The 72089-nt window shown below is 39.6% G+C and overlaps 1 long non-coding RNA gene and 2 pseudogenes across 1 annotated transcript; 1 reads left to right on the top strand and 2 right to left on the bottom strand.

Moving 5' to 3' along the window:
* Positions 1-25571: 25571 nt before the first annotated feature.
* On the bottom strand, positions 25572-54510 carry LOC117080655. The gene is made up of 2 exons (XR_004435913.1): positions 54422-54510; positions 25572-25901 (listed from the first exon to the last, which is right to left on the bottom strand). It is a non-coding gene; the product is annotated as an uncharacterized LOC117080655 (long non-coding RNA).
* LOC117080654 lies at positions 25572-63622 on the bottom strand (annotated as a pseudogene).
* On the top strand, positions 54931-69319 carry LOC117081302 (annotated as a pseudogene).
* The last annotated feature ends 2770 nt before the right edge of the window (positions 69320-72089 follow it).

Raw genomic sequence — 72089 nt, 5'->3', positions numbered from 1 at the left:
CCCTATGCAGCCTCTTGGGCAGCATCCTGCAAAATTGAGAATCTTTTGCTTATGGTTCCATAAGAGAGAAAAGGGTGATTTTCTTTTGTAAAGTGGCTTGACCTTTACATGTGCTATGGCACAACTAGCAGGGTCATCAAAAGCTGCTCTGTTCTTCTGGAAGCTGCAGAGAAAGGGAATCTCAAAACCTGGTGTGCTGGCAAAAAGGGTAAGAAATTCTTACCAGCTGGGTTTCTGTACCTCCCCATCTGTGTGTGTGTGTGTGCACGTGTGTGTGTAAATGGTAAACATCACTATTTGCCTTCTCTGCAATGGTTTGATTAATAGAAAAAAGGATCTGTGAGTCTAGTCTTAGGCTGTAGGAAATCTGGTTGACTTTGTGCTAAGAATTTGTCTTTCTGTAATGGAGAGAGGGGTATCACAGGATAGAACGTGGGCTTAGGACCCCAATAAGCCTGCTTTACAAGCCAGCCCAGCAGACTGGTCAGTAACAAACTTTGTTGAGGGTCCCTGAAACCAATACTGGATGAAATTTCTCTGTCTTGCTTAGTGTACTTAAGAGCTTAACCTGGTGACCATGTGAAGATATTTTCTCTTGGTTTCTGCCATCCAGAGGACAGGAATTTTGGGGTTCACGTGATAGTTAGCCCTAAAAATTATCTTGAGGAGTTAAGAGCCTTTGCAAGCTTGAAATTGACTGCTCTAGACTTCTTCTGGGAAGAGCAATAGAAACTGCTCAGTGCTGTGTGGCTCGGTAACTGAAGCTTTTTCTTTTGACAGTGGTGGCCTGGGTTCAAATCTTCGCTTCTGGAATGTTTCCTTTCTGGTTTGTTATTTGTGTAATTTTGCTATTTATTGAGGGTTTTCCCCCCATGGATAACTTCTGATTTCCTGTCTGGGATTTTCCTTTCTCTAAACTACCCTTGGGGAGATTGTAAATCTTGCGAGAAAAAAAAAAAGAAACTGCTTATCATCTCTTTGAGACACCTTATATGTCCATGGTTAAGTTATAACCTTAGCTAAAACTTATTAATTTCATGTGGAAGGTTACCTGTGGTAGAAATCAAAAGCCAGAAATATTGGCTGTCCTGGCTAGAGTCTAGTAATAAGAGATTTAAAAGGATTTATTTTTTTTTAAAAAAAGAGCTCTATGGCTAAAATCAGCTTAATTAAAAATAATATCCAAGCTATAGGTATTTTTTTTTTTTTTTTTTTTTTTTTTTTTTTTTTTTGAGACGGAGTCTCGCTCTGTCGCCCAGGCTGGAGTGCAGTGGCCGGATCTCAGCTCACTGCAAGCTCCGCCTCCCGGGTTTACGCCATTCTCTCGCCTCAGCCTCCCGAGTAGCTGGGACTACAGGCGCCCGCCACCTCGCCCGGCTAGTTTTTTGTATTTTTTTAGTAGAGACGGGGTTTCACCGTGTTAGCCAGGATGGTCTCAATCTCCTGACCTAGTGATCCGCCCGTCTCGGCCTCCCAAAGTGCTGGGATTACAGGCTTGAGCCACCGCGCCCGGCCCAAGCTATAGGTATTTAAGAGGACTTTATCTTTTTCCTCTTCTTGAATTGTGTTTTTCTGAAAAAAGTTTTTTTTTCCTCAGTAGACAGAATTGTTCTTTTCCATTTTGTCTTCTTGCCACTTTTGATGCCCATGTGAGAGAATCTAAGATACATTCTAACAGCCTGGGACTCCTGGGGAAAAGCAGAGGAGGCACCACAGATGCTATTCTGGGATAAAGCTCTGCTTTCCTCACAGAAGCCCAGGAATTGAAAGAGAATAGATCCCTTTCAAAATCTAAGGCTATATTCTGTTTTGCATTGCATTAGCTGACAGTTTTGACTTTTGTGGGTATCAGAAATTACTTTGTATTATGAGAGAAATTTGGTGTGTAATAACTAGGTAGGAAATTACCTTTGGGGATGGCTAATGGCAGTTATGGGGGGATAGTTGGCTCTTTGATGTTTCAATTAGAGAAGCATGTTCTTGGCCCCCTGGAAGATATGGAAACATCTCCAACCCTCACTGAGAGATGAGACTCTCATGGGGGATGGGCTGAGTATAAAATGGGCTGATTGACTTTGGGCTGCCTTACAATGAAATGCATGGTAAAAGTACTGCACTGTCTTCTCCTGTAGTATTTCCCTCTCTTTTGGGGATCTAGGATACGGTAGAAGATGGCACCCTTAATCTTGGGGAATTGTCTTTGCCTTCCAGCAGTGCCTGCTTATTAGACTCTAGAAACTGCATGCTTTCCTGGCCCTGTACTTCCAAGGGCTCCACCCTGAAGCTAGCACTCCAGTTAAGAAACTGGCAAATGAGGGGCTGGGCACGGTGGCTCACACCTGTAATCCCAGCACTTTGGGAGGCTGAGGTGGATGGATCACAAGGTCAGGAGATCGAGACCATCCTGGCTAACACAGTGAAACCCCATCTCTACTAAAAATACAAAATATTAGCCGAGAATGGTGGTGGGCGCCTGTAGTCCCAGCTACTTGGGAGGCTGAGGCAGGAGAATGGCATGAACCTAGGAGGCAGAGCTGGCTGTGAGCCGAGATCACACCACTGCATTCCAGCCTGGGTGACAGAGCGAGAGGAAAAAAAAAAAAAAGAAAGAAATTGACAAATGAAAAACCTTACAAGTGCTGAACCTTCTTTCTGTCTATTTATATGTGTTATGTGTGTAATGTTTATATAAAAAGGGCTCTGATTGGCTTAGAAAAATAAGCACTTAAATAAAGTATTTTGTTAGAAAAATAGAAACATTAATGCCTTTTTGTTCATGTGACTTTAGTAATCTTTTGGAAATAAAGACAGTTTTAAAGATTATTGGTAAAATAAAAATGTCTTCAAAATGTAGACATTTGGTCTAAAGGTCAGATATCAGATGTGCTAAATTCTTTAAGGTTGTAAACTGCTTCTTTGACTTTTGAAAATTGTTCAGTTTACCTACTTTGGAGCATTAGACTCTAGATAAGGCCTGGGGACATGTAGAGTTAGCCATGCGCCATAGCTATGCTAGAAAGAGTCAGATCTTATCTTCACTTCTGTCTGACATCCTAGGCCCCACACCTAGTACATAATTAAAATCTCCTACATGTCACGCTTTTCACCAAAAATGAAAGTTGCTAAGGGTTAACATTGTTACATGTGATTGAGACTACTGGAGAAATGGTTTTACATCCAAAGTGTATAAGGACAGTAGGATGTGCTTTTGGTAAAAGATGATAAGTCGGCATGGAAATGTGGCTTTTGTTAAAAAGAATGTAATTTTGTCTAGTTTACAGGGATTTAAAGATTGTCTTATCCTAAAAGAGTATTGGGACGAAACTGAAGGTTTAAGCAAGTTGAAAAGGGTTTGTGAAGGCTTGGTCTTATGAAGAAAGTTCTGTGGGTATGAGTAACTTGGCTAACATTTGAAGGGAATTATTTAATTTTTTTCCATATGCTGAATATTAAAATAAAAGCACATTAATGCAGGGCCAGATTCTGGGCCCATGTGTCTGAATAACAGAGTTTTCTTAGAAAACTGATCTGCTGTTTAACAGAAAATTGTAAAGGGTGTTAAAAAATTTATAAAAATATTACCTTATGGTCAAACTAATTAAAACTGAATAGATTGATAAACTTTTATTTAGTAACTAGCTATAGCATTAAAGATGCAATAATGCAAACATGAAGTTTGGTTTTCTCTCTCTTTTTTTCAATAAATCAAGGTTTTTATTTTAATTTTTTAGTTTTTCTATTTTTTGAGACAGTCTTGCTCTTTCCTGGATTTCTCTTTTGAAAAATATTTTTATGTAGTATTAAAAGATAATGAAAGGTTTTTGTTTTCTCCTTTGGGTAAATGGCAGGGGAAAATGAGGAGGAGACAGAAGAGACAGATTCAGTTGACCTCATGCTATCTTCATTGGGTTTTTGTTTGGAAAGCTACGTCTATGCTATCAGAGCAAAGGTTTTCATCTTAAAAAATTTTTTTTTGAGTTACCACTTCAGACAAATGAGCAACCTGTGATCCTATTTTGTGATATAGTGTTCGAAACCTTTGATATTTGATAAACTTTCCAAAATTAAATTGTGAAGTATATAGTTTTCTGACCTTATCAATCGTTTTAGACATTAGGTCCTCTGAAGTCCAAAAATGATGTGTTTGGCTTATTTGGTATAAAAATCATATAGGAAGCATTGTCAAATATGAAATGGTGTTTGGCTATCTTTGGGCTGTATTTATATAAATATGTTATTAGTATTATTTCCAAAATTATGGGAAACTTCTATAATTCTGAAATGATTTAGGTACATTATTAATAATTATAATTGTTATGTAAAATTGTTGTATGCCACAGAAGTAACCAAAATTTCTAGTCAATTGTAGCTTTAATAGTGGCTGTTGTAAGACTTTTGTCATCAACAGACATTTTGTCTGGCTTTGGTTCTTGTCAAAAAGCAGTTTATAGTCAGATATAGGACTCTGAGTGCAGGCCTCTGATAACTTTAAAAATTCTGCAATTGGAATAGAGAAAAACTGAAACTTCTGGGACTGTCATGGAGAGCTGATGTGTTAAACATTGCTAATCCTTTTGTTTTCAGAGTTAAGGAAACTTATTTCTTTTGAGCTATTTACAATTTTTAGCAAGTGAGTAAAGTATACTCCTGAGAGCAAAATTTGAAGCATATTGCTTTCTCTTTATGTGATTTCTATGGAATTTAGAAACTATTTGTGAGTATTCTCAACTTATGGCAGTATAGTTATTTGAATAAGTGCAATGGGAATCTGTTCCCTTTTGAAACAAGACACAATTGGAGAAACTGGTTATTTTACCAAGGCTTTGACTAAAATGACATGCTTGCTTTAAGGAATCAAAGTTGACTTATAGAACCAATAAAACCCCTTGGGAAAGCTGGCCTCATACAGAGTTGAGGTCTCATAGTCCTTGTACAGAGTTCCTGACCAGTGGTAAGTAAAGAATATCACTTTCTGACAGACCCAGGAGCCCCACGTTATCTTGAGACCTTGAGGTGAGGAATTCACAGGTAATTTGTAGGCAAGATAAATCCATGGCTGGGCTTCAAGGCTTTTAAAAAGTACAACTTGAGATTCGTTGTAGAACAGTTTCAGCAAAGCCAATATTAAAAAGAGCCTATGTGAAAAATAATTGTTCTTGCTACACTTTATGCAAATAATCAGCCAAGTATGCTAAGACTAAAGTTTATTTTGTGAACAAATCAGTTCTATCATGATGTGTTTTGGATAAAAATAGGGACTGGAGAGAGAAAAAATATGCTTCAAAAAAACTATAGTACACCTGTGGTTAGTTGTTCTTCAGATTTTTTCTGCAGTTTGGACTAAATCTTAAATTCTTTGTGGGCTGCAAGTCCCCAAACCAGAGCTTTCAAATCTTTATTTTTCAAACTGGAAATCACACTCCTTATCTTAGTACTCATTATTTACCTTATAGTATGCCGTTCCCTTAAATGTGGAACTAAAATTACTGATGGCAGTATTAATGCTTTTGTCATATAAGCCTTAGAATCCCAGCCAGGACTGTGTGAGTAGGCTCAGACAGTTGCAAAGTGATTTCACTCCTCTCACCTTGGGGTTAACACCTACCCCCACTACACCCCTGGTCAGCAGGAAGAAATTAGAGGGGTCTTTGCCCTTTTTCCATCTTCATTAGCTGACACCTTAAGATTAAAGTGTTGTAAAATCGGCCGGGCGCGGTGGCTCAAGCCTGTAATCCCAGCACTTTGGGAGGCCGAGACGGGCGGATCACAAGGTCAGGAGATCGAGACCATCCTGGCTAACACGGTGAAACCCCGTCTCTACTAAAAATACAAAAACTAGCCAGGCGAGGTGGCAGGCGCCTGTAGTCCCAGCTACTCGGGAGGCTGAGGCAGGAGAATGGCATAAACCCGGGAGGCGGAGCTTGCAGTGAGCTGAGATCTGGCCACTGCACTCCAGTCCGGGCGACAGAGTGAGACTCCGTCTCAAAAAAAAAAAAAAATAAAGTGTTGTAAAATCCAAAGGGAGATATTGAAACCACCACTGCAAAATTGTAACTGAGACAGTCCCAATTCCATCTTGCTTCTAACCTCCAAGCTGTTCTTGTTCATTCCTGGGTATAGGCTGAACTAACTTTGGGAGGAACTTAATTTATAGCTTATAGTTTAAAACAAACATGATAACAGGCCTTTTCCAAGGCAAACCCCTTTCTTGCCTGGGGACTAGACTACCTTTGTAGGACTAACAGAATAGCCACAAGATTAGAAATTATGGTTCAGGAGTCATGCAGCTGAGGCTACAAGATTCTGACCCTATCTAAACTGCTCCTAAGATCAGTGCTTGAGGCCGGGCGCGGTGGCTCAAGCCTGTAATCCCAGCACTTTGGGAGGCCGAGGCGGGCGGATCACAAGATCAGGAGATCGAGACCATCCTGGCTAACACAGTGAAACCCCGTCTCTACTAAAAAGTACAAAAAACTAGCCGGGCGAGGTGGCGGGCGCCTGTAGTCCCAGCTACTCGGGAGGCTGAGGCAGGAGAATGGCGTGAACCCGGGAGGCGGAGCTTGCAGTGAGCTGAGATCCGGCCACTGCACTCCAGCTTGGGCGACAGAGCGAGACTCGGTCTCAAAAAAAAAAAAAAAAAAAAAAGATCAGTGCTTGAGATATTTTATAGACTCTACACTTGATGGATCAGCTGGCACCACCCAGATGGATAAACTGGCTCATCTGATCTTGTGGTCCCCACCCAGGAACTGACTCAGTGCAAGAAGACAGCTTCTACTCCCTGTGATTTCATCTCTGACCTGACCAATCAGCACTCCTAGCTCACTAACTTTTCCCCCACCCACCAAGTTATCCTTAAAACTCTGATCCACGAATGCTCAGGGAGACTGATTTGAGTAATAATAAAACTCTGGTCTCCTGCCAAAAAAAAAAAAAAAGAGAGAGAGAGAGAAATATATGTGGCGGAGTTTGTGTAACTAGTAGTTCTCCAAATTAACTTCCATGTAGAATAAAATATTTTTTAGTGAATAAATTTAAAAAGTGATAATTTGAAGCTTACATACATATTATTATTATGCAACAGTAACTGTAGCAATTGCTTGGAACTTAGATTAACAATTTTTTTTTTTTTTGTTGGTGAGGGTTATTGTATCACTAACATTGCCTAGAATTGTTGTACAAGGTGATAATAAAAATCAGATTGACCTTCAGTTAGTTTTATTACTATTTAAACATTTTTTTACAGACAATTCACCCCTTATTTCTGCACCCGGGCCAGGCTGCTCTTACCTCTCAACCCTGTTACCCACTGGTTCTCAGTATGTGCCTGAGATCCCAGGGAAGGTGCTTGGAATAGATCTGAGTATTCTGCCTGAGACAGGACTTGGAGTGACTCTGATGAGAGTCCAGGTGGAGCCCCTGAGGAGGTGTTGTTAGTGACCACAGTCAGTCTGGCAGGATTGAGGAAAGTGGTCCCAATCAATGTTTTGGGAGGCAGCTGAAGAAAAAAGATCCCAGCCTCTAAAAGAAGTATTGTCCGTAACCTCTACTGGAAGAAGGGGGTTGGATCTGCTGATATCACTGCAGAGAACCCTTAAATGCCTGCATCCCATTCTGCAGGAGCCTCTGTGAAGCACTGTTTGGGGAGCCAGTTTAGGGGAGCACAGCAAAGTGTTCAATCAGGGGTTTAGTGATGATGGTAGGAAGCAATTATTGATTAAATCCCAAGCCAAGTTCTGATTCTATCTCTAGAATCCTGAATGTCAAATATCCTAGGAACTGGCTCTTTCTTGATATATATTAATTCTTACCCTCAGAGCAGGCTCTTAACCCCTCTCTGAATCCAATGTTTTGGGAGGCACTGGACAAAGACACAGCCTATCTCTAGTATCTTATGGAATGATGATCACATTAGGTGATCAGTTAAAATGAGTTTTTCAGAGTCACCAGGATATTGAGGATAACAACAAATCAAAACACACCCCAAGCGGAAACAATAAGCCTTATAAGCAATTGAATTTAGGAAAATTAACTCCTGATTTACATGTAACTAAAGTTGAGGTGGTCCAGGGTGATGGAGGGGCAGAATTTGGATAGAATCAGCACAATCCTCTACAGTGACTTCATTCTGGAAATGGTGACTAGCTGTTTCCGACTTGGCTTATTCTCTTCATGTGGTGTTCTTTCCCCTCCCTGCTTTATTTCCTTTTATTATTAGTGAGATGAAATGCCTGCTGCAGAAATTATAAGGTCTTTCAAGGTCAAAGAAGGACTCTGACTCATGTATCCCATTTCCTCTCCCCTCCCTTTTATACCCAAGCTAGCACTGTGCTTTTCTAAGTTTGTAAAAAAGAAAAGTTTACAAGTTTACAAGTTCATAAAAGAGAAAAAGAAAACCTTAAAAAATCTTAAAAAATATAAAACTTTGATTTATTTGTTTTTCTTGATGACTTTCCCTTTACTAAGCACAATTATTTATCCTCTCCTTTCTCTTTCATTTGCTAGTTATTGGGAATTTTTAATTTATATTTTATTCTTTTAAGACAGGGTCTTACTCTGTTGCCCAGGCTGGGGTGCAGTGGTGAGATCTCTGCTCACTGCAACCTCTGCCTCCTGGGCTCAAGAGATCCTTCCATCTCAGCCTCCTGAGTAGCTGGGACTACAGGTATGCGCCACCATACCCGGCTAATTTTTGTTTTTGTTTTTTTTGTAGAGATGGGGTCTCACTGTGTTGCCCAAGCTGGTCTCAGACTCCTGGGCTCAAGCAGTCCTCCCACCTCAGCCTCTCAAAGTGCTGAAATTACAGGTATGAGCCACTACACCTGGCCTGTTATTGAGAATTTATTGTGTGGCTAGGCCCATTTCTTGTCAGCTAGCTTTCATTATACCTCAACACCAACTATCTCTCTGATTGTACCTCTGTGTGGTATTTCCCATTATCTGTGACCTTTCACTAGTGGGTTTAAATTATTAAAAAATCTCTCCAGCTTACCTCTTCCTGTGAGCCTGAACTCAAACATGTTACTGACTGTACTATTTGCAAAGCATCTGATTTGTTTTTGCTTTGGGTCCTTCCTCTCATCCTCACTCATATATTTCTGCACCACCAGAAATTGGTTCTTTTCTTTATTCCCTACTTATCTATTTTGGAAACCTTTGAATCAGATAAAAGTTGGGCAATAGGCACATCAGAGGAGACAACAGCTGTAAACTGGATTCATTTGGAAGGAGACTTACTGATCATCCAGTCAAAGGGCTCTTAACTTTTGTTGTGCCTTTTGACCAAGACTGAGAAATCTTAATCTTCGGAGAATAATACTTTTAAATGCATGAAAGAAGATACAAAGGAATACAAAGGAAGCCAATTATGTTTTCAAAATATTTTTTAAAAATCTCCATTTGGTGACATTATAATACGTGCTGTTTAGAAGTAGAATAATTGAGACTAATACTATGGTGGTTTGCCACCTACATACAAATGGAAGAAAATGCTACATTGCAGTAACAGGTCAATAAAAATAAAGACTTTTTTTTTTTTCCCATTCAAGCTTATGGACCTCCTGAATTTTATTCATTGACCCCTTGGGTATCAGACCTCCAGATTAAGAACACCTGAGTTATTGTGCAGGTGAAGAAACTAAGGAAAGCACTTGTGAAAAAAGTTAAGAGAGGTTTTATTCCTTGAAAGAGAAGAACTATATTTGAATTCCAGTACTGCTCAGTAAATATCAAGTCACTACCTTCAACCCCACCCCAGGTTTCTTTCTTTTTTTCTTTTCTTTTCTTTTCTTTTTTTTTTTTTTTGAGATGGAGTTTCACTCTGTTGCTCAGGCTGGAGTTCAGTGGCATGATCTTGGCTTACTGCAACCTCTGCCTCCAAGGTTCAAGCAATTCTCCTGTCTCAGCCTGCCGAGTAGCTGGGACTACAGGCACCTGACACCATGCCCAGCTAAGTTTTTTGTATTTTTAGTGGCGATGGGGTTTCACCATGTTGGTCAGGCTGGTCTTGAACTCCTAACCTCAAATGATCCACCCGCCTCAGCCTCCCAAAGTGCTGGGATTACAGGCATGAGCCACTGTGCCCGGCCTAGGTTTCTTTCATTAATTCAATATGTGTTGAAACTTACTATGCACCAACCATTGAATTAGCCATTTGGAATTCACTGGATATCTGTTCTTATAAGGTGTATAATTTAGTGAGGAGTTAAACATTAAACAGATTTGTAGAAGTGGGTTTACATGCTTAGAAAGGAACAATATGAGTTTTTCTGGAGTAGATAATGGAGGACATTTAAAGTATGTGCAGTTTAGTAGGTCGTGGAAGGCTTCTCTGAGGAAGTGATGTCTAAGCTGGCACCTAAGGATAAATAGGAGTAGTCTAGATGAAAAAGTAGGGGAAGAGTGTTCTGAATGAAAGAAATGGCATGTTTGAAGGCCTAGAAGAAAAATCCTTTCTGGACTGAAGAAAAGTTCACTGTGGCTGGAGGAGTGAATGGAAAGAGGTGAGCATTGAGGCTGGAGTGAGACATAGATTCCATTGTGTATGAATATATACTGTAAATCATTTTAATGATTTTGAACTCTGTCTTAAAAGGTAGCGGGAAGCCACTGTAGCATTTTAGGTAGAGAAATGACATGATCGGATTTCCATTTTAAATTTAGTCACAGGCCTCACAATACACCTTTCAGTCAATGATGACATATAACTTGATGGTCACATAAAATGATAATACTGTGGGCTGGCCAAGCACAGTGGTTCATGCCTATAATCCCAGCACTTTGGGAGGCCAAGGTGAGCAGATCACTTGACCCCAGGAGTTTGATAACAGTTTGGGCAACATGGTGAAACTCCATCTCTGTAAGATAAAAAAAAATTAGCAGGGCATGGTGGCGTACGCCTGCAATCCCAGCTACTCAGGAGGTTGAGGTGGGAGGGTCACCTGATCCCAAGAGGTAGTGGCTGCAATGAGCCATGATTGCATCACTGCACTGCACTCCAGCCTGGGTGACAGAGTGAGACCCTGTCACCAAAAAAAAAAAAAAAAAAAAAAAGTTGAGATGTGTTTAGATACACAAATATTTACCATTGTGTTACTTCTGCCTACAGTATTTACTACATTAACATGCTATCCAGGTTTGTAGCCTATGAGCAATAGGCTATACCATATAGCTGACATGTGTAGTAGGCTATACCATCTAGGTTTGTGTGAGTACACTCTATGAGGTTCAAATAACTACTAAATCACCTAATGACTCATTTCTCAGAACACATGCCTGTCACTAAGCGGCACACAATTGTGGGTCTCTGTAGCTTAGGTTGTGGAAAATGGAGAGAGGGAGCAAGAGCAGAGTCAGGAAAACCAGTTAGGAAGTTTTTGTTGTAGTGCAGATAAGAAGATGGTGACTTGGTAGGCGTAAGGATTCATTCATTCATTCAACAAATGCTCACATAGTATTTTTAGGGTCCTGATAGGCAACAGATGACACACTTAAATTTTGTAAGATATGGATTGGATTTAGGAAAGCCAACAAAAGCAATAGTGCAAGACCTCAGGCTAGCAGTATCAGAACCATTACCACCTTGAGGCTTGAAGGGGCAAGTGAGGGTAACAATTCCCTGGGAGAGGGTCACTGCATGGTGGGAGCGATGCAGGGGGAGGGAAGGAAGTGTGGGAAGGGACCTAGGGGAATCGGTAGCCAGAACTCACTCTCCTTTTTCCTTTTGATCTTTTGCTGGTACTTCCTTGTGGCCTCACCCACTCAGAAACCAGAGGGCAATGGAGCCCAGTTTCAGGGCACACAACAGGACACAGAAGGATGGAGAGTGTATCTGGGACACAAACAGAAAATATTTGCCACAAACAATTAAAAAAAAAAAAAAAAAAACGGCCAGGCATGTTGGCTCACACCTGTAATCCCAGCACTTTGGGTGGCTGAGGCAGGCAGATCATGAGGTCAGGAGTTCAAGACCAGCCTGGCCAACATGGTGAAACCCTGTCTCTACTAAAAATACAAAAAGCTGGGCATGGTGGCACATATCGGTAGTCCCAGCTAGTCAGGAGGCTGAGGCAGGAGAATCACTTGAACCCAGGAGGTGGAGGTTGCAGTGAGCGGAGATGGCACCACTTTGCTCCAGCCTGCATCTCAAAACCATACCAATCCCCTACATTCATAGGGCTTATATTTTAGGAAAGCTCTCTTCAAACTTAGGTATGCACACCCGGGGGGTTCATGGGACTTTCTAGGAGATACTCCTGCATAGATAGTTTTACAGTAATTTCTTCCAGGTCCTCAACATCCATATATTTCTTTTCCAAAATTGATCTGCCCAAGAATATGTCTATAGTAGAAATAGCATTGTTGTTCTTCTTTCCCACCTCCCCTTACACATTGACCCTTCACTCATTTTAAAATAGAAGGCTATTCCTCTTGCCCATTTTGAATCTTATGGTATATTGTCCTGAATAAAAAATCCAAGGGTACAGAGGAACAAATCAAAATATTGGTGTATATGAAGCCTCCTTTTCCTTGCTTATATATAATTTCTGTTAAGAAAAAAAAAGTGTGGCATTAGAAGTGGTATTTTTGTCTCTTCTAAATCTTCTTGTGTAAAAAAGAAAAAAAAAATAAATGGTATTTTTGGCTCATGATAGAGTATACTAAAACCAGATATATTGTAGTAAGGACAGCAAGAACAATAATTTTTGTTGAATGATTTCATCTCTTTTGACTCCTGACAATTGGTAAATCAAACCAACCAAACAAAAACATCGTTCCTAAAGGAAAGTTCTGTTAAGAAAATCATAGAGATTACTGTTAAGAAGTAGTGAAGATGATACTAATTTAATTCATATGACACATTTTTGGCAACATCACTTACCCGTAATTAGAATATTCAAGATTTATAAAAATCATGTTGGGAAGTATAATATACATTCTGTAACATGTATCCTTTGCATTTTCATTACTTTCACAAATGAGACAAAGCTTAATGGGTATTTTTGTTCACGTAGGTCCAGTTGCATATTTCATATACATTCAGTAATTAGAAGAAGAAATTTTATGTTTGCTTCTACCACTTTATTTTTATTTATTTATTTACTTAGAGACAGAGTCTGGCTCTGTTGCCCAGTCTGGAGTGCAGTGGTGCCACCTCTGCTCACTGAAACCTCCGCCTCCCGGTTCAAGCAATTCTCCTGCCTCAGTCTCCCAAGTAGCTAGGATCACAGGCACCCATCACCATACCTGGCTAATTTTTGTATTTTTAGTAGAGATGGGGTTTGGCCATGTTGGTCAGGCTGGTCTCGAACTCCTGACCTCAGGTGATCTGCCCACCTCAGCCTCCCAAAGCGTTGGGATTACAGGCGTAAGCGACTGCTCCTGGTCTGCTTCTACCACTTTAATGTTGCGTGTAAGAGAAAATACAATATATATTGGAAGTAAGTTAACCATGTACATTTATTCAAACTCATGGGAGAAACATTTTTTTTTAAAGCTTTATTGAACTAAATTCACATACCATAAGATTCTTTCATTAGCTTTTGATAAAGGTTTGGGTCCTATAAATATGCATTTAGTTTTACCCTGACTAATGACTTACCTGTTACTCTCCAACCAATTTTCTTGTAATTTATTCATTCTTACCATCGATTTAAGAAATTTAGATTAGCTTTATTTGAATATTTTGTTAATCCTATTGTAAAAACCCTTCTGTAACAATAATTAATACACATTTTAAGCCCCTGCACTTCTAAGCGGCCCAGTACCTTTACTTTTTGCTCTTAATCTCTACTAAACCCAGTCACATTTTAACACTGGGTATTTTATTCATTTAAGGATAAGTGAACGAATTAAAAAAAACTTGCCCTGTTCCTGTCTTTAGAAGATGTATTTTAATAAAAAATGTACTCTTTCTCTTTAAGAATTATTTATCACAGATTTGTAAGATACTTTGTTTAGCTTAGTTCTCTACTATAAAACTGAAATGGTAACTAAACCTTTAAGAAATCAGTTGAAATTTACGTTTCAAATTTATACAGATATTTTGTGGCCCAAGTCATGTATGCAACTCTTATAACTGAAAAAGGGGTTGTGGACAGAATATGTAAAGGACTCCTATAAAATCAACACAAGATAAAAATGGGTGAAAAACGTGAGCAGGCATTTTATAAAAGTGAATATTCAAATAGCCAATACAGGACAAAAATGTAAAATTTCATTATTAATTAAGGAAATGCATATTAAAACCATATTGAAATAGTACTATATACTCCAGAATGGCTAAATTTAAAGACTATCTGATAAAATTAAGTCTTGGTGAGTATGAGAAGCAACTGGAATTCTCATACATTTCTGATAAAGGCATAAATTGCAACATACACTTTGAAAGCTGGTTGGTACTCTTTACAGAAGTTGAAAATGTATATGCTATGACCCAGAAATCCTACTCCTAGTATATACACACATGCCTAATGGAAATGTGTATATATGTGCACTAGAAGGTATGCAACAATGCTTATAGCAAAACTAAAACATTTCCAAGGTGGAAATAGCACACATGTTTGTTGGCAGAAAGGATAAATAATTGTCATTTGGTCATATAATGCATTATACAACAATGAAAATGAACTAATACAGCTCCACATAGTAACATGGATAAATCTTACCAACATAATGTTGAGTAAAGGAAATAAGGTACAAAACATACACATTGTATCATTACGACTGCTTGTCTGAAAACAGAGCTAATCTATGTGTTAAACTGCTTTGGGGAGTGGAGAGAAGGTAGAGTGATTAGAGGAGGGCATGAGGGATGAGTTCTAGGGTGTTGGCAATGCTCCGTAACTTGATCTGGATGCTGGTTACTGGAGTGTATTTCCTTTGTCACAGATCATTAAGCTGTACACATAAAATCTGTATACTCTTTTTAGTGTAACTTATATTTCAATTAAAAAGAAGTTAAAAAAGATTAGCCACATCTTTTATAGCTGTCCAACTCATGGAGAGTTATCCTTTCTTTAAGTTTAATACTGATAAATAAAGGTACCCTGAAGATGTCACCTCCTACTCCCCAGAACCTGTGAATGTTACTTCAGATGGCAAAAAGGACTTTGCAGATGTGATTAAATTAAAATCTTGAGATGAGGAGATTATCCTGGATTATCCAGTGGGCCCAATGTAATCACAAGGGTCCTTATAAGAAGGAGTCAGTAGGATCAAACATTGGAATGAGGCATCGAAAAACTTGACTTCTCGTTGCTGGCTTTGAAGATGGAAGGGGGTCATGAATCTAGGAATGTAGAAGCAGAAAAGGGAAAAAAAAAAAAAAGATTTTTGGCCGGGCGCGGTGGCTCAAGCCTGTAATCCCAGCACTTTGGGAGGCCGAGACGGGCGGATCACGAGGTCAGGAGATCGAGACCATCCTGGCTAATACGGTGAAACCCCGTCTCTACTAAAAAAAAAATACAAAAAACTAGCCGGGCGACGAGGCGGGCGCCTGTAGTCCCAGCTACTCGGGAGGCTGAGACAGGAGAATGGCGTGAACCCGGGAGGTGGAGCTTGCAGTGAGCTGAGATCCGGCCACTGCACTCCAGCCTGGGCGACAGAGTGAGACTCCGTCTCAAAAAAAAAAAAAAAAAAAAAAAAAAGATTTTTTTCCCGAGTGTCTTTAGAAGGTATGAAGCTCTGGCAATACCTTGTTTTTAATTCCGTGAGACTTTGACCTTCAGAACTGTAAGATGAATCTGTTGTTTCATTGTTTTTAGCCACCAAGGTTGTGATAATTTGTTATAGTAGGAAGAGGAAACTAACACGGTGGGTTACATATTGTGCCCATCAGAATACATCACACGTAATAAGTATTCCGTGAGTGTGTATTGAATGAATGGCCAAGCTTCCAACATGTCTGATTCTTAATTATGACTAAGGAATTTTAGAAATAAATAAAGGTGTTTTTGTCTGTGAGAATTCAAGATCGGTATTGTGTAATGTGACCAGGCAATTTTTTTGTCTCTCTCCTCTAATCTCCCAGACCTCAAGGACCTTTCCAGACCAAGGTCTGGAGGTGAAGTGAACAGAGCACAGGCTTTGAACTCATCAGACAACAAAGTTGAAGATGAGGATGTAGATAAAAATGTCATGATTAGGGCTTCTCCTTAGTCTATCAGAGGCATTCATTTGTCTGGAGGAAGTTAGAATTTTTTCCAAAAATATAAGACTGAGGTAATATTAGTCTTTTGACATCCAAATGGATTATGCCATGCATCAACTTTAGGGTTCATTCACAGAAATGTATCACATCATGGTCAGATAGAAGGCTTAATTTTACAAAGGTGCCTTGAGTTTTATGTGGTTTGGATACTGACTTGAAACCCAGTGGACTGTCATAGGCCTACAATAGCAGAATGAGTTGACTCAACAATAAGGTAATGTGGACTGCTGGACCAACTTGCAGGCTGGAGGATGTGGCAATCAACTCAGGGTTCTGCAGACAGCAAAGTTTTTCTTAACAGCCTTAGCAACTCAGGAACATTGTCCTTGTAGAAAGTACATGTGAATTAGCCAGTTCAGCAGTGGTGTCCTGCAGAATGTTGAATAATTTGGTGCCCAAAGGACAGCTCCCCAGAGACCAGCAGATGGAGTTGCCGCAACATAAAAACCAACCTGAGGTTCCTTCTCTGTGCCAGGGGATTGCATAAGCATAGTCTCTCCATCATACACTTGGGAGAGAAGCAGGGAAAGTAGAGGCTTTCTGAATGCTCAAGCATTATTTTATCCAATAGAAATAATAATTTCTGAAGGCATATTTACATTGTGTCAGGTTAGACTAAATTAAAATTAGATTGAACTATTAGTTTTTTTTTTTTTTTTTTTCTCCTGCTAACCCGTAGGTAGGGGTTTGGCAGGGAGATCAGATTGTAGACTAAATAAAGAGAGTAAAATGTTTCTGTACATCATCTGAGGTGTAGTGTAAGACTTAGGATCATCCCCAATTGCCCTACTGCAAGGTCATTGAGATTTTTCCTTGGATAAGGTTGCCAGAAAAGGAAAGAGAATCACAGAAAGAACAAGAGATCACAGAAGTGCATATCAATTTACCTTTTTCGCTTCCTCTCTCCTCTGTTTCTTATCCATGAGTTCATGTTTTGAGTATGGGAAGTTGGAGGGAATTTGAACTTAAATCCATAACCCTCTGTCTCCTACATGGATCCACCTTTCTCTTTGTTTTGACGAATGCTCTTCAAGCAGGAAAGTTTCCAATAAATACCTCCATTCAGTGAATGTTTACTAAAGGTTTGATAAGTGGGAGGTCCTGTAATAATTACAGGATATATAAGAAGAGAAAGCTGGTCCCAGCCTGCACACAGGGGTGCAGGAGAAATATGCATTTTTCTTTATTTAAATTTTTTTTTGTACAGATGGAGTCTTGCTATGTTGCCCATGCTGGTCTCAAATTCCTGGCCTCAAGTGATCCTCCTATCTCAGGCTTCCAAAGCACTGGAATTACAGGTGAGAGCCACTGTGTCCAGCAAATATTTAAACAAATAAATAATTTTTCTAAGTACTGTGGTTGAAGAAAAAGGAGCTGAGACTTTTTTTTTTTTTGAGATGGGGTTTCACCATGTTGGCCAGGGTTGTCTCGAACTCCTGACCTCAAGTGAGCTACCTGCCTTGACCTCCCAAAGTGCTGGGATTGCAGATGTGAGCCACCACACCTGGATGAGCCTAACTTTTATATTGCTTATATCTAGGCCCATGTCTGTGAAGATATCCCTGACATCTAATCAGTTATTGCTCAATTTTTGCCAAAATTTCCACCGTGCATTTCCATGTCACGAATTATATTTATTCTATCTTCTATTCACACATTTTTTTTTTTTTTTGAGATGGAGTCTTGCTCTGTTGCCCACGCTGGAGTGCAGTGGCATAATCTCAGCTCACTGCAACCTGCACCTCCCAGTTCAAATGATTCTCCTGCCTCAGTCTCCTGAGTAGTTGGGATTACAGGCACCCGCCACCACACTTGGCTAATTTTTGTATTTTTAGTAGAGATGGGCATGTTCACATTCTTTCCAGCAGTTTTTGTACATCTTTGGAAGAATATCTATGTCCAAATTACTTTGTAAAGCTCTGGGTCCTGTCGTGGCAAAATTGTAGATATACAGGAAGTGTGGAGTGAAAAACTGTCACACTCAAGCTGTGCAAAGATGTATGTTCAGGCCAGGCATGGTGATTCATGCCTGTAATCCCAGCACTTTGGGAGGCTGAGGTGGGCAGATCACCTGAGGTCAGGAGTTCAAGACCAGCCTGACCAACATGGTGAACCCCTGTCTCTACTAAAAATACAAAAACTAGCTGGGCATAGTGGCATGGACCTGTAATCCCAGCTATTTGGGAGGCTGAGGCAGGAGAACCGCTTGAACCCAGGAGGCAGAGGTTGCAGTGAGCCGAGATTGCGCCACTGCACTCTAGCCTGTGTGACAGAGTGAGACTCCATCTCAAAAAAAAAAAAAAAGTTCAGAGATGTATGTTAACTGCAGTGCTATTTATGAGTGAAATTTAGGAGTATGTATATTATACATTGCCATGTATACAAAATTGTATGTTTTTCACTATGTGTCCATATGCCTAGAAGGATGAGTATAAAAATGTTCACCGAAGTTAATCTGGATGACAGGATTTTGGGTGTCTTTGATTTTCTTGTTTTTCCACATCTTTGAATTTTTTCAATAAATATAATATTGTAAAAAATAACAAAGCTTTTCAAAAATTTCATCAAAATTGCATTCATTTTCTTTCTCCTATTTAAAACTCTTAAACACCTACCTCATTTCACAGTGGTTCTCCACAGGGGCAATGCAAATGTTTCAGGGATATTTGACGATGTCTAGAGAATTTTTGTTGCCATAACTGTGAGTAGCGCTACTCGCATTTAATGGATAGAGGCTAGAGGTGCTGCTAGACATCCTGTAACGCACAGAGAGTTTCCTACAATAAATTATCCGGCTCTAAATGTTAACTATGCCGCAGTTGGGAAATCTCAGAGTTCATTATCCTCATAGGCTCTTTATCACCATCTGGTGGTGAGAGAACTGCCTGCAACTTCCATGTAGTTTTAGCCAGAAGCCAAACTAGGGTCTCAGAAAAAAGATGAGAGGCCCTGAGAAGGGTAGCTATAGTTAACAAAGGGAGGTAGAAAAAGAGCAAGTTAATTCATGATTGAGAGGGTCTGTTGTGCTCTTACTAAGACCTGTAGTTGCTCTTCACGCTGCCATTCTGTATCGACGAACGCTATATTATGATTTCCATTTTCCTGCCGCACTGTGACTCCAGAGACTCAGAAGAAGGAAGTTAGATGCTGAGGCAGAAAAGGCTTTGGGGAAACCTTATGGATTTAATGTGGTTGATATAAGGGGGTAATCTCTACTTGCATCCATAGGTGCCTCCCCAGTACATCCTACATTTATTGTAGGATGATAAAGCTTTAACTCTGCCAGGAACAATTCTAGATCACAGCATGCGGGACCAAGTCAGAGCTCCGTGTTTTGGCTTGATGTAACTGTTACTTCCATTTCACTTCTCCTAAGGGATGCGTTTGCAAGGCCTAGGCTTCATTCCTTGACTCCACCCCTCATACCCCCAATTCGAAAGTCATGTAGAAGAAATATCTGTTTTTACTTGCTTATCAGTTTTACTTCTTTTATTTTCATCCACCAGTTTCCTGTTTTCTAATGATTACTTACTAATGAATTTCCCATCTGGTAGCTATGTCTCATGCTCCTCTCTGCTGCTCTCAACAGGGCTGTAGGCCATTTTCCTGCCTGCTTCTCACTTCTGAGAAATCTGCATTCTCTCACTCCTCAAAATGATGCTGCTTTCTTCATACAGATGTCGGGAAGAGGAGAATGTTGTATGCCTCTCATTTTCTTTTTGCACTACCTCTTTAGTATCCATCACCCCATTGTTCAAATCTATCTGGACATAGCAATATCTACTAATGCCTTGAAGTAGGTTGCAGGTTGATTTCCCCAAGAGCAGACGGTGGAACAGTGTGGAGGGCAAGATGTTTATTAGGGATCAACACCTGTGAAGAAAAGGGGCAAAAGTAGGATTTGGCAGAGAAAGAAATTGAGCCGTGATGCAGGCCTTACAAACGTTCCCTGAACCTGGTGGAGAGCTCTATAGAGTGATGACCAACAAAAGCATCTTGTGTCAGGCTCCAATGGCTGGGTCTTTCTTACTTTTCTGTCTCAGCCTCTGGATACAGGCTACCCCAGGAAGGGCATGACCTCAGGTGAAGGGCCTCTCTGCAATTGAGGCAGATTGGGAAGATCTGACAGCTGAAGCCTGGCTGCTTACTTCATTCTGCCCTCAGTTGGGCAGCAAGTCTTCTCTTGCAGGAGGTTCTGGGTGGCACAGTTCCATGTCTTCACAGAGGAGTGGATGAGAATTACAATGTAAACCACAAGATAAACATGATTGTTCCCATGGTTCAAAGGAAAATCGCCAAAGATACATAAACTATCAGGCAGATTGTTCCTGGTTCATATCTTTTCCAATTTGGAATAAATGCAAATTCCTTGAATTTCATTAAAAATAACAATAACATTGGATCACTGTTGCCTCAGGAATCCACAACGATGCTATCATTCTGTCCTGGCCTACTCACATATCTTCCCTCCATTCCTCACCCCTGTTCTAAGGTTTACATTTTAATTCTATTTTATTTTTAAAATGCTATTCAGAGAAAATAAAATATAGATACAGGAAACAATAAGGAAAGCACATTTATAAACACTGTTTCAGTCAAAATAAAGAACTTGGACTGGCCCAGTGTGGTGGGCCAGCACGTAATCCCAGCACTTTGGGAGGCTGAGGCAGGCAGATCGCCTGAGGTCAGGAGTTTGAGACTAGCCTGGCCAACATGGCAAAATGCTCTTTCTACTAAAAATATAAAAATTAGCTGGGAGCGGTGGCAGGTGCCTGAAATCCCAACTACTCAGGAGGAGGCAGGAGAATCACTTGAGCTTGAGGTTGTAGTGAGCTGAGATTGCGCCACTGCACTGTAGCCTGGGCGACAGAGCAAGACTGTATCTCAAAAAAAAAAAAAAAAAAAGAACTTAGACTCTCTTCTTCAGGACCTTACAATTAAGATAGAGTGTAGCAATAGCTACATTTCAGTATAATAGCAATAATATTATTAATAAGTGCTATAATTACTTCTATTAACATGACTTTCGCTGCGGTTATTGCTGCTTCTGCTGTTGTTGGCAGTGCTACTACCTAACATTATCGGCACGTGTACCATGTTTCAGATATATATATATTATTTAAAGTTATTCTTAACACTTCACTGAGGTTGCACCATTTTATGTGTGAAGGAAATGAAGAAGAGACAGGTTAACTAACTCATCCAAGGTCACACATGTAGTAAATAGTGGAGGCCCTTTGCACAGCTAACAGCCTAGCTTTTGCAGGCTGGCCTTTTCTAACTCTAAACACTTGGCTTATACTTTCTTCTTCATCTTGAATTACCTTCTCCTTCTTGCTTCCTCTCTTTGTACCCTTTGACCTACACTTCTGCTTTCCCCCACCCACCATCCCAGCTTCAGGTAACAAACATTCTATTTTCTTTCTTTTTCTTTTTCTTTTTTTTATGTTTCTGAGACAGTCTCCATGTGCCGCCCAGCTGGAGTTCAGTGGTGCTGTCTCCACTCACTGCAGCCTCTGCCTCCCAGGTTCAATTGATTCTCCTGGCTCTGCCTCCTAAGTAGCTGGGATTACAGGCACCCACCACAACATCCCGCTAATTTTTGTATTTTCAGTAGAAATGGGGTTTCACTATGGTGCCCAGGCTGGTCTGCAACTCCTGACATCATGTGATCCGCCTGCATCAGCCTCCCAAAGTTCTGGGATTACAGGCATGAGCCACTGCACCTGACCACAAATGTTCTACTTTCTACATCTATGATTTCAAATTTAGATTACACATTTAAGTAATTCACAACTTACTCATGTGATTTGATGTTGTTCTAGAATCCATCACCCTGCTTCCCTTTTCTACAGGCCTTGTGACTCATTCTTTCCCACTGTACTTCGTTCTCTGCCTTAACTGACTGGAACATCCCTAAATCTACTGAAGTGATCCCCAATTCCCATGTCTCTGTGTTTCCCATTTGCAATAACTCTGACCCATTCCACTGATCATGGGAGCCCTGTTCCTGCCAACCTTATAACTCTGGCTACCTCTAATCCTGTGAGCTGCACCTGGACCCTTTTTTTTTTTTTGATTTCACAAAACAATTTGTTAATAGATGATATTTTCATTTTGAATTACTTGTACCATGATGATTAGTAGATCAGTAAATAAATTTGATAATTGGCCAGGTACGGTGGCTCATGCCTGTAATCTCAGCATTTTGAGAGGCTGAGGCTGGAGGATCACGAGGTCAGGAGTTCGAGACCAGCCTGACCAACATGGTGAAACCCCGTCTCTACTGAAAATACAAAAATTAGCCAGGCGTGGTGGCGTGCGCCTGTAATCCCTGCTACTCAGGAGGCTGAGGCAGGAGAATCACTTGAACCTGAGAGGCAGAGGTTGCAGTGAGCCGAGATTGCACCACCACTGCATTCCAGCCTGGACAACAGAGTGAGACTCTGTCCCAAAATAAATAAATTTGATAATCATACAAACTTAGAACTAGAAAGACTGGTCTAATTTTTTTACAGAGTAAGGATTTTGAACACAGGTGTCTCCCCTTCTTGATGATCTCATCCCTCCTGACTCCTGAGGTTTCCTGCCCCAGTGCCGTCCAACTCACTGACATTGTAATCCTCTCCAATCCTAACCCCACCTTGATGGCAGCGCTAGTGTCTCCACTTCTATCACAGAAATCCCCATCTCTACATAGTCATCTTTGCTTTATCCCAATTTACCTTTTTCCCATTTTTCTTTTGTGATCTCTTGAGAATGGCCTCTGAATCTCATTTAATAACCATGCAGCTTAAAATCCTGAGTAATTTATCAAAGACTTGAAATTTTATACACACTGATTTTCGTTTGAAAGTCAAGGTTAACATATATATGATACCTTGTTAAAAGATGTTAAAAATGTTGAATTCACACATAATATTTGTACATGTCTATGCAGTACAGAGTGAGATTTTTAAAAACTTCTATTTACCTTCAGGTTTACATGTGCAGATTTGTTATATAGGTAAACTCATGTCATGAGGGTTTGTTGTACAGATTATTTCATCACCCAGGTACTAAGTCTGGGTGAGAACAACTGCACGCTGGCATTCTGGCATTCTTTAACTCTCAACGTTTGGCTTATACCTGCTTCTTCATCTTTCTGGTCCTTTCTCTCCTCCTACCCTCCACTCTCAGGTAGACCCCAGTGTCTGTTGTTCCCCTCTCTGTGTCCATGAATTCTCATCATTTAGCTCCCACTTACAAGTGAGAATGTGCAGTATTTATTTTTCTGTTCCTGGATTAGTTTGCTAAGGACGATGGTCTCCAGTTCCATCTTTGTTCCTACAAAAGATATAATCTTTTTGTTTTTTATGTCTGCATGGTATTCCATGGTGTACGTGCAGAGTGAGATTTTGGTACATGTATATAATGTGTAATGATTAGATCAGGGTAATTATATCTGTCACCTTAAACATTTATCATTTCTTTATGTTAAGAACATTAAAATCTTTTCTTCTCACTATTTGAAAATATACAGTGAATTATTGTTAACTATAGTCACCCTCCAGAACTATAGAACCCTAGAACTTATTCCTCCTATCTAGGTGTAATTTTGTATTCTTTAACCAACCTCTCCCTATCCCTTTTACAGCCTTTCCCTTCCCAGCCTCTAGTAACCACTATTCTGTTTACTCTTATGAGAGCAACTCTTTTAGTTCTGACCTATGAGGGAGAACATGCGTTATTAATTTTTTTTTTAATTTTTCTTTTGAGACCGAGTCTTGCTCAGTCGCCCAGGCTGGGTTACAATGGCGTGATCTCCGCTCACTGCAACCTCTGCCTCCCTAGTTCAAGCAATTCCCTTGCCTCAGCCTCCCAAGTGGCTAGAATTACAGGCGCCTGCCACCACACCTGTCTAATTATTTTTTGTATTTTTAGTAGAGACGGGGTTTCACCATGTTGGCCAGGGTGGTCTCAAACTCCTGACCTCAGGCGATCTGCCCACCTCGGCCTCCCAAAATGTCAGGATTACAGGTGTGAGCCACCACACCCAGCCGAACTCGCGTTATTTGTCTTTCTGTGTTTGGCTTATTTCACATTAAAGACTTTTATGAATTCACCAAACAAACATAAAAAGCATTCTGAAAATGGTAATTGAACACTGAGCAGTTTTTAAGGATACAGTGATGTGAGAGACAGGCACAATGCAGAACAGGGGTTCTGCTCCCATCATATTCCAATTTTATTGTTTTGGGAGATCCTTCCAACTCTCACTAACATTATTTTCCATAGAATAAAAGAAAACTATACTCTCCAAGAACATGTTTCCTGTGTAATTTTTCTGTCCTCAAACTTTTTCTGGAGAGATGAGTCATTTGACCTGACACTGAGAATATGCTTGAAGCCCTTTGAGAGGGCAAAGGAGATAGAGTTAACATTCCTATCTCTATGCTCTGAAGATCCAAGTCACTTGGCTACTGTTCCCTGGGCTGTCTATTTTCATTGTTTATGGAAGATAGAGTACACCTGTAAATGGAAGCCAATGGGTGCATTTGTGTCCAACATGAAGAAATTTTCTTCTTTGCACCAGGATTCCCTCAGATCATCAGCTTTGAGAACTTAGCATAAGGTGTGGGTTTGCAGAAGGGTGATTTCCTTCCCTTCTCAGGCTCTGGTTGGATTCAGAGTGCTCTTCATTTTTATTCTAATTATGAATTTATGGCTCAAGTGGTGTGAAGAGTCACAAATATGCCCGATTTGGAGGAAAACATTCATTACACTTTTATGTATAAAAATAAATTCGTCATTGAAATATTAGAACCCAATTAAGTGTATTAAGAGATTTGTAAAAACTGTATACTTTTTTTTTTTTTTTTTTTTTTTTTTAACACGGAGTCTCGCTGTATCACCCAGGCTGGAGTGCAGTGGTATGCTCTTGGCTCACTGCAAACTCTGCCTCCCGGGTTCAAGCCATTCTCATGCTTCAGGCTCCCAACTAGCTGGCATTACAGGTGCCCGCCACCATGCTTGGCTAATTTTTGTATTTTTAGTAGAGATGGAGTTTTGCCATATTGGCCAGGCTGGTCCCAAACTCCTGACATCAGGTGATCCGCCCACCCTGCCTCCCAAAGTGCTTGGATTACAGGCATGAGCCACCGTGCCTGGACTTAAAACTGTACACTTTTTGATATTTTTCTTTAAGTAATCAGTTTAAAATAATCAATGAATCATTTTAAAATAACCAATCTAATTGAACCTTGTCCACAGACTTCATTAAAGTGGTACATTTTATCTGGTCATCATAAATTTTTTTCCAAAAGCCAATTCTCAGACTTGTACGTAACACCAAGCTTTGAATAACAAAGCTTTGTGACTGTTTTTTTTTTTTTCTTAGCATGCACAGGGAATTGCCAATATACCAGGGAAGAACAGGGTGAAAGTTAAGTGAGAAAAACAGTTATTTGATTTCTACTTTCCATATTTACTTGATAACTTTTCCTGAATTGATGACATCCCTATCTTGGTCAAGTCTCTGATTTATTCTTTCCTAGAACAGAATATGCCTAAATATTGCCATGCTTGGGACTCATGAAGGTTCTATGAATGTTTTTACATTTAAATATTAATAACTTTTCCTTAAAACTTTAGAGAGTGAAAAAAATCCACTTAAAACTTGAAAAGTCCGGCCGGACACAGTGGCTCATGCCTGTAATCTCCGTATTTTGGGAGACTTGAGGTCAGGACCAACCTGGCCAACATAGTGAAACCCCGTCTCTACTAAGAATACAAAAAAAATTAGACAGGAGTGATGGTGTGTGCCTGTAGTTCCAGCTACTCAGGAGGCTGAGGCAGGAGAATGACTTGAACCCGGGAGGTAGAGGTTGTAGTGAGCCAGTTTATAGCTTACAGTCAAGACATGTATATTGGTTGAAATACTGATACAGTTATTCTATAGAAATTTGTTGTAGCCTGAAATGATTTTGATTTTCCTCTGTTAAAATGACTTACTCTGAGACTTAAATATTTTAAAATAAAAAAGCAATATCTAGACTAATAGTTTAAAATACTAAATAGGTTTCTAAAATGAATGTTACTTGATTTCATCATATATTAACAGATTTTAGTAAGTTGTTTTTAAACTAGAGGAATTGAGGCAGAGAGAAATGAAGTCCTTTTACTGAAAATTTTCATCTCTTAATGTGTTAACTGATTGATTTTTACACATTTCCTTTTAAAAATGGAAATGGTGAAGGTTTTAATTTTAAGGAGTAGTTGTTTTTGGATTGTTCAGGTACACTGCCTCTTTTCTTCAGACACTGGGGCTCTTTTGTGGTCATTGAGTATTATTGTTTTTTCAAGTCTTCAAGAATATCCTGTTTTGTGATTTTGGCCCATGCATTAGGGATTTTACCTTTACCTCAATTTTTTTCTGATATTTTTCTTCTAGGTTCGATCTGAAGTGAGAGACAAACCATTTCCAGTACAGCTGGATGGAGGTATCTGGGGTGATGCTCCACGTGGCATAATCCCCTCCTGCTTGTCGATAGTTCTTAAATGGGAAATTCCTGCCATCCCCCAAAACTAACAAACAATCACTTGCAACCAAACTAGTACAGCAATCAATGACAAAATCGTCTGTTTCATACCATTCCTCTCCATTGACAGCCTGAGGATGGTGGAAGGGTACACGATGGTCTCCTTCATGTGTAGGAATTGTGTTTGTACAAATTGCTCCACAGCAGGGACACTGCTTCCAGCAGCCACAGAGATGTTCAGAGACCATTTTCTCAATTTTAGAAAGCATTGCTTCTATAGGCATACTTGCATAATTCTGTTCTATTTTCTTCATTGTAAGATCCAAAGCTGCACTCATGGCTTCTTTAAGAAACTCAGTATGTTTTATCTCCTGGTGTTCAATGTTTATCAAGTCTTTTCATGGAAAGATCAAGTTGCACCCCAGGCAATCACAGAATAAATCCAACCACCCAGAAGCAGTGCTGCTTTTATCTTTAGCTACTGATGTGGATTCATGGATGGCAGAGAGGATGGTATTCTTGATATCAATTAAGCTTTTTTCAAAAAAAGTCTTCATTTTTTCACCTCCATTGTCTGAACAATATCTTTTAATATGATTTTTGATGTAACTCCTAAAAAACGATTCTGAATTATGAAGGTATTCCCACTAATTATCAAAGTTTTCTTCTTCTGCCAGAGAGATGAGAATGTGTTTCTCCAGGTTGGTCCTGCTTCCATCGAATGCAGGGCAGGTAGCTCTCATGTCCCCCGCAATTTTAGTGGTCATTTCCTCCCATATGGTAGTGGAGACTGCAGGAGTGAGCTTATACCACAGAACATCAACAAATATTTTGATGGAGGTTGCTCCTTGACAGGAGATCTTAAAACTCGTGAAGCAATCATCTTTCTTACTTTCAAGATAGTTCACGGGATCATTTGCTCTCTTGAATGCCCTGTGGATTTCCTTAAAATTCTCTGTTGCTCTTTGAAATAAACACACACATAAGTCAATGATAAATGTATTTGTAAATGTGTATCTTTTCTGAGTAGATGCAGATTTCACTTCCTCTTCTATTATCTTTAGAATCTCATGGAAATAACTTGGGTTGTAACCACACTGTTGCTTCCACATGTTGCTAATAATTTTATTAAATCTTGAAACAATGTGGTCAGTAGTCATATAATGAACTCTTTCTCAAAGACTGTTAATGTCGTTGGGATATGATTATATTTCTTATTCACTGTGATATGTTTATCATAATTGATTTGAAATTTCTCTGCAGAATTTCTCTTCAGTAAGCCCACGTCATTCGTCTTGTTTTTGAAATACTCCCAAAGGATGTTTTCAGAATCCAAATCAATGTCAGGCTCTGTGACTTGCTGGAGAGTTGTGGATACATCACAGACCCAGTTTTTCCAAAGTTGATTGAATTTCTCATGTAACTCTTCCTCACTCAATTCTTTACCCTTTACAGTTAAAGCCAACTTTCGGCTCCTTTCCAATACTTCTTTTTCATAATCTGTCTTTATCTTATTCAGTCTTTCTTGACTTTTATTTTTAAAATGAATGAGTTCATTGGCTTGTCTTTTGCTATCTGAAATAAGTTTTTCTTTAAGGGCTATTAGCTTATTTTCAAAATTTGCTTTCCATTGAATCAGTATTTTGCTACATGGGTCTTCATTAAAATATTTTTCAAGTTCTTGCTTGACAACTTCATATTTTTCTGTAACTAGAACCTCAAGTGTGCTTGCTTCAAGTGTCTGGATTTTTCCATTTTGAATCTGGTTGATCAGCTGGTTCTGCAAGCCCAGCATGTGACTCCTCAGCTCCCAGGTCCAGTGGTTATACATGGTTTCCAGTTTGTTCATGGCCATGACTTCTTGGGTGTTCCTGAAACTGAAAATAAAGTTCTCATTCATCAGGCCTCTCCACAAATCTTGAACTCAAGATTTTACATCTGATATCTTACATCTGCATGATGTTTCCCCTGGATTCCTGTGTGGCAGTCATAAGATTTCTACTTTTCAGTTGCTGGACATTGTGGCTGTAGCGAGGATTGGGAGGGGCCATTGGGGGATTGCCATCCCAGAGGTGAGCAAAGTAGTAGATGTGAGTATTGACATCAAACCTAATGACATCACTGAAGCAGGTTACGTCTAAGCACTGTTCTTGTTCAGCAGCTATTGCTGCCATTTCATCTAGTTTCTGCTCCAGCTGTCTTCATCCATCCATAGTTTGGTCTGTAGCTGTAGCTTCCCCCACATTCTGATGGACAAAGAGGCAACTTGGAAAGATTTTTACTTGTTTCACTCTCAGAAAGGCTTGGACAACTATTTGTAGAATATCTTGCATCTCTGATGGATTCTCCCCAAAAATATTGATCAGAGTCAAGTTTGCAAGTCCAATGACAAAGGTTGCCAACTCATTGTCCCTGTCCTGGGATTTGTTGCTGTGTTCTGGTGCCTGAAGTCCTTCTGTGTCCACAACAAGCATAAAGTCAAAGCCAAGTTCCTCTGTGAATGTCTCCTCCACCTTGAGGAGCTGCATGTAGGCCCCTTGGGTACATTTGCCTGCACTAACAGCGAACTGAAGTCCAAAGAGGGCATTCAGCAGGGTGGATTTCCCTGAGCTCTGCAAACCAAGGATAGAAAGAACAAATAGCCATTTGTCTCCAAGTTTCTCAGAGACCTTGTCAAAAATAGCTGCCACCCATGTTAGAGGCACATATGCTGCATCCCCATCCATCAGCTCATTGGGAACACCAGATATCATCAGATCTGCAGCAATTTGAGGAAGCAAGAAACAACGCTTTTTTATGGAGGAAGTGTCTTCCAGAGCTTCATAAATCTGACCAACTTCTCTGAGAAGTTGCTCAATTCCCAAAGTGCAGTCACTAATCTCTGTGGAAATGGCTTCTATCTCACTTTGCAGGCACAGCAGGGAGTTACTATTAGGTGCCTTTTGCTTTACTGTTTGAACCCGTGACCACCAATACTTTTGCTTCTCATGCAATTCTTCCAAGTGTCCTGCAGTCAGGTTGTCCAAAAATACACTCAGCCACTGCAAGAAGTACAGTTTGGTGTGAATTTCTGAATGCTCTTGGAGAATCTGAAGGACAGATTGCATTAAATCATTGAGAGGAAGGGCTCTCTGGCCAAGTGTTCATGCCGTATTATTTGTTTATCTGTCTTTGTCTCACTCTTGTGTTGTTCAATGCTCTGATTTCCCTTTTCTCTAAGGTGACAGAGTTCTTTGTCCTTCTTACACCAATGATGCCACAGTTGACCCTGAAGGGGTAGTAATTTTTCCTTAATCTGAGATAATTTCATTTTCCCCAGGAGGGCCATTGGGGCCTGTGCCTTTTCTTTGGTTTCCTTGCAGTCTGTCTGGTCTTCATCAATAAGAAATCCTTGCTGGTGAGCAATCTGGGAACAGTCCTCTAAGCTGAGAGCAGTGTCTGAGAGTTCTAGCAAATGTCTGACTGTAGCTGTGAGTTCCTCCATTAATTCTGCCTCATTCCTATCCTTGATACCCATTCTCATTCTTTGGCCAGAATTACTGGTCATGGTTGCTTCTTTGTCATCGAGCAAGCAAATCAATGGCCTCGATGACTGCCACAAGTTACGGACAATTTTTCGGTTTCCTTCATTGTCGTCAGAGGCTGACATGAGGACCACACTGACAGTAGACACCTCCTTCAGGAAGTTGAGCTGCTGCTCATGTTCCTTTGCATCTCCATGAAGATTGATGAAGGTCACATCATTGTCAAATCTGTCCTCATCTTCCCCTCCTGGACAGAACCAGTAGATTTCTACCACACCCCCCATCAAGAGGCAATCTTTCCTGCTTCCTCTGCAGTGTCGGTGAAAGAACACGTCATGTTTCTGTTTACTGAGAAGACAGTTCATAATCTGACATTTGGAAGCAGAGAGGCCATTTCCAACTCTTATGAAGGACACAATTGAGGTACAGACACAACACATCTGCTGATTCTTATAATGGTTCTTCCCTTTTGGTGATTTCCTTGCTTCTAGCCAACTTCTTGTAATTTGACGGAGAGACCAGAGAGAGAATTCAATCTGAGAAGTACAGGGATTAGGCACCAAAAGGGGGAGGGCAAGCTGACAAGTGGAAAGTTTGGCCAAAATATATTTTCTGGCAAAATCATCTGCACAGTGAAAAATTGTCATTTGAATATCCATTGGGAGAATGTGGGGGCTACGCTTAGTGGATGAAGATTTAGTGGGACTATCACTGTCTTCAAAAATGTTTTCATATGGATCAAAAGCCTCATCTTCCTGATCTGAGGCATTTGGATGTACTTGGTGTTCTGTGTTTCTACTATCTTTGAAGACTAGGTATCTCAGCTCATAATCCATCATCAGTAGTTTCTGCAGGAAATAGAAGGGAAGCTCCTGTTCAGAGCTGGGCTGGGTGTTGTAGACAGAAGTCTTATAGACTAGATGGAAATTAGCTTTGCTCAATTTTTTGGGGTAGCAATATTCTAGACCTAGATGCTGGAGTAAGTCTAGGAAGGCTCCATTTTTTATCATCTCCCATTTGCTATTTTCATTGTCATGTGGTTCATGAGGCTGTTTCTTTCCATAGAAGAGACTTTGTTTACTCACCTCTTCCATTTGCAAAGAAGAGATGGTGACTTCTTCTTCATAATCCTCATTAATGAGCAATCTCAATTCTTTCTCTAGTTTTCCCAATCGTGATCTGCTCCAGGTTTGGTGAGGACATGTGCAACTTCTTTGGACAATGATTGTCCCATGTGATGTCTCATTAATGACATGCGTTGTGTTTTCTCTTCTGAAGAAATAGCTGTGTCTCCAACTGTGGCTGTCAGACCTGTGAGAACTAGGAATGCCTGAGCCCTGTAGCTGCAAATACTCTTAAACTCCTGATATTTATTTTGGGCAGTTTGCATTTCATCTAGTAGGAAGCTCAACTCATCATACCCTAAGAGACTCTGAAAGGTATTGTTTACCACACGATATCCTGCAGCAGCTTCAATGGAAAGTAGCAAGAGTTGTGTCTGTCTGCTCTGCTTTTTGGAGCTAATTCAAGAAGCAGCTGAAAGCCAAGCTGACCTCATAAATGGACTTTCTTTGAGCTTCCTCCTCTGTTTTTGGGGCCTCTGATTTGACATTTACTTCCATGAGTTCTTTCTGGGTTTCTTTTAAGATCTCAATTAATTGAGAAAACTGGGAAATATTCACCTGCTCTTGCTCTGAATCTGACTGGAAGATCCACTGCACGATGAAGTGAGCCTGAGGAAAGTTTGTCATTCTGTAGATGTGAGGATCCAGAAGGCTGCACAAATGAGATTTAATATGTTTAGTTTTATAAATGGAAGAGTTTTTGCAAAAGTTGATGGTGTTTACTAGAAAATTCTGCAGATCCCAATCTGTGAGACATATATTGATCCAAGTGTCATAACTTTTTAGTTATTGACTCAACATTTTCATGAAATTTATCAGTTTTATAAGTTGCTCTTCAGGATCAGATACTTCCCAAGATTTTACATCCTCTAGAAAAACCCTGGCCTCCTTCCCAGCACTCAGTAACTCTTCCCCATCCTGGATCTGGGCAGTGATGCTAGTCAGAGCAGTGTAGCTGTCTTTCAGGAAGTTAGCCACCTGAAGAGGATCCTTAAAATTGCTTCTGTGGCTGGAGAGGATAATGTCCCGAATTGTCACCAACTGAAGCCCGTGGTCAATGACATGCTGGGTTTGATTGTTGGCCGTCAGGCCAGCTTTCCACTGGACAAGGCCATCTGCTTCTGATAGGCCACCTGTTTAGGCCACAGATAATTGGACCTTGGTTTGGAGATTTTGGGAAGTTTTGGTCTGAGTGGCTGTTTTCGAATGAGAGTCTGAAACATTCACATCTGCAGCAACTTTCACTCCAAAGTCACTGTAGCTGTCCCTTATGAAAATGTCCAGGGCCTCTGCAGACTGCTGCCTCACTTCTGCCAACTGCTCCCTGCAATAACCCTCTGAAATGGCCTTCCACCAGTAGATTCCTCCCAGGTGCAGAAGGCCATGGTTAACATGAGAGCCAAACCTGTGGAAGAAGTTTACAATCCTGTGCCTCAGCAAGGAGAATCTGTCTGGGTTTGCTGTGTGACTCAGAAGGTCTTCAATACATTTCAATTCCTGGAGAGCAGGCTTAGATAACTGCAGCTGATCAGTGGGAAAGTGGCAGGAGGCCAGGGGGATGTAGCTGAACTTGGTTGAGCAGAAATAAAATGCTCAGAACTTGATTGTTGGGTTTTCTTGGATTCTGAATGTTTGCTGTGATCCAAACCAGCTTCTAGACTAAACCCCCAACTTCTGTCCTTGGCTGAAGTAGTTAAACTACAGCCCAGCTTCTCTACTGTCTGGGTAAACATGAATTCAGCCTGAGGAGATGTGAATTCCTTTGTTTTCATTTGTGTTCCTTGCTGAGGATCCGAAAGTAAGAACTTTTTGGGGACACTGAGCAACTCCTCTCTTCTCTGTCAGGCCCCTTTGGTGGTTGGCTTTGTAAATTCCCTGGAGGGCCAGCCCTCCAGATGCTCATCTCAACACATCTCTATCTGGGAGGTTTTGCCTGTGGCACAGTGTCCACTCCATGAGGTTGAGTTGTCTCTGCAGGTTTTCCATGACTTCCCTTAGAGGCTTTTCAGGGGATGGCCAGTACTCTTCAGGGATGTCCATCACTTGTCTCAGCTCTGCTTCTCTTGTCCTCACTGCCTCTTCCTGTCTCTACTTCCCTTTTGTCAGCAAGTCCCTCAGCTCTTGCAGTGCCTGTTCTGCCTGCTTCTGCTTTCTCTTTGCCCTCTCCACCTGAGACTCCTGTAATGCTGAAAGACTTTTTGGGTGTGACAGGGTAAGCAGCTTCTCCAAGGCTCTTTTCTCCCATGGATGTTGTGTCTGGGATTTCAGCTTCTGGAGGTTGTTTTTTTTTTAGGTGTTGTAAGGTCTGGGCACAGGTCACATCCAGGTGTTCCTGCATCTTGGGTAACCAGTACTCAACATCCAGGCCCACTTCTCTCAGCATCTCTTGGAGATCTTGCCTCCTTTTGCCTCTGAGCAGAGGGTCATCGGGTGTCTGTTCTCCTGTGGCCATGGCTGCATACAAAACAGACACTCAGTTAGCTGACTGTTCTGACCTTAGGAAGTGTCAGCCACATGGCGAAAAGTGTAAGTATACTAGTATGCATGTCTACAAGGCTTTCTCATTCCTCATTTAATTGTTTTAACAAAATTTTTTTAATACCCTTTTTTGTGTGCAAGCCATCATTGTGGGTATTCTCAGTATGGATTGCCTTTGTGGTTTGCAGGGTGGGTTGCAACTTACTAGACTTATTTTGACACTTCCTTTTACATAGAATCAATTGCATGCAAAACATTAAGATGAGAGATGGAGTTTGAAAATATGCTTGAGTTTGGTAGCTTGTTTTTTTTTTCTTTTTTTTAAGAGTGATGGTACCAACAGATCATCTTTTTTTACTAGTTTCTGTGAAATCTGTGTTGCCTGGTTTCCTTCCTGTCTCTGTGTCATTTCTTCCTAGGGCATTTCATAATATTTATTTGCTTTCCTGCCCTTTTAAATGTGCTACTAACCTGGTTTATGCTTGTCACTCCCTTCTTATTCTTAATTTTCCCTAGTTAATATCATGCTTCTGTTACATTAGTAGCTGTCTCTCTGTCGATGCCACCTTCATCTATGTCTGTAGACCCAAATGCTCTCCTGTATTTAATGTTTAATTAATGTTATGTTTTTCCCCTTACTACCTTCAGTATATATCCTTGACCAGCAGATGAGATGAGATTTTACGTTTCAATTTCATATTTTATTCAATTTCCCTTCATCCTGTAATTCTTGTCCTACTGAATGGCACGCCAATGGGCATCTTGTTTATCTTTCTTCTTCATAACATGAATTTAGTACATAATATCTTTTCCATTTGTCCTCTTAAACCTCTATTTAATTTCACTTCTTTTTGACACCCTATCAACTCTCCCTTAGATTTTGTCTTCACCATGTATATTGGATGGCTATTATAGTCATTCCACCTTCCATGGTTTGAATGTTTGCTGTCTCTAAAGCTTATGTTGAGATTTAATTGCCATTGTAATAGTATTAAGAGGCGGGAGAGGTGATTAGCATTGAGAGGTGATTAGGCCATGAGGGCTATGCCATCACAGGTGGGGTTAATGCTGTCATGAAAGGTTGAATTTTGTCCCCTTTTGCCTCTTGTGCTTCTGCCATGTGATGACAGAGCAAGAAGGTCCTTGCAAGATGCTCACACCTTGACCTTGGACTTCTCAGCCCCAGAACTTTGAGCCATAAATTTGTTTATTATTAGCTACCATGTCTCAAGTATTCTGCTATAGCAACACAAAATAGAGTAAAACACCATCTTGCAGTAATTTTTGTCTTGCACATTTCTTCTTCCTCAATGTTGCTACAATTTAAATCTGCACTTTAATTGATAGTAAACTCAGCAGCTCAAGCTATTCTTTCCAATGAAAGACATCTGAAATAAGTAGAGACATGTTTAAGACAATTTTTTAAAGGCTTAAGTAATTTACCTGGTAAAAAATATCTGACAGAAGAGGTAAATAATCTGAAACAATAATGAATGAAAAATTTCCATTATAAATTAAAGACAAAGTTTAAGACCTTTGCAAACACTAAGCAAAAAATTAAAGTAAAATAACTTTACACTCAGATGTATCAGAATAAAACTGCAGAAAATAACAAGAACAACAACAAAACAACAAATACATGTAGAAAGTACAAATACAAGTAGAAAAAGAGTTTACCTTTAAAAACCTAACAGAGAGCTGATTTCTCAACAGCTATAGTGGAAACCAAAAGAGAGTAGAACTGAATATTTATTTCACTGAAAGAAAATGTCAGACAAAAATTTTATATATAGTGAAATATTCTTAAAGAATGATTGTGGAAAAGGGATATTTAAAACAAAAATTAAAGAACTTACAGTTGCAAAATTATGGCATGGGGGCAAGCTGGCTTTCCTCTCCCCACTCAGAAAACCAAAAGTAAATATATAGCATGGAAATTTTAACCATCAATAACCCAGAGCTCAAATATGAGGATGAGGCAGTTCCCAGGATCACACAGAAGTGGAAAAACTCTGAGCAGATGGTATGAGAATCAAATTTCCACATCTGTAATGACCCTACACATTATTTTCTTTGGTACTAAGAACATAGAAAATCTCTCCCGACCCCCAACTCAAAGTTTCTACACTGGAAAAGGTGAAATTGAGGTGGTCAGTTAGCTTTCCCACTTTCTTGAGTTCCCTGCAAGTTGACCTGTCTTTGCCTTAACCCACAGGAAGCACCATGACTACCTAAAGGGATAAATATCCCTGAGTACAAGCAAAGACAAGGGGAGGAAGTGAGAATATCATCCACATCCTAGGCAATTCTGCTCTGTAACTTGGCCAAAGGAGATGCCAAATCAGAGTGGCTGTTTAGCAGCAGAACATTGTAGGAGGTATGTTCCATAGGTCCCCTGGGCATGAACCATTAGCCAGCCTTCCCACATTGCTGGGGTAATCCTTTTGAGACCTCCCCCATCAGGACAGGCAGCGCTATAACATTTACCAGAGCCAAGGTGAACCTAGGCTTAGGGCACCACCTAGACTTAAAAAGGAGGCAGCAATCTAGTGGTAAATATTTACTAAATAAATATATTAAATAAAAACCAGAACAAGCCAAAGAGAGAAAACTGGAATAAATAACTTCTCCTTCAATGCAAAGACATTGATACAAGCCCACAAGAAACAACAACAATCAGGGAGCCATTACCTCCTCAGAAAGACTAAGCAAAAATCCAATGACTGAATCTAATGATATAGTGATCTGTGAACTCTCTGCCCAAGAGAAACTCAATTATCTCTAAGGTAAAGCAGTTCAGAAGCATGTCAGAAAATGTAACAAAGTGATTGAAACAATAATTTAAAAAACCAAACAAAAATATTGGAACTGAGACATGCGTTTGCTGAAGCAAAGAACCCTTTGGAGGCTCTCAGCACCAGAATGAACTAAGCAGATGAAGGAATCAGTGAGATCAAATACTGGCTATTTGAAAGTAGATAGTCTGATGAGGAAAAATAATGAAAGGAACAAAGACCACCTAGGCGCAAGATATAGAAAATTACCTCAAGAGACCAAATGTAAAAATTGTTGCTGTTCAAGAGGGAGCTGAGCAAGAGTAAGAGAGTAAGGGGTAGAAGGCTTATTTAAAAAACCCAAAAAACAAAAACAGGATGGGCATGGTGGCTCACACCTGGTAATCCCAGCAATTTGGGAGGCTGAGGTGGGTAGATTGCTTGAGCCCAGGAGTTTGAAGCCAGCCTGGGCAGCATGGCAAGGCCCTGTCTCTACAGAAAAATTCAAAAATTAGCTGGGCGTGGTGGTATGTGCCTGTGGTCTCAGCTACTTGGGAAGCTGAGGTGGGAGGATCTCTTGAGCCCAAGAGATGGAAGTTGCAGTGAGCATGATCATGCCACTGTACTGCAGCCTGGGTGACAGAGTGAGACCCTGCCTCAAAATAAATAAATAAATAAATAGAAATATATAGATAGATATAAATATATATACAGAGAGAAAGCTTTCTGAAACTTGAGAAAGATATAAATATTTTGGTACAGGAAGGTCTGAGAACATCAAACATTCAATCCAAATAAGAGATATGACTGAAGAAGTCAAAGACAAAGAAAGGATTGTAAAAGCAGAAAAAAAAGCAAAAGCAAATAACGTATGAAGAAGGTCCAGTTCATCTGGCAACAGAGTTCTTGCTGGATACTGTATAGGTCAGGAGGGCATGGAGTGACATTTTCAAATGCTCAAAGACAGAAAACTGCCACCCAGGAATTCTAAATCCAGCAAAAATACCCTTTAAATATGAGGGAGAGAGGAAGTCTTTCCTAGACAAACAAAGTCTGGGAGAATTCACCACCACCAGACCTCTCTTGCAAGTAATACTTAAGGGAGTTATTCAATCTGAAAGAAAAAACACTAATGTGGAAAGATAAACTTTTCAAGATATAAAATTCACTGGAAAAATTAAGTAAATGGACAAACCAAGAATACTCTATTACTATAATTGTAGTGTGCAATTCACTTAACATGCTAGTATGAAGCCCAAAAGCCCAAATCTATCAAAAACAATAGATCCTGAATCAAAGACCAGAGGAAAAATACAGGTATAGCAACCTAGTAAAAGACAGATGATATTAAAATATGTAAATTGAGACAACCAAAAGTCAAAATATGGGGACATGGAGTTAAAATGTAGAATCCATTGGATTTTTTGGTTTGTTTATATACTATTTATTTATTTATTTATTTTGAGACAGAATCTCGCTCTGTTGCCCAGGCTGGAGTGCAGTGGCTCAATCTCGACTCACTGCAAGCTCCGCCTTCTGGGTTCACACCATTCTCCTGCTTCAGCCTCCTGAGTAGTTGGGACCACAGGCGCCTGCCACCAAGCCTGGCTAATTTTTTTTTTGTATTTTTAATAGAGATGGGGTTTCACCGTGGTCTCCATCTCCTGACCTTGTGATCCGCCTGCCTCGGCCTCTCAAAGTGCTGGGATTACAGGTGTGAGCCACAGCACCTGGCCTGTTTATATTCTTTTATATGTAGTCTAAGTTGTCATCTTTTAAAAATAATTTTTTATATCTATAAGAAGTTTTCTGCAAGCCTGATGTTAACCACAGCACAACAGGCTATAATAAGTTCACTAAAAATAAAAAACAACAAATTAAAACATACCACCAGAGAAAATTACTAACAACAAAAGAAGACAGTAAGAAAGTAAAAAAGAAAGAGAGGACTCTTAAACAAAAACAAGCAACACAATGGCAGTAGTAATTTATCAAAATTATTTATCAAAATTAACACTGAATGTAAATAATCCCAGTTCTCCAGTTAATAGGTATTGATTGGGTGAATTTATAAATAAACAAGACCCAACCGTATGCTGGCTTCAATATACTCACTTCACTTATAAAGTCACATATAGACTGATAGTAAAGGAAGGGAAAAATATATTCCATACAACTGGAAACTGGAAAAGGTCAAGAGTAACTATATTTACATCAGCTAAAATAGACTTCAAATGAAAGACTATAACAAAAGACAAAGAAAGTCACTATATGATGATAAAATGGTCAATTCAACAAGAAAATTGTATTAATCCTTTTTACATTGCTATACAGAAATACCTGAGGGTGAGTAATTTATAAAGAAGACAAGTTTATTTGGGCTCATGGTTTTGCAGACTGTACAAGAAGCATATTGCCACCATCTGCTTCTGGTGAGGGCTTAGGAAGCTTCCATCATGGTAGAATCTGAAGGGGGAGCAGGCATGTCACATGGTGAAAGGGAGAGCAGGAGTGAGATGCCAGGCTCTTTTAAACAACCAGCTCTTGCATAAACTACTAGAGTGAGAACTCACTCATTACACTGAGGAGGACACCAAAACATTCATTAAGGATCTTCTCCCATGAGCTAAACATTCCTCACTATGCCCACCTCCAATACTTGGGATCACATTTCAAGATGAGATATGGAGGGGACAAACATTTACACTATATCAGAGATACAACAATTATAAACCTATATGTACCTAACACTGAAGCTCCTTAATATATAAAGCAAACATTAATAGATCTAAAGGGAGAGATAGACTGCAATATAATAATAGTGGGGGTCTTCAACACCATACTCTCGGTAATGGACAGATCATCCAGACAGAAAATCAACAAAGAAAAAGTAGAGTTAACCTACACATTAGACCTAAATGACATTTACTGAACATTTCACCAAACTTCCACAGAATACATATTCCTCTCATTAGCACATGGAATATTTTCTAGGACAGACCATAAGCAATGCCACAAAACCAATCTCAACAAATTCAAAGAAATCAAGATCATACTAAGTGTATTTTCTGACCACAGTGAATAAAACTGGAAATCAATAAGAGGCACCTTGGAAACTATACAAACACATGGAAGTTATGTGTTCCTGACTAACTGTTGGCTAATGAAGAAATTAAGAAGGAATTTAAATAATTTCTTGAAATAAAGGAAAGTGAAAAGACAATATACTAAAGTCAATGAGCTACAGCAAAAGAAGTACTAAGAGGAAAGTTTATAGCAGTAAATGCCTACATAAAAAAAATGGAAAGATTTCAAATAAACAACCTAATGATGCACCTCAGAAAACTAGAAAAGCAAGAATAAACCAAAGCTAAAAGTAGTAGAAGGAAATAAATCATAAAGATCAGAGCAAGAATAAATGAAATTGAGGCTAAAAGCATACAAATATAAAAAAAGTCTTAAAGAGTTTCCCCAATGTTTTCTTCTAGGAGTTTCATAGTTTTAGATCTTAGATTTAAGAATTGGATGGGTGGTGAGGGGAATGATGAGGGATTGGTTAATGGATACAAAAAATACAGTTAGAAAGAGGGAATAAGATCTCATGTTGATAGTACAGTAGAGTGACCATAGTTAACAATAATGTATTATATATTTTAAAATAGTTAAGAGAGAAAAATTTGAATGTTCACAACATAGAAGATAAATGCTAATGGTGATAGATATCTCAATTTTCCTAATTTGAGCAATACACATTGTATGTATGTATCAAACTATCATATATACCCCCAACATGTACAGTTCTTATGAATCAGTAAAAAAAGAGAAAAAGAAAATATAAAGTCAATCCAAAGAATGGGAGAAAATATTTGAAAGTTGTATATCTGATAAGTTTAATATCCAGAAAATATAAAGAATCCTTGTAACTCAACAACAAAAAGGCAAGCAACTCAAGTATAAAAATGGCATGGTACTTGAATAGAAAGTTCCTCAAGGAAAATGTAAGCACATCAAAAGATGCTTAATATCATTAGTTATAGAAAAAGGACATCTGTATCACACTAAAATGCCACTTCACACCTATTAGGATAAGTATCATAATAATAATAATGAAGAAAAATAACAAGTGATGACATGATGTCCAGAAAGTGAATCTTCCATATGTTGTTGGTAGGAATGCTAAATGATGCTACTGTAATAGGAAACAGTCTTTTGGTTCCTTAAAAAGTTTAATTTTAGTTACCATGTGGCCCAACAATTCTACTATATACTCTAATTAATTGAAAACAGGTATTTAAACAAAGGCTTCCACATGAATGTTCACAGTAGTCTTTTTTACAGTAGCCAAAAAAGGATGGAAGTAACCCAAATGTCTATCATATGATGATGGATAAACAAAATGTAGTATATCCATACAATGGAATACTATTCAACCATAAAATGAAGGGAGTATTGATGTTTGCTACAATGTAGATAAACCTTGAAAACCTTATGCTAAGTGATAAACTTTGAAATGCTAAGTAGATGAAACTTGAAAACCTTATGCTTAAGCCAGATCAAAAAGTTCAAATATTATGTGACTCCCTCTATATGAAATATTCAAAAGAGGTAAATCCATAGAGACTAATGGAAGATTGGTTGTTGGCAAGGGCTAGGTGAGGTGGAACTGGGGAGTGACTGCTTAGTGAGTATGAGGTTTTCTTTTGAGGTGATAAAAATATGTTGGAATATGATCAAGGTGGTTGTTTCACAACCTTGTAAATGTTCTAAATTCCACTGAACTGTACAATTTAAAGTGGTTAATTTTATGTTATGTTAATTTCACTTCAATAAAAATTATATAGATTTATAATTAAATAAAGTATATAAAAACAAGGGCAGTAAAACTCAAAACCCATCACTTTCTAATTATTTTACTATAATCTATGTTGGTGAATCCAAGTCTATATTTTTTTCATTGCATATATGTGTGTGTGTGTAAAGAAGAGGGAGAGGGTATATTATATAATGATGTGTTACTTTGCATGTCTCACAATTTTAAACTGGAGTTGGTCATTTGAAAGCAGACACAGAAAGGATATTTATGTAATAGAAACAGGTAAATGCTATAAAACAGGAATTTTATTTTCTGAAGAGCTGGTTGTTAAAACATTTACCACACACTCTTGATTGTAATCCTTCATAGTCTTCCCTGTTTCCCCTTGGCTCACTGACTGTAATCCCCAGAAACAGAGATTATGTCTTGTTCAGTTTTGAGTCCTGAAGATGGAACACAGTGCTCGTGATGACTGAGCACTTTTAAGAACTGACCAAATAATGTATGTTCTGAAAACTTTCCTATTTTTAGGCTTCCATGTTTCTTTCCTTTACTGCCTGTTTTCTAGTTGATTTGGGAAAATTCCAGCTTTATTCTGAATAAACTAAAGGAAGTTGTCTACATGAATCTTTTCCTGGAGGAAAACAAGAGCCCAACGATCCAGGAAGCCATCTCCAGCTTGGACAAAATGACATTTGGAACTGTGAGGCAGTGAGGCAAAGTCAGATGGAGAGTCAGTGACAGCTAGGATTGCTGATCTCTTCCTGTCAGGCATTCCTCTGATCCTTTCATAAAGTTAGTGTATCCTCAGCTGCAGAAAAAGCTTTCTTTCTAGGGACCCTGTTGTGTTCTGCTAAAAACTGGACTCCTTTCTGAGCTCTATAGGAAATATAGAGAAAGTATCACATGGATACATGTTCCATTATCATTAAGGAAAAATTCTGTTCAATTCTTTCTCTACTTTTTCTCCTAGTAAACTAGGCCTACTCTTTTTTTCATAACACAATACCAGAGTTGTGTCTCAAAAAGTTGTCTTCTCAATGAAAAACTTCAAGCAGAATGGAATCTTAGGAAGATATAGGGAGAAGATTTCCTCACTTCCTTGTATTTACAGAGAAACTTCTGTCGAAGTAGAAATATGTCAAATTAAGAGCAGTAACAATGAATATTATTCTTATTACTACTATGCAATCTCTGAATGTATCTATAACTGCTAACTTCTTTTTGTCTCTCTTAATATACATTTCTCCTTGGAAGACTTATTTGAACAAAGGAGTCTTAAAAGTCTCTTGGACTTGGCTGGACTTGGTGGCTCATGCCTGTAATCCCAGTACTTTCGGAGGCAGAGGTGTGTGGATCACTTGAGGTCAGGGGTTCAAGACCAGCCTGGCCAATATTGTGAAACCCTGTCTCTACTAAAAATACAAAAATTAACTGGGCATGGTGGCACATGCCTGTAATCCCAGCTTCTAGGGAGGCTGAGGCAGGAGAATCACTTGAACTCGGGAGGCACAGGCTGCAGTGAGCTGAGATTGCACCACTGCACTTCAGCCAGGGCTACAGAGAGAGACTCTATCTCAAAAAAAAAAAAAAAAGTATCTTGGACTTCAGAAATTGTTGCCATGCCCAGTGGAAATAACACAATTTCAAAAATAAGCCTGAAATTCTGAGTGCTTGCCTTACTTGAGCATTTATTACATCTATATTAAATTTAGAATGCATATCACTCTATTCTTTTTTTTTTTAATGTTTTCTTCTTTTATTTATTTATTTATTTATTTATTTTTTATTATACTTTAAGTTCTAGGGTACATGTGCATGACGTTTATATCATGTATAACTCCCCAATGCAATCCCTCCCTCCTCCCCCCTCCCCATGATAGGCCCCAGTGTGTGATGTTCCCCTTCCCCAGTCCAAGTGATCTCATTGTTCAGTTCCCACCTATGAGTGAGAACATGCGGTGTTTGGTTTTCTGTTCTTGTGATAGTTTGCTAAGAATGATGGTTTCCAGCTGCATCCATGTCCCTACAAAGGACGCAAACTCATCCTTTTTTATGGCTGCATAGTATTCCATGGTGTACATGTGCCACATTTTCTTTCTTTTTTTTTTTAATTTTTATTTTTTTATTATACTTTAAGTTCTAGGGTACATGTGCATGACGTTTATATCATGTATAACTCCCCAATGCAATCCCTCCCTCCTCCCCCCTCCCCATGATAGGCCCCAGTGTGTGATGTTCCCCTTCCCGAGTCCAAGTGATCTCATTGTTCAGTTCCCACCTATGAGTGAGAACATGCAGTGTTTGGTTTCTCTTCTTGTGATAGTTACTAAGAATGATGGTTTCCAGCTGCATCCGTGTCCCTACAAAGGACGCAAAGTCATCCTTTTTTATGGCTGCATAGTATTCCATGGTGTATATGTGCCACATTTTCTTAATCCAGTCTGTCACAGATGGACATTTGGGTTGATTCCAAGTCTTTGCTATTGTGAATAGTGTCGCAATAAACATACGTGTGCATGTGTCTTTGTAGTAGAGTAATTATAATCCTTTGGGTATATACCCAGTAGTGGGATGGCTGGGTCATATGGTACATCTAGTTCTAGATCCTTGAGGAATCGCCATACTGTTTTCCATAATGGTTGAACTAGTTTACAATCCCACCAACAGTGTAAAAGTGTTCCTATTTCTCCACATCCTCTCCAACATCTATTGTTTCCTGACTTCTTAATGATTGCCATTCTAACTGGTGTGAGATGGTATCTCATTGTGGTTTTGATTTGCATTTCTCTGATGGCCAGTGATGATGAGCATTTTTTCATGTGTCTGTTGGCAGTATGGATGTCTTCTTTTGAGAAATGTCTGTTCATATCCTTTCCCCCCTTTTTGATGGGGTTGTTTGTTTTTTTCTTGTATATTTGTTTGAGTTCTTTGTAGATTCTGGATATTAGCCCTTTGTCAGATGAGTAGGTTGCAAAAATTTTCTCCCATTCTGTAGGTTGCCTGTTCACTCTGATGGTAGTTTCTTTAGCTGTGCAAAAGCTCTTTAGTTTAATTAGATCCCATGTGTCAATTTTGCTTTTGCTGCCGTTGCTTTTGGTGTTTTAGACGTGAAGTCCTTGCCCATGCCTATGTCCTGAATGGTACTACCTAGATTTTCTTCTAGGGTTTTTATGGTATTAGGTCTAACATTTAAGTCTCTAATCCATCTTGAATTAATTTTCGTATAAGGGGTAAGGAAAGGATCCAGTTTCAGCTTTCTACTTATGGCTAGCCAATTTTCCCAGCACCATTTATTAAATAGGGAATCCTTTCCCCATTTCTTGTTTTTGTCAGGTTTGTCAAAGATCAGATGGCTGTAGATGTGTGGTATTATTTCTGAGGACTCTGTTCTGTTCCATTGGTCTATATCTCTGTTGTGGTACCAGTACCATGCTGTTTTGGTTACTGTAGCCTTGTAGTATAGTTTGAAGTCAGGTAGCGTGACGCCTCCAGCTTTGTCCTTTTGACTTAGGATTGTCTTGGCAATGCGGGCTCTTTTTTGGTTCCATATGAACTTTAAAGCCATTTTTTCCAATTCTGTGAAGAAAGTCATTGGTAGCTTGATGGGGATGGCATTGAATCTATAAATAACCTTGGGCAGTATGGCCATTTTCACGATATTGATTCTTCCTATCCATGAGCATGGTATGTTCTTCCATTTGTTTGTGTCCTCTTTGATTTCACTGAGCAGTGGTTTGTAGTTCTCCTTGAAGAGGTCCTTTACATCCCTTGTAAGCTGGATTCCTAGGTATTTGATTCTCTTTGAAGCAATTGTGAATGGAAGTTCATTCCTGATTTGGCTCTCTGCTTGTCTGTTACTGGTGTATAAGAATGCTTGTGATTTTTGCACATTAATTTTGTATCCTGAGACTTTGCTGAAGTAGCTTATCAGCTTAAGGAGATTTTGGGCTGAGACAATGGGGTTTTCTAAATATACAATCATGTCATCTGCAAACAGGGACAATTTGACTTCTTCTTTTCCTAACTGGATACCCTTGATTTCTTTCTCTTGCCTGATTGCCCTAGCCAGAACTTCCAACACTATGTTGAATAGGAGTGGTGAGAGAGGGCATCCCTGTCTTGTGCCAGTTTTCAAAGGGAATTTTTCCAGTTTTTGCCCATTCAGTATGATATTAGCTGTGGGTTTGTCATAAATAGCTCTTATTATTTTGAGGTACATTCCATCAATACCGAATTTATTGAGCGTTTTTAGTATAAAGGGCTGTTGAATTTTGTCAAAGGCCTTTTCTGCATCTATTGAGATAATCATGTGGTTCTTGTCTTTGGTTCTGTTTATATGCTGGATTATGTTTATTGATTTGCGAATGTTGAACCAGCCTTGCATCCCAGGGATGAAGCCCACTTGATAATGGTGGATAAGCTTTTTGATGTGCTGCTGAATCCGGTTTGCCAGTATTTTATTGAGAATTTTTGCATCGATGTTCATCAGGGATATTGGTCTAAAATTCTCTTTTTTTTGTTTTGTCTCTGCCAGGCTTTGGTATCAGGATGATGTTGGCCTCATAAAAAGAGTTAGGGAGGATTCCCTCTTTTTCTATTGATTGAAATAGTTTCAGAAGGAATGGTACCAGCTCCTCCTTGTACCTCTGGTAGAATTCAGCTGTGAATCCATCTGGTCCTGGACTTTTTTTGGTGGGTAGGCTATTAATTGTTGCCTCAATTTCAGAGCCTACTATTGGTCTATTCAGGGATTCAACTTCTTCCTGGTTTAGTCTTGGAAGAGTGTAAGTGTCCAGGAAATTATCCATTTCTTCTAGATTTTCTAGTTGATTTGCGTAGAGGCATTTATAGTATTCTCTGATGGTTGTTTGTATTTCTGTGGGGTCGGTGGTGATATCCCCTTTATCATTTTTTATTGCGTCTATTTGATTCCTCTCTCTTTTCTTCTTTATTAGTCTAGCTAGCGGTCTGTCAATTTTGTTGATCTTTTCAAAAAACCAACTCCTGGATTCATTGATTTTTTGGAGGTTTTTTGTGTCTCTATCTCCTTCAGTTCTGCTCTGATCTTAGTTATTTCTTGCCTACTGCTAGCTTTTGAATGTGTTTGCTCTTGCCTCTCTAGTTCTTTTAATTGTGATGTTAAAGTGTCAATTTTAGATCTCTCCTGCTTTCTCTTGTGGGCATTTAGTCCTATAAATTTCCCTCTACACACTGCTTTAAATGTGTCCCAGAGATTCTGGTATGTTGTATCTTTGTTCTCATTGGTTTCAAAGAACATCTTTATTTCTGCTTTCATTTCGTTATGTACCCAGTAGTCATTCAGGAGCAGGTTGTTCAGTTTCCATGTAGTTGAGCGGTTTGGATTGAGTTTCTTAGTCCTGAGTTCTAGTTTGATTGCACTGTGGTCTGAGAGACAGTTTGTTATAATTTCTGTTCTTGTACATTTGCTGAGGAGTGCTTTACTTCCAATTATGTGGTCAATTTTGGAATAAGTGCGATGTGGTGCTGAGAAGAATGTATATTCTGTTGATTTGGGATGGATAGTTCTATAGATGTCTATTAGGTCCACTTGGTGCAGAGATGAGTTCAATTCCTGGATATCCTTGTTAACTTTCTGTCTCGTTGATCTGTCTAATGTTGACAGTGGAGTGTTGAAGTCTCCCATTATTATTGTATGGGAGTCTAAGTCTCTTTGTAGGTCTCTAAGGACTTGCTTTATGAATCTGGGTGCTCCTGTATTGGGTGCATATATATTTAGGAGAGTTAGCTCTTCCTGTTGAATTGATCCCTTTACCATTATGTAATGGCCTTCTTTGTCTCTTTTGATCTTTGATGGTTTAAAGTCTGTTTTATCAGAGACTAGGATTGCAACCCCTGCTTTTTTTTGTTCTCCATTTGCTTGGTAGATCTTCCTCCATCCCTTTATTTTGAGCCTATGTATGTCTCTGCATGTGAGATGGGTCTCCTGAATACAGCAGACTGATGGGTCTTGACTCTTTATCCAGTTTGCCAGTCTGTGTCTTTTAATTGGACCATTTAGTCCATTAACATTTCAGGTTAATATTGTTATGTGTGAACTTGATCCTGTCATTATGATATTAACTGGTTAGTTTGCTCGTTAGTTGATGCAGTTTCTTCCTAGCCTCGATGGTCTTTACATTTTGGCATGTTTTTGAAATGGCTGGTACCAGTTGCTCCTTTCCATGTTTAGGGCTTCCTTCAGGGTCTCTTATAAGGCAGGCCTGGTGGTGACAAAATCTCTAAGCATTTGCTTATCTGTAAAGGATTTTATTTCTCCTTCACTGATGAAGCTTAGTTTGGCTGGATATGAAATTCTGGTTTAAAATTCTTTTCTTTAAGAACGTTGAATATTGGCCCCCACTCTCTTCTGGCTTGTAGAGTTTCTGCCGAGAGATCTGCTGTTATTCTGATGGGCTTCCCTTTGTGGGTAACCCGACCTTTCTTCTGGCTGCCCTTAAGATTTTTTCCTTCATTTCAACTTTGGTGAATCTGGCAATTATGTGTCTTGGAGTTGCTCTTCTGGAGGAGTATCTTTGTGGCGTTCTCTGTATTTCCTGAATTTGAATGTTGGCCTGCCCTACTAGGTTGGGGAAGTTCTCCTGGATGATATCCTGAAGAGTGTTTTCCAAGTTGTTTCCATTTTCCCCCTCACTTTCAGGCACCCCAATCAGACGTAGATTTGGTCTTTTTACATAATCCCATACTTCTTGCAGGCTTTGTTCATTTCTTTTTCTTCTTTTTTCTTTTGGTTTCTCTTCTCGCTTCATTTCATTCATTTGATCCTCAATCGCTGATACTCTTTCTTCCAGTTGATCGAGTCGGTTACTGAAGCTTGTGCATTTGTCACGTATTTCTCGTGTCATGGTTTTCATCTCTGTCATTTCGTTTATGATCTTCTCTGCATTAATTAGTCTAGCTGTCAATTCTTCCACTTTTTTTTCAATATTTTTAGTTTCTTTGCGCTGGGTACGTAATTCCTCCTTTAGCTCTGAGAGGTTTGATGGACTGAAGCCTTCTTCTCTCATCTCGTCAAAGTCATTCTCTGACCAGCTTTGATCCGTTGCTGGCGATGGGCTGCGCTCCTTTGCAGGGGGAGATGCGCTCTTATTTTTTGAATTTCCAGCTTTTCTGCCCTGCTTCTTCCCCATCTTTGTGGTTTTATCTGTCTCTGGTCTTTGATGATGGTGACGTACTGATGGGGTTTTGGTATAGGTGTCCTTCCTGTTTGATAGTTTTCCGTCTGACTGTCAGAAGGACTGTCTGTTGGTCTGTTGGAGATTGCTTGAGGTCCACTCCAGACCCTGTTTGCCTGGGTATCAGCAGCAGAGGTTGCCGAAGATAGAATATTGCTGAACAGCGAGTGTACCTGTCTGATTCTTTCTTTGGAAGTTTCCTCTCAGGGGTGACGCCACCCTGTGAGGTGTGGGGTGTCAGACTGCCCCTAGTGGGGGATGTCTCCCAGCTAGGCTACTCAGGGGTCAGGGACCCACCTGAGCAGGCAGTCTATCCTTTCTCAGATCTCAACCTCCGCGTTAGGAGATCCACGGCTCTCCCCAAAGCTGTCAGACAGAGTCGTTCGCGTCTGCACAGGCCCCCGCTCTTTCCCCTGTTGGACTGCAGCTGTGCGCTGTCTGCAGAGGTAGAGTCTACAGAGACAGGCAGGCTTCCTTGAGCTGCTGTGAGCTCCACCCAGTTCGAGCTTCCCAGCGGCTTTGTTTACCTACTTAAGCCTCAGCAATGGCGGGCGCCCCTCCCCCAGCCTCGCTGCTGCCTTGTGGATAGATCGCGGCAGACGGCTGTGTTAGCAGTGAGGGAGGCTCCGTGGGCGTGGGACCCTCCCGGCCAGGTGTGGGATATATTCTCCTGGTGTGCCTGTTTCCTTAAAGCGCAGTATTGGGGTGGGAGTTACCTGATTTTCCAGGTGTTGTGTGTCTCAGTTCCCCTGGCTAGGACAAGGGATTCCCTTCCCCCTTGCGCTTCCAGGTGAGGCGATGCCTCGCCCTGCTTCAGCTCACGCTGGTCAGGCTGCAGCAGCTGACCAGCACCGATTGTCCGGCACTCCCTAGAGAGATGACCCCAGTACCTCAGTTGAAAACGCAGAAATCACCGGTCTTCTGTGTCGCTCGCGCTGGGAGTTGGAGACTGGAGCTGTTCCTATTCGGCCATCTTGCTCCGCCCTCCTGTTTTCTTCTTTGGTAAGTTTAAAATTAGGCAGATAAGGAAACTTCAGGATTGAGAGGCAGGAGGAGGGAGAGGAGAAACAACTGTTCTCCCTGGTAAGAGAACTGAAAACTGGTCCACTCTATTCTTAAATGGTATGAGTACTATTAGAATATCAGGTCAGAAGTGTGTTATGACATTTCTTCTTAAAATGAAAAGAACAAATGAAGGACTTTGTTAGCTTTTGTGTTTAATAAAGCACCTGAGAGTTTTAAGAATTTAAGTTAATGGAGAGACAAAGAAGAAGAAATAGCCTCAGATACTGCAAAAATGTGCTTATCACATGTTGCCTTAGTGGGCTTTGTTTTTCTCACTGTCAGGGAAGGAGCAGATGGGGATTTTGATGAAAGAGTTACTGAAATTGAATGTCTCTTCTTTTTCCCACAAAGTTTTGAGTTTACTCTGTTTCTGGGCATGACTACTATTCACTTCATTTAATTGAGAAACTATGAAATGATAATTCAACATAAAGGACTATTATCCTCAGAGGTGAAAGGCAAACAAGAGCTGTTGTTCAGGTGGCTTTGCCCATAATGGACAAGGAAAATGAGAGCTTTGGGTTAGATGGGCAGTTGCAGCGCAACCATGGTTTATTCTCTACGAGACCACATAATGTCATGGGAAGGAAACCAGATTTACAGTTCTCTGTCTGCTCTTTACCACCTGTGTGATCTTGAGTTTGTTACTCACCATCTGTGATTATTTATCTTTTTTCTATAATAAAATGACCATTATCAAAACCATTTTTTATTAAGATGATCAAATGACATGTTTTAGTTTTCTATTGCTGTGTAGCAAATTACCATAAATTTGGGGGTTTAGAGACACACATTTATTATCTCACAGTTTCTACAAGTCAGAAGTCCAGGCATAGTGCAGTTATGTTCTCTGCTCTAAGATCTCACCAGATTTTAATCTAGGTGTTTGTTGAGGATGTGGTCTCATCAAAGGTTTGAGTGGTGTTATAGTTTGAATGTTTGTCTGCTCCAAAACTCATGTTGAAATTAGGTTCCCATTGTGGTGGTATTAGAATATGAGAATTTTGGGAAGCAAAAGGGTCATGAGGGCTCTGCCCTCATATGTGGGATTAATGCTCTTATGAAAGAGTGAGTTTTGTCCTCTTTTTCCTCAGTGCTCTTCTGCCATGTGAGGACATGTTGTTCCTCTCTGTTGGAGGATGTTGCAAGAAGGCCATTGCCAGATGCTGGTGCTTTTATCTTGGACTTCCCAGCCTGCAAAACTGTAAGAAAATTAATTTCTATTCTTTATAAATTACCCAGTCTCAGGTATTCTATTATAACAGCACAAATGGACTAAGACAGCTGGGTAAAGATCTGTCTCCAAGCTTTCTAAGGTTGTTGGCAGAATTCGTCTTATAATTATGGGATTGAGGTTCCTACTTTCTTGTCTAGAGGTCATTCTCAGCTCTCAGAGGCTGCCCATAGTTCTTTGCCACATGCTCTTTTCCACAGACCTTCTCTAAATATGGTGACTTGCCTTTTCAAAGCCAGCATGGAAGAACTTCTTGTCCTCATCTGCTGGAATGGTGGCTTCTAAAATGTAACATCATGGGAGTTATATCCTATCATCTTTGCCATATTCTATTGGCTAAAAGCAAATCACAGCTCCCACTTAGACTCAAGGGAGAAAATTACATAAATATGTGGACACCAGGACATGGGAACCTTAAGATCTGCTTACCACAATCTACTTTCTGGGCCCCAGTGATTCATGTCCCTCTCACATAAATAAATTTATCCCCTTTGATAAATTTGGTTTGGCTCTATGTCCCCAACCAAATCTTATCTTGAATTGTTATCCCCACTTGTCAAGGGAGGGAGCCGGTGGGAAGTGATTGGATCATGGAGGTGGTTTCCCTCATGCTGTTCTCATGATTGTGAGTGAGTTCTCATGAGATCTGAAGATTTTATAAGTGGCAGTTTCCCCTGTTCTTCTTTTTCCTGCTGCCATGTAAGACATGCCTGTTTCCCCTTCTGCCCTGATTGTAAGTTTCCTGAGGCTTCCCCAGCCATGCAGAACTCTGGAGTCAATTAAACCCTTTTTCTGTATAAATTACTGTGTCTTGGATATTTCTTTATAGCAATGTAAAAACAGACTAATACACCCTTCCCAGTTCTGAGAGTGTCATCCCACTATGAATTACTTGACCTCCAAAATTTTATTATCTAAATTAAGTCCAGGCATGGATTAAACTCCTAGGTGTAATCTGTTAAGTATACCTTCTGGGGAACTGTTGGTCTATGTCTACAGACTGGTGAAACTAAAGATCCAAGTTATCTGTCTCCCATATACCTAACATACAATGATGGGACAGACATAGGATAAAAGCTATAGGCGTTTTAGTTCAAAAAAGGGGAAAATAAAAGTTTAAAAGTGAGTCACTTTTTCATAATAGTCTTGAAATCCAGCTGGGAAAGCTATAGTTGGCGTTCCTTCATTACGTTTCAAGATATGAATGTAATTTTCATAGTTTTACTCTCTGGGTTCTTAATTCTGCCCTCTGAGTCATCCTTCCTTTTTCATGAAAGGTAGCATGTGTTCACAGTTGAGTAGTTTTATTAGTCTTCTTCCTGCCAGTAGGATTTTTTTTGGGGGGAGTCATCTAGCAGCCTCCTTTCATTTTATACTCTCTTTGTCTTTCAGTTTAAGTGGTAGTGTTTCTGCTGAATTAAATTTTCAAGAACATGTGGGTCTTTGATGTATTACAGTGGAGTTTATTAGAAAAAAGCCACATTTATAGACCGTTTTCAGATAAACTCTTCCATACTTCGGCCTTCTGCTCAGAAGGGGAAGGGACAGTGTCCTGAAGCTTCCGACTAGAGGACTTTGGTTTGATTGATGTCTGGGAGGCAAACTGATTCTCTTAAAAGAGCACTTTGTGTGCCTGATTAATCTAAACTTTTTATATTTCTGGTTTTTCAGCAAAGGATTATACAGTCATACCCAGCAGAGATTCATGATGAAGTCTCTTAATTGTACTGTGTTTTGCCTTTTGGAGAGGCTGATAATTTAAAAATTATGTAGTTCTGGTTTCTTTTTATCTAATAATTCTTTTCTCAAATTTATCTTTCACATCTCACATTTTATTACAAGCTGAAAGAAGAAATCAGGAGAAATCTTCAACACTTTGCCTGGAAGTCTCTTTATAACTAAATTTGTTACAGGCTCTGATTTGTATGTAACTCCAGGACATAATTTTGCTAGGTCATTCTGCCACTATATAAGGAAGATCCTTTTCCTCCTGACTCCAGTAGCATGTTCTTTACTTTCTTCTGAGCCTTCGCTGCAGTATCCTTAAATTCTAGATCTCTACTAATAGTCCATCCAGGGAAATTTAGACTTTTTCTATCATGTTCCTCAAAATTATTCTAGCCTGCTCCCACTTCCCAATTCCAAAGCTGTTTCCATGTTTTTTAGGTATTTGTTATAGCACCACTCAACTTCTAGAAACTAGAAATCTCTATTATTTTTATATTGCTGTGTAACAAATTACCACAAACTTAGTATCTTAAAACAATACATCTATATCATAGTTACTGTCAGAGGCTCCGGCATGACTTAGCTGAGTCCTCTGCTTGGGGTCTCAGAAGGCTGCAATCCAAGTGTCAACTGAGCTGTATTCTCATGCAGAGGCTTAACTGGAGAAAAACTGCTTCCAGGTTTATATGTCGGCAGAATTCAATTCGTTGTGGTTGTTGGACTGAGGTTCCCATTTTCTTGTTGGCTGTCATCCAGGGCTGCTCTCAACTCCTGGAGGCTGCCTATAGTTTCTTGCTACATAGCCCTCTCCATAGCCCCTCTCACAACACGATGGCTTACCTTTCAAGGTAACTGGAGAGATAAGTATCTGCCCTAAGGAAGGACTCAGTCTCTTTTTTAAGGGCTTTACCTGATTAAGTCAGGCCTACTCAAGATAATCTTCCTTTTGGTTAACTCAAAATCAGTTTAGGACTTTACTTGCCTCTGAAAAACCCCTTCACCTCTGCCATATTACTCAAAAGAAGAGGAGACATTATACAAGGCATGAATCGTGGAGCCTACCTTGTCTGTCTGCCAACTAACAAAACAAAAAAGTGTTTATCCCAGTGTTTGACCTAAAGTAGGGGCTCAATAAATGTTAATTACTTCAAAAAATTACTTTATTTTTTTGAAAATCCCTGCTGAAACTACAGTGTCCATCCCAGTGGGATGTGGGACTCAAAGACATAAGTTCTCACGGAAGAGGAGGACCTAAATGAGGTTACCACTGTCAAGCCAAGAGAGCGTCTCATTCTCCTAGAGATTACAGAATTTCTTAAGAGTTGATGGAAATATATAGAGAGAAGCCATGATTGAGGACCTAGAAGAGCTAACCCAGAGAATTTATAATGAATGCATATTCATATTGGGTTACAGGAATTTTTCACTGTGACAAGTTAACACACAGAGAAACAGAGAGAAGTGTAGCCTTAGGGAGTGTATCTTATGGAAACAGGAAGGTATGGCTGTTATTTGGGGATATCGATAACCTTTAAGATATTCTCTATACACCTAATTTCATGTTGAGTGTGCAGAAAGAAATTGGAGATTAGGTGGCTTAGCAATTGTAGCTGGGCTATTCAGGACGTGGAATTCATTTGGTGCTTTCATCACTTTGTATCTGATGAAGGCAAAATTGTTGGGATGATTTCTGGCTAAGTTTGGCCAAAGTTTGCTGGGCATGGTGGCCCACACCTGTAATCCCAGCATATTGGGAGGCTGAGGTGGGAGGATCACTTGAGGCCAGCAGTTCGAAACCAGCCTGGCCAACATGGTGAAACACCATCTCTACTAAAAATACAAAAAATTAGCTGGGGGTGGTGGTGGATATCTGTAATCTCAGCTACTTGGGAGGCTGAGACATGAGAATTGCTTGAACCCAAGGGGCGGAGGTTGCGGTGAGCTGAGATTGCACCACTGCAAAGCAGCCTGGGCAACAGAGCAAGACTCAGTCTCAAAAAAAAAAAAAAAAAAAAAAAAGATTGGTCAAGGAACTGAAGTAACTAAGAAGCTAGCAGGTATAGTAGAAAAAAAGTTAGGCTGTTTGAATAGGATGAACGAGGCCCAAGGACCAGAGAATCGTATAGGACTGGGGACTGAAACATAGGAAATAGAGAAGCTCCTCAGGTAGAGAGGTCTCTCTCCAGTCTCCAGGTAACTACAAAGATTTAAAGTAGAATGGCAGACCAGCTACTAGAGGGAGCATGAATACAATCTTTTGTATTACTCTGTCAAGTTACGATGAAGATATGAAAAGTGACATTGAAAAAGAAAGTAATGATCAAGACACAGGGCCTGAATTAAGGCCAAGCCTTTTCCCTTTGTACTGTAACTGGAAGCTACATACCACAGCTGCAGCCAGGGAATCTGATTCTGTTGGGTAACTTTCAGAAGAATCTTCCCATCTCCTGGTACTTCTACTATGAGTTAATAAGAAATATCGGGCGTAGGAATTGCTTTAATGTGGAGACTGACTATCATTATTTTGGTGTAGACTGAAGGTAACAGGAGATGCTGTGTCTCTTTTCTGCTAATGTTTTTGGCAAGTCCTGGATTTTGTTTTGTTTTGTTCTTTTCACCAAGAAGGGACATTCTTTCCTCAAGGAGATGGAAGTTGTGACCTAGGGACTCTCTAGCCTTTGAAATCCTATAGCCATTGGCCACCAAATAGGTAGGAGGGAACCAAAAAATGGGATACAAACTGTAGTTGCTTTTTCCTTCTAAGGTTTCTATTAAGCTAGAATTCTCGGAGTTGTCATTTCAAGAGGATAGACCAGGACATGTAGGGAGGCGGGAAGAATTTTCAATGATAATTGTCTACTGGACAATCTGGTGCATATTTGGACAAACATTGTGTGGCTCTAGGAGGTGGGGAGTCAATGTAGGTCCCACCACACCATCAGACTCTCCTCACTCTGCACTCTGCATGAGTAAGCTCTGCGAGGCAATGCGTAAGAGTGAAATGAGTCGGAAGAGAGTTTTCAAGATGACTTTCCCTGATGGGAGCTGGCAGCCTTTTGATATGATCTATTAGTAATTTGGGAACATCAGTTTGTATCCTAAAGGACACGACTTTTTTTGTTTCGTTTTGTTTTTGAGATGGAGTTTCACTCTTGTCACCAAGGCTGGAGTGCAATGGCATGATCTTGGCTCACTGCAACCTCTGTCTCCTGGGTTCAAGCGATTCTCCTGCCTCAGCCTCTCAAGTAGCTGGAACTACAGGCACGCACAACCATGCCCAGCTAATTTTTTGTATTTTTAGTAGAGATGGGGTTTCACCATGTTGGCCAGGCTGGTCTTGAACTCCTGACCTCAGGTGACCCACCCACCTTGGCCTCCCAAAGGACTGAGATTACAGGCATGAGTCACCGTGCCCAGCCAGGATATCACTTTTGATCATCAGGCAAAACACAAAAAGATTTCACCTTTGAACTAAATATGTCTAAATATATGAATTAATATCTAAATATATGAATTAATTTCCACATTGCTCTAAAGAAAGATATCTTTCAACCAAATTAGTTAAGGAACAAGTAAAACGCCAGAGAAAGATATCTTTCTCTACAGCAATGTGGAAATTAATTCGTATATTTAGTTTTCACCAAAGACTGAGTTCCTGGTAGTTATGAAGCTTACTAAATTGATCTTTACTGAGGATTAATGCAAAAGCATTGACTAGGTGTAGGTAGTTTCAGAACACACTTTGGAATTTTTTTTTCAGAAGGTAATTATCTTTATAGTTAGGGAATGAAGAAGGAATCCGTTCCTTTGTCCAGAGTATCTGGGAGGGAACTCCTTTGCAGTTACATGAAAAGTCAACTTTTTCGGTTCCAGGAAGGATGTAATAACAAGTAACAGAATTACATCTTTTTCAAGATCATGTTTTCTCATTTCACAGACTTACTGTCTAAAATATACACCTATAAAATTGTGTGTACATCTGAGTCTTTTGTATTAGGAACTTGTTCTGATAGTCTCCAAAGGTAACAAGTCCTTCTTTGTAGCCTTGTATGCCTCAGAGCAGGTGCTAGGGTCATGCAAATGAGAAAGAAGTAGGTATGTGAGTGATGGGAAGATGGAAGTGGAGGAGGAAAATGTACCTTAGTTGTTGTCAGCTCTACTGTTACCCACAAAGAAGGACTTGTGTGCTAGAGGTAGATTATTTACCCATACTTTTGGATGCTGGAAAAATTTAGACAACAATTTGGACAATAATTTTTCCTCCTATCCAATAATACAGCTTTGGTCTATTGTGGATATAGATTCAGAGAAGGCAGGAATTCATTCAAGGAAAGGAAAATGCTGCAGCAAACTAGTGGAGGTGTGAAGGCTTTTAATGTCTTGACTTCTATGCCTGATTTACCTGACATATTGGTGCATCAAACAGGCTTGGTTTTAAGCTAATTTAGAGTAAGAAGTATGAGTTAATATTTCAAATCAGTTCTCAATCTTTATTTAAACAAAATCAGCTGGGGACATTAAAAAAATTCCCAGTCCCACAATCAGCCAATACTGACTGACTCTAACATAATTTTGAGAAGTTATGTCACAGAAGTTTTGACATGTGAAGCCTAGTTATTGTTCAGAAACTATCATTTTCTAAAACACTCCAAAGTTCATTTAATACATACTTCCAAATGTTAAGTATTCAATCCCATTTTGAAAAACCACTATCCTGGCTGGGCACGGTGGCTCTTGTCTGTAATCCCAGCACTTTGGGAGACTGAGGCGGGTGGATCACCTGAGGTCCAGAGTTCGAGACCAGCCTGGCCAACATGGTAAATTCCCCGTCTCTACTAAAAATACAAAAATTAGCTGGGTGTGGTGGTGTGCACCTGTAATCCCAGCAACTTGGGAGGCTGAGGCAGAAGAATCACTTGAACCCAGGAGGCGGAGGTTGCAGTGAGCAGAGATCACACCATGGCACTCTAGCCTGGGCAACAGAGTGAGACTCTGTCTCCAAAAAAAAAAAAAAAAAAAGAGGAAAAAACACTATCCTAGAGACATTTTCAGTGGAGAAAATGTGGGAGTGTAAAAAATTAATTTTACCATTTTGGATGGCCTGGATATAGAAACAACTCATTTGAGAGTTTTTGTATCCTGGTTTCCAACTAAAGTATTCTTTCTGGCTGAATATTTGCATGAACACACCTGAAGACTATACTGCTATGCTAGAATGTTCAACTGAGGGTTGTTTCAGAATTTAACCTCAAAGGATAAAGAAATGGAAAAAGGGTGAGCTCTAAAAAGACATGGAACTTAGATCCAGAAGTGCTGCCAATGCTGACTGACTCTAACATAATTTTGAGAAGGAGAGATTAGAAAGAATAGAGGAGAAAAATGATCAAAGAAACAATAGAGGAACACTTCCCAGAGCTGCAGTATGACCTGATGATATTGAAAGTATACATCAACTGTTGAACAGAGTAAATCAAAGTACTAATAAATAATAAAATAATTTATAATAATTATTATAATGCTTGAAATATTGTAAAATTATTGAAAGTACATATCCAATGTTGAACACAAGGAATAATATAATTATTGCAATTATAATAATATATAATAAAATAATAGAATTATAAATTATTATAAATTATTACTAAGCTATAAAAACAAAATTTTTAAATAATGAAATTATAATTTTATTGTTATAATTATTCTTTTCAACATTTGATGTACACTTTCAATGCAAAGAATCGGGTCATATTGCAGTTCTGGGAAGTATCCTTTTATAATATGATATTTTAGGATATGATTATAATATAAATATGTAATATCATATTCTAAATAATATGACCAGAACCTAACATTATATACCAATCAAAGTAGTAAAGGAACAAGTAAAACTATTAGCAAAATACTTGTGGTTGTATAATGTAAAAATTAGGAACAGTTTCTAATTAAAATTCTAGGTGGTTCAATATAGAAAAGATAATGTTTTGTGGATGAGGACAGAGTGTATGTGGTGGTCGTGGTGACAGTGAATTTATGCAAAATTAATAGAAAATTATTTTTGAATGTCTCAGATAATGATGGAGTGCAGTCATGACACTCACACAAAAGAGTGATTATATCCCAACTAATGGAATAATGATGAAGCCGTCTTTGCAAAATTGTGACTGAGACAGTGAAAGAGATCTAACTTAACTAACTCCATCTTGCTTCTAACCTCCAAGTTGTCCTTGTTCATTCCTGGGTGTGGGCTGAACTAGCTTTGTGAGAAACTTAGTTTGTAGTTTAAACAGAGACGGTGGCAGCCCTTTCCCAGGGCAGACTTCCTTCTTGCCTGGGGACTAAATTGCCTTTGTAGAACTAACATTAGCCACAAGATTAGAAATTATGGTTTAGGAGTCATGCAGCTGGAGGCTACAAGATTCTGAGCCTCGCTAAACTGCTCCTAAGATCATTGCTTGAGAGATTTGTAGATCCTGTACTTGATGGATCAGCTGGCATCACCCAGATTGATAAACTGGTTCATCTGATCTTGTGGACCCCCACCCAGGAACCGAGTCAGCGCAAGAAGACAGCTTCAACTCCCTATGACTTTGTCCCTGACCAGTCAGCACTCTTGGCTCACTGGCCTCCCCCAACGCGCCAAGTTGTCCTTAAAAACCCTGCTCCCCGAATGCTTGGGGAGACTGATTCGAGTAATAATAAAACTCCGGTCTCCCACACAGCTGGCTCTGTGTGAATTACTCTTTCTCTATTTCAATTCCCCTGTCTTGATGAATCAGCTCTGTCTAGGTAGTGGGCAAGGTGATTCCCTTAGGCGATTACAATGAAATGGAATTGGTTTTAATAAGTGCAACAAAGGTAGGGAAAAGAATCCAATCAAGAAATCATAGATACATATAAAGTGGCAGAAATAATCCAAGATTTCTATCTCTAGATAAATGCCAATATGTGCACATTTGCACCAAGACACATCTATGAGAATGTTCATGGCAGCACTATTCACAAAAGTCACAACTGGAAATAAACCAAATATCCATCCACATCCAGATGGGTAAATAAAGTTTGGCATATTCATACAATAGAATGTTATACAACAATGAAAACAAATACCACAGCTCTGCACAACAATATGGGTTAATCTCACAATATGAAGTTGTGAGAAAGAAGTCAAATACAAAAGAATAACACTGTACACTTCCACATAAAGAAAGAAAACTGGCAAAAATAATTTATAATACTCCCATCTTCCCAGCATTTCAGACTCCAAAGACACTTCTCTTTCTTTCAGTCCTCACAATCAGACATCACCTCTTCATGGTTTCATATTGAATCATATTATCTATCTCTTCCTTAGTGCCAGGCACTTTGCTAGACAATAGGGTTGGAGAGAGAAATAAGAAAATGCATGGGAGAGTCTTTGAGCCTAAAATCCTGCAGCCTAGAGAAGCAGCTACGGGTGACAAAAAGATTTATATCAAACAGAGCATGTTAAGGGTTCTGTCCCTTTTGATGGCCTCACTTCCTAATTCTAGAGAAGCCATCTGGTCAGGCCCTTCTCACATTCAAACGTTTCACCTTCAAATTTAAGACTATAGTAGCCGTCCTTGTGTTTTTGTTTTCTCTGATCTCCAAGGAAAAAAGTGTCCTTAATCTCTGTGCAATACTAACTAACTCTGTCCTTGAAATTCTGCTCCTACTTACCTCCCCTAGGGTCTTGCTTTCTATCTCTTGAGTCTAAGGTATCTTGAGCATCTTACTTTCTTGGTTGGTTCATTCTGGACAAGAAAACATGCTCGAGGCTTCCCATACTACTTAAATGCAAATTGGTTCCTGCCTGTTCTATAAAGTTTTACTTTCTTTATATTTTCATTAGATTTCTCAAAAAAGTATTTCAATTCAGCATATCTGGCTCAATAAATGTTTGTTGATGAAATGAATTGATGAATTCATTCCATCTACTTCTCATTGTTTAGTCTCACTTCTACCTTCATCTTTTTCTTTAAAAGTTCTCTATAAGCCTGATGCTCACATTCAATTACCAAGTTAGATGTCTCTACAATATTTCCATCCTGTTAATTCTAGGGACCTGTCTTTGTTGACAGCCTCTCCTTTCTTGTATCCATCATGAAAAATTCCTTTAAGTGAAATTGATCACAAAGTAACATGAATTAGAGATTTATCAAAGATAACCTAAAAATCTCAGAATTTGTTTTACACTTTTGTTTTTTTTGAGACGGAGTTTTACTCTTTTGCCCAGGCTGGAGCGAAGTGGCGTGATCTCGATCTTGGCTCACTGCAACCTCCACCTCCTGAGTTAAAGGGATTTTCCTGCCTCAGCCTACCGAGTAGCTGGGATTATAGGTTCTGCCACCACACCTGGCTAATTTTTGTATTTTTAGTGGAAACAGTGTTTTGCCATGTTGGCCAGGCTGGTCTCAAACTCCTGACCTCAGGTGATCCACCCACCTTGGCCTCCCAAAGTGCTGGAATTACAGGCATGAGCCACCATGCCCAGCCTTCACACATATTTGTTGAGGGCTTTCAGTGTGTTGAGAAAAGTTCTAGGTGCTGTGGGTTGACTGATGAATAGATTAGATCCCTACCCTTACAGAGTTCACATTTTAATAGAGGAAGGATCATGAACATGTAAATGTATGAATAAGTGATAATATTTTCAGATTTTTTTAAGTGCTAAGAAAGAATTAAGGAAGTAATGGTATTAAAGGTAATTTAAGACTACTTTAGATTGTGTGGTTAGAGTGTACCTCTTTGAGGAGATGCTATCTCTGCTGTTAACTATGTAATGCTTTAGGCCCTTCTTGCTTTTCCTAGTTTCTACCAAATTTTAGTTTGCCTCAGACTCTGACACCTACCCTGTATCTTACTATTCCTTTGGATTTGGAGTTGTTCTTTGGACTTGTTGGATTAACTATGTAGAATGGTTTATTCAATTAAAAACTCATTCTAAATTCCTGGCTCTAGACTTTTGGTCACATCTTCTTCTAGGAAAATTTTTGATAAAGGAAATCCACCTAGTTTTGATGGTGAACTGGTGAAGTAGGAAACTTTTATGTTGTAGAAGCTTTGTTTTCCTAGTTCTTCCCTCATAATTTTGCTTCCTGTTGAATACCCATTACATATTGGACATTAGTGAGCGCTATTTGCCTATTCTGTAAGAGTAGCCCTTGAATCTATTTTCTTACTCCTCTTGTGATCCATTTTCTACATTCCATCCTGAAAATCATATTTAAATCATTTGTTTCTTTGTTTACAAACTTTTGAAATCCTACACTGTTTTAAGATACAATCAAAACTACGTGACCCTGGCCTTTAAGACCCCTCATAATTTGGCAGCAATTAACCTCTGTAATTCCTTTTTTTTTTTTGAGACGGAGTCTCGCTCTGTCGCCCAGGCTAGAGTGCTGTGGCCGGATCTCAGCTCACTGCAAGCTCCGCCTCCCGGGTTCATGCCATTCTCCTGCCTCAGCCTCCCGAGTAGCTGGGACTACAGGCGCCCGCCACCTCGCCCGGCTAATTTTTTATATTTTTTTTAGTAGAGACGGGGTTTCACCGTGTTAGCCAGGATGGTCTCGATCTCCTGACCTCGTGATCCGCCCATCTCGGCCTCCCAAAGTTCCCTTTTCCTACTATCTGGCTCACTCTCTTCCCTTAAGTGCCACATCAGCCATCTTCCCTCCACCTCAAGGACCTCAAGGTGTTTCTTGACTCTGCATATTTCACTATATGAACCCTTCCCTACTTTCTTTCTTTAGGATTTTATACTCCTGACCCAGTTCATGTTTCTCTTTATTTGTGAAGCTTCATTAATTTTCCAGGTCCAGTTAGTAACTCTCTTTTCTGTGTTTGCAATACTAGTTATTATTCAAATGAGTCAAATTAACAATGTGAAACCTTTTTACTTGAGCCCTTTGTTCCTGGAAAACAGTTATGGTTAAGGAAATCCATCCACTTTTTGGTGTTCTGAGAAAGGGATTATTGCAAAACACCACTCTTCCCCATATGACTTAGATAAGGCTTATGTCTCTTTTTTTTTATGATAGGCCAGACACAGACTTTTTAAATTCTCATTCTCGGCTTTATAAAAGATTAGCTGAACTGTTTATCCTCACTGGACAGTAGGAATAAAGTGATTATTAACTTGACCGAATATCAGTTAAATTTCTCTTCCTCTTCCAAGCTCGTGAGTTTTGATCTACCCTTCTTCTGATCCAGCATACAACCCTCCTTAATGACTCTTCTAAGAATCAGCTGACCTTGGGTAAAACATTTCATGGTTATTTCCCTATCTCCATACTGGTATCTTTCCAGTATGATCCTTTCCTTGTTGATCCTTCACCATAAAAGGAAATCTTTTTCTTTCAGGTCTTTGAGATGCTTATAGCTCTTATGGTTGGATTCTTCTCCCTATTGCAATACTCTCCTTCCTCTTGTTGTAATGATCCTTTTGAATAAAGTCCCTCTTTACCTAAATATTGTTTGTTTTTATTTGATAATAAAAGTTACCAAAATGTTTTTTGTCTGTTTCAATTATATACTCCTTCTCCCAGATTTGTAGCTTTTTGGAACCACTCTTTTTTCTTTTCCTACCATCTGGCTCACTCTCTTCCCTTAAATGCCACATACTGGACGTTAGTGTGCTCTATTAATGACAATGCCAAATCCACATTTGTATTCCCAGCATGTCTTAATCTCCTTGTGTCTGACTGCTTCCTATGTTTATTTACATCAATTTCTCTTTCTACTTTAGTTTCTGAGTCTGTTGCTGTAGCTCTGTCTTCTCTGTTTCTTCTGTTCTTCACCTACCTGTCCTGAGGCCAAGCTCCTATCTTCAGGTTGCTCCAGAGAGACGTGCATGGAGAGTAGGTTCCTTTTCTAGGGCTGGGGCTGCCGACATACAGCTTCACCCCAGGCTTTGGCCCTTTATGTGAGACAGGAAACTGAGTTCATCCTCAGAGCAGTGCAAAACTTCCTGCTCTAAGGTTTTACTTTCGTATTTGTTTTTTGTTTCTAAATCTGCTGATTGAAAGGAAGCCCATTTATGCTTTCTTGTGAACACCATATGTTCACAGTTCATATGGGAACTGGACCTTGTTTACATGGGAACACCATGTCCTTACATGGCAGAGGAGCAAAGAGGCAAAAGAGGGCTGAAATCACCCTTTTATAACAGTGTTAATTCTATCTATGAGGGAAGAACCCTCATGGCCCTCTCACCTCCCAAAACGTCCGTCTTCTAACACTCCCATAACAGGAACTAAATTTCAACATTAATTTAGAATAGACAAACACTCAAACGAGAGCTCCAGTCAAATCCTTGATGAGACCATGATCTCAGTCAACACTAGATTACAATCTGGTGACATCCTAAAGCAGAGAACATAGCTGTACTTTGCCCGGACTTCTGGCTTACAGAAACTACAAAATAATAAATGTGTGCCATTTCAAACTTCTAAGTTTGTGGTAATTAGTTATGCAGCAATAGAAAACTAAAATATGTCAGTTGATCATCTTAATGAGAAATGGTTTGGGTAATGGCCATTTTCAAGATAGGAAAAAGAAAAATAACCTCAGGACATAGATGGCAAACCCAAGATCATACAGGTAGTAAGGAGCAGATGGAGAACTCTAAGTCTAGCTTTCTTCCCATGACACTATATGGTCTCATAGAGAAGAAACCATGGTTGCCTCTGCAACTGCCCATCTAAACCAAAGCTCTCATTTTTCTTATCTCTAATGAACAGAGATGCCTGTAAATCAGCTCCCTTATTTGCCTTTCATCTCTGAGGATAATAGCCCTTTATATTGAATTAACATTTCATAGTTTCTTTCTTTTTTTTTTTTTTTATACTTTAAGCTCTAGGGTACATGTGCATAACGTGCAGGTTTGTTACATATGTATACTTGTGCCATGTTGGTGTGCTGCACCCATCAACTCGTCAGCACCCATCAATTCATCATTTATATCATGTATAACTCCCCAATGCAATCCCTCCCCCCTCCCCCCTCCCCATGATAGGCCCCGGTGTGTGATGTTCCCCTTCCCGAGTCCAAGTGATCTCATTGTTCAGTTCCCACCTATGAGTGAGAACATGCGGTGTTTGGTTTTCTGTTCTTGTGATAGTTTGCTAAGAAGGATGGTTTCCAGCTGCATCCATGTCCCTACAAAGGATGCAAACTCATCCTTTTTTATGGCTGCATAGTATTCCATGGTGTATATGTGCCACATTTTCTTAATCCAGTCTGTCACAGATGGGCATTTGGGTTGATTCCAAGTCTTTGCTATTGTGAATAGTGCCGCAATAAACATACGTGTGCATGTGTCTTTATAGCAGCATGATTTATAATCCTTTGGGTATATACCCAGTAGTGGGATGGCTGGGTCATATGGTACATCTAGTTCTAGATCCTTGAGGAATTGTCATACTGTTTTCCATAATGGTTGAACTAGTTTACAATCCCACCAACAGTGTAAAAGTATTCCTATTTCTCCACATCCTCTCCAACACCTGTTGTTTCCTGACTTTTTAATGATTGCCATTCTAACTGGTGTGAGATGGTATCTCATTGTGGTTTTGATTTGCATTTCTCTGATGGCCAGTGATGATGAGCATTTTTTCATGTGTCTGTTGGCTGTATGAATGTCTTCTTTGGAGAAATGTCTGTTCATATCCTTTCCCCACTTTTTGATGGGGTTGTTTGTTTTTTTCTTGTATATTTGTTTGAGTTCTTTGTAGATTCTGGATATTAGCCCTTTGTCAGATGAGTAGATTGCAAAAATTTTCTCCCATTCTGTAGGTTGCCTGTCCACTCTGATGGTAGTTTCTTTTGCTGTGCAGAAGCTCTTTAGTTTAATTAGATCCCATTTGTCAATTTTGGCTTTTGCTGCCGTTGCTTTTGGTGTTTTAGACATGAAGTCCTTGCCCATGCCTATGTCCTGAATGGTACTATCTAGGTTTCCTTCTAGGGTTTTTATGGTATTAGGTCTATCATTTAAGTCTCGAATCCATCTTGAATTAATCTTCGTATAAGGAGTAAGGAAAGGATCCAGTTTCAGCTTTCTACTTATGGCTAGCCAATTTTCCCAGCACCATTTATTAAATAGGGAATCCTTTCCCCATTTCTTGTTTCTCTCAGGTTTATCAAAGATCAGATGGCTGTAGATGTGTGGTATTATTTCTGAGGACTCTGTTCTGTTCCATTGGTCTATATCTCTGTTTTGGTAGCAGTATCATGCTGTTTTGGTTACTGTAGCCTTGTAGTATAGTTTGAAGTCAGGTAACGTGACGCCTCCAGCTTTGTCCTTTTGACTTAGGATTGTCTTGGCAATGCGGGCTCTTTTTTGGTTCCATATGAACTTTAAAGCCGTTTTTTCCAATTCTGTGAAGAAAGTCATTGGTAGCTTGATGGGGATGACATTGAATCTATAAATAACCTTGGGCAATATGGCCATTTTCACGATATTGATTTTTCCTATCCATGAGCATGATATGTTCTTCCATTTGTTAGTGTCCTCTTTTATTTCACTGAGCAGTGGTTTGTAGTTCTCCTTGAAGAGGTCCATTACATCCCTTGTAAGTTGGATTAACATTTCCTAGTTTCTTAATTAAATAGGGTGAATAGTGATTAGGCCCTGAAGCATAATAAACTCAGAGCTTTACAGAAAAAAGAGGAAACACTCAGTTTCAGTGATTATTTTATCAAAATTCCCATCTGCTCCTGCCCTGACCGTGAGACAAATGAAGCCCACTAAGGTAACATGTGACTTCTGTGTGTGAGCATTTTTTTTTTTTGCAACATCTGAGGCGATCTCTTTTTCTACATCCCTCCATTGACTTAAATTTCTAAAACTCAAGTCCTTTATTAAATACAAGCACTAAGAGAGTAAGAGTCATTTATTTGTTCTTTGCATTTTAAGAAGAAAGGTCAAAATACACTTCTGATTTGATATTCTTAAGTGTCCATACCATTTAAGAACACAGATATATCCATTGTAAATTTAAGATAGATGCAATAAATTCTCAATAAGGCAAGCATTCAGAATTTCAGGATTATTTTTGAAGTTATGTTATTTCCATTGGGCAAGGCAGCAGTTTTTGAAGTCCAAGAACCTTAAAAGTCTCCTTCTGAGGAGAAATTTATATTGACAAAGACCAGAGAAGTTATAAATATTCACAGATTGCATAGCAGTAATAAGAATGATATTCATTGTTCTTGTTCTTAATTTGACATATTTCTAGTTGGATAGAAATTTCTCCAACTGATTCTATGTAAAAGGAAGTGCCAAAATCAGGCTATGAAATTGCAACTCACCTTGGCAACTAAAAAGCCCATCAATATTGAGAACACCCACAATGAAGTCTAGCACACACATGAAAGGTGTGGAGAGATTTGGTACATGAGAACTTTATTTTTGGTTTCAGGAACATCCAAGAAGTCATGGTCATGAGCAGACTGGAAACCATGTATAACCACTGGACCTGGGAGCTTAAGAATCGTGTGCTGGGCTTACAGAACCAGGTGATCAACCAGATTCAGAATAGAAAAATTCACATACTCAAAACAAGCACATTTGAGCCTCCAGTTACAAAAGAATATGAAGCCATGAAGCAAGAACTTGAAACACATTTTAATGAAGACCAAGAGGATGAAATATAAGTTAAATGGAAATATAAGCTCAATTTTGAAAAATGAGTTCAACTTTGGAAATATGCTAATAATCTTTAAAGAGCAACTTCTTTCAGACAGCAAAAGAAAAGCCAGTGAACTTATTAGTTTTTTAAAATTTTAAGAAAAGCTCAATGAGAAAAAGGGAGATTATAAAACAAATTATTGGAAAGGAGCCAAAAATTGGCTTTAATTGTAAAGGCTAAAAAGTTGAGTGAGGAAGACTTCAATGAGAAATTCAATCAATATTGGAAAAAAGGGTCTGTGATGTGCTCACAACTCTTCCTAAAGTCACAGAGCCAGACACTGATTTGAATTCTGAAAACATCCTTTCAGAGTATTTAAAACATGAGATGGATGTCATGGACATACTAACAAGAAATTCTGCAGAGAAGTTTCAAATCAATTATGACAAACATGTCAAATTGAATAAGAAATGTAACTTAATCTTGAAACAATGTGATCAGTAGTCATATTCATGATCTCTTTCTCAATGACATTAATCGTCAGAAAAAAATTACAGGTAAATGACATTAATCATCCTTGAGAAAGAGTTCATGAATATGACTACTGATCACATTGTTTCAAGATTTAATAAAACTATTAACAATATCTGGAAAAAACAGTGTGATTGCAATCCAAAATATTTCCAGAAAATTCTAAAGACAACACAGGAAGAAGTGAAATCTGCATCTACTCAGGAAAGATACACATTTAAAAATAAATATATTATCAGCTTATGTTTGTGTCTATTCTAATGAGCAACAGAGAATTGTAAAGAAATGCACAGGGCATTCAAGAGAGCAAATGATCCTGTAAACTATCTAGAAAGCAAGAAAAATGATTTCTTCATGAGGTTTAAGATTTCCTGTCAAGAAGAAGTCTCCAGCAAAACATTTATGATTTTGTGTGGCACAAGCTTATTCTTGCTGTCTCTACCATCATATGGGGGAAAAATAACCATTAAAATTGTGGGGGCATGTGAGCTACCTGCCCTGCATTAAGTGGAAACAGGACTAACCTGGAGAAACACATTCTCATCTCTCTGGGAGAAGAAGAAAACTTTGATCATTATTGGCAATACTTTCATAATAAGAATCGCTTTTTAAGGAATTACATCAAAATCAATAGTAAGAGATACTGTTTAGACAATACAGGAAAAAAAATGAAGATTTTTTTGAGAAAAGTTTAGTTGGCATTAATAATAGCATCCTCTCTGCTCTTCATGAATTCACATCAGTAGGTAAAGATAAAAGCAGCACTGCTTCTGGGTGGTTGGATTTGTTCTGTGATCACCCGAGTAGCAACTTGATCTTTTCACAGAGAGACTTGACAAGGATTAAACACCAGGAGATAAAAGATACTGAGTTTCTCAGAGAAGACATGAGTGCAGCTTTGGATCTCACAATGAAGATAATAGAACAGCATTATTCAAGTATGCCTATGAAAGTAATGGTTTCTAAAATTGAGAAAATGCTCTCTGAACATCTCTGTGGCTGCTGGAAACAGTGTCCCTGCTGTGGAGCAATTTGTACAAACACAATTCCTACACACGGAGACCATGGTGTTCCCTTCTTCTGACCTCAGGCTGTCTATGGAGAGGAATGGTGTAAAACAGGCCATTCTGTCATTGATTGCTTTACTGGTTTTGTAGCAAGTGATTGTTCATTGGTTTTGAGCAATGATGGAAAAATCCCATATAAGAAGTATGAAAGGGCAGGAGGGGATTATGCCACTTGGAGCATCACTCCAGATTCTTCCACCCAGCCATCTTGGAAATGGTTTCTTTCTCACTTCAGATCAAAGCTAGAATATAAATATCAGAAAAAAATTATAGGTAAAGGTAAAATCCCTAACTCATGGGCCAAAATCCAAAAGAAGGACATGCTTGAAGATTTGAATAAAACAGTGATACTCAATGACCACAAAACAGCCCTAGTGTCTGAATAAAAGAGTCAGTGTAGGATGGGCATGGTGACTCACACCTGTAATCCTGAGGCAGGCGGATCACAAGGTCAAGAGATTGCGACCATCCTGGCTAACATGGTGAAACCCCATCTCTACTAAAAATACAAAACAATTAGCCAGGCATGGTGGTGGGTGCCTGTATTCCCAACTACTCGGGAGGCTGAGACAGGAGAATGGTGTGAAGCCGGGAGGTGGAGCTTGCAGTGAGCCGAGATTGTGCCACTGCACTCCAGCTTGGGTGACAGAGCGAGACTCCATCTTAAAAAAAAAAAAAAAAAGTCAGTGTATCTGAACAATCCCAAAATAACTCCTCTTTACAATTAGAACTGATATGGTTTGGCTCTGTGTCCCCACCCAAATCTCATCTTATAGCTCCCATAATTTCCACATGTTGTGGGAGAGACCTGGTGGGAGATGACTGAATCATGGGGGCTGATCTTTCCCATGCTGTTCTAGTGGTAGTGAATGGGTCTTATGAGATATGATGGCTTTGAAAACCGGAGTTTCTCTGCACAAGCTCTCTCTTTGCCTGTGGTCATCCATGGAAGATGTGACTTGCTCCTCCTTCCTTCCATCATGATTGTGAGACTGCCTTCCCCAGTCATGTGGAATAATAAGTCCAATAAACCTCTTTCTTTTGTAAATTGCCCAGTCTTGGGTGTATCTTTATCAGCAGTGTGAAAACAGAATAATACGGTAAACTGGTACCAGTAGAGTGGGGTGTTGCTGAAAAGATACCTGAAAATGTGAAAACGATTTTGGAACGGTGTAACAGGCAGAGGTTGGAACAGTTTGGAGGGCTCAGAAGAAGGTAAAAAAATGTGGGAAAGTTTGGGACTTCCTAAGAGACTTGTTGAATGGCTTTGACCAAGATGTTGATAGTGATATGAACAATTAGATCCAGGCTAAGGTGGTCTCAGATGGAGACGAGGAACTTGTTGGGAACTAGAGTAAAGATGACTCTTGCTATGTTTTAGCGAAGAGACTGGTGGCATTTTGCCCCTGCCTTAGAGATTTGTGGAACTTTGAACTTGAGAGAGATGATTTAGAGTATCCAGCAGAAGAAATTTCTAAGCAGCAAGGCATTCAAGAGGTGACTTGGGTGCTGTTAAAGGCATTCAGATTCAAAAGGGAAACAGAGCATAAAAGTTTGGAAAATTTGCAGCCTGACAGCGCAATAGAAAAGAAAATCCCATTTTCTGAGGAGAAATTCAAGCCCACTGCAGAAATTTGAATAAGTATTGCGAAGCTGAATATTAATTACAAAGACAATGTGAGAAAATGTCTCCAGAGCATGTCAGAGACCTTTGCGGTAGCTCTTCCCATCACAGGCTTGGAGGGCTAGGAGGAAAATGTGGTTTTGTGGGCCAGGCTCAGATTCCTCATGCTGTGTGCAGCCCAGGAACTTAGTGCCCTGCCTCCTAGCTGCTCCAGCTGTGGCTGAAAGGGGCCAACGTAGAACTCAGGTCATATCTTCAGAATGTGCAAGCCTCAAGCCTTGGCAGCTTCCACGTGGTGTTGAGCCTGTGAGTGCACAGAAGTCAAGAATTGTGGTTTGGGAACCTCCACCTAGATTACTAGATTACAGAAGATGTATGGAAACATCTGGATGCCCAGGCAGAAATTTACTGCGGGAGGAGGGCGGGTTCCTCATGGAGAACCTCTGCTAGGGCAGTGCAGAAAGGAAATGTGGTGTGGGAGCCCCCACACAGAGTCCCCACTGGGGCACTGCCTAGTGGAGCTGTGAGAAGAGGACCACCATCCTTTAGACCCCAGAATGGTAGATCCACTGACAGCTTGCACTGTGCACCTGGAAAAGCCACAGACACTCAATGCCAGTCTACAAAGGTAGCTGGGAGGGAGGCTGTATCCTGCAAAGCCACAAAAGTGGAGCTGCCCAAGACCATGGGAACCCACTTCTTGCATCAGTATGACCTGGATGTGGGCCATGGAATCAAAGGAGATCATTTTGGAGCTATAAGATTTGACTGCCCCGCTGGATTTCAGACTTGCATGGATCCTGTAGCCCCTTTGTTTTGGTCAATTTCTCCCATTTGGAATGGCTGTATTTACCCAATGCCTATACCCCCGTTGTATCTAGGAAGTAACTAACTTACTTTTGATTTTACAGGTTCATAGGCTGAGGGGACTTGCCTTGTCTTGGATGAGATTTGGACTGCAGACTTTTGAGTTAATGGTGAAACAAGTTGAGACTTTGGGGGACTGTTGGAAAGGCATAATTTGTTTTGAGATGTGAAGATATTAGATTTGGGAGGGGCCAGGTGTGGACTGATATGGTTTGGCTCTGTGTCCCCACCCAAATCTCATCTTGTAGCTCCCATAATTCCCATGTGTTGTGGGAGGGACCTGGTAGGAGGTGATTGAATCATGGGGGTAGGTCTTTCCCATGCTGTTCTCGTGATAGTGAATGGGTCTGATGAGATCTCATGGTTTTAAAAATGGGAGTTTCTCTGTACAAGCTCTCTCATTGCCTGCTGCCATCCATGTAAGATGTGACTTGCTCCTCCTTGCCTTCCACCATGACTGTGAGGCCTCCCCAGCCATGTGGAACAGTAAGTCCAATAAACCTCTTTCTTTTGTAAATTGCCCAGCCTTGGGTATGTCTTTATCAGCAGCATGAAAATGGACTAATACAAGAACCTTTATCATTTCTAGTTTTTAAACTGAAATGCATGAAAATAAATCAGATAACACATCAAGAGTTGAGGATTTCCAGTAAAAGGACTTCATT

Source organism: Trachypithecus francoisi, unplaced genomic scaffold, assembly GCF_009764315.1.
Source record: "Trachypithecus francoisi isolate TF-2019V2 unplaced genomic scaffold, Tfra_2.0 Lachesis_group8, whole genome shotgun sequence".
Taxonomy (NCBI): Eukaryota; Metazoa; Chordata; class Mammalia; order Primates; family Cercopithecidae; genus Trachypithecus; species Trachypithecus francoisi.
Note: the sequence above shows the minus strand (reverse complement) of the source record. Positions and strands in the feature narration are given on the sequence as shown.